The sequence below is a fragment of the Urocitellus parryii genome, chromosome 5, assembly GCF_045843805.1.
Source record: "Urocitellus parryii isolate mUroPar1 chromosome 5, mUroPar1.hap1, whole genome shotgun sequence".
Classification (NCBI taxonomy): Eukaryota; Metazoa; Chordata; class Mammalia; order Rodentia; family Sciuridae; genus Urocitellus; species Urocitellus parryii.
The window spans coordinates 20,336,192-20,408,280 of NC_135535.1; the positions used below are offsets into that span (position 1 = coordinate 20,336,192).

At 37.3% G+C, this 72,089-nt stretch overlaps 1 protein-coding gene across 2 annotated transcripts; it reads right to left on the bottom strand.

Annotated features, from left to right (window-relative positions):
* Positions 1–4,517: 4,517 nt before the first annotated feature.
* Nr1h4 (nuclear receptor subfamily 1 group H member 4) lies at positions 4,518–53,954 on the bottom strand. Of its 2 annotated transcripts, none has more exons than XM_026397639.2 (9): positions 53,846–53,954; positions 47,822–48,187; positions 29,949–30,089; positions 27,477–27,610; positions 25,994–26,092; positions 25,553–25,652; positions 21,862–22,008; positions 6,460–6,573; positions 4,518–4,807 (listed from the first exon to the last, which is right to left on the bottom strand). In XM_026397639.2, exons 1-9 carry the CDS (start codon positions 53,952–53,954, stop codon positions 4,566–4,568), a joined length of 1,452 nt encoding a protein of 483 aa, XP_026253424.1. In that variant the 3' UTR covers positions 4,518–4,565. The 2 variants fall into 2 exon arrangements, with proteins under 2 accessions (XP_026253424.1, XP_026253422.1); XM_026397637.2 differs by having other exon boundaries at positions 29,937–30,089.
* Between the last annotated feature and the right edge of the window lie 18,135 nt (positions 53,955–72,089).

Consider the following 72,089-nt stretch of genomic DNA (forward strand, 5'->3'; position numbering starts at 1 on the left):
AAGTAGCTCTGAAGAGTGAAGCTCAGGTTAGAAAACACAAATCACTCTGGGTACTCCAAAAAGAGGAAACTTAACATGAACTTGGTTTTATAGGAAATGGAAAAGCTGCAAAGATAAACAGGAGCAGATGAGATAACCCAGATATGAGCCATGTTACGCAGCCACTACAGTCCCAGGGCCTGGAGGTCAAAAAGAGGAGTTCAGAGGCCAGTGCCATAGGCATTAGGGCAGGATTTGCCCAATAGGACTGGGAGCCACATGAGAGATATGATCTGAGAGAGCAAGGGAGAAATACCTTGGCTTTCCTTTTGTTCCCATCCTCCAATTTTTCACCAGTGCTTTTGAAAGGGTAAAAGAAACTGAAGTCAAAATGTAAAGGACCAGGTATTGTAAAGCTTCTAAGCTGCAAAGCCTGAGTTAAAATGTAAAGGACCAGGTATTGTGAAGTTTCTGAACTGCACACAGAACTTGAAATTCCTGTAGCTGTTAAGACAATTCCCGGGACTGCCCATTAGATATGTGTAGGAATTCCCCCTGACCACTTAGTTGTTTAACAACTTGGGCCCAGTGCAGCTCAGCACGTAGGCACCTCAGGGCCTAAACCAATCAGTTTGAATGTGTACCCCGCTTTAGGACTGACCTATCACCCCCACCAGACCTGTTCCCGCCAATGAATGGACTAATCATGTTTGAGAGTTGTTGTTCAATTTTCCTGCGCCTCATGATGATTTGCTCTGATGTATGCAAAGCCCCGCCCTCCCCAAAAAGTGTACTTAAGCACTGCTTATCCCCTGCTAGGGGCTCTGGGCTGCTCTCCCTTCTTGAGTGAGCATGGAGCCCCAGCATGCTGGATCTTCAATAAACCCCCTTTTGCTGTTGCATGAGTCGGTCTCTTGGTGGTCTCTTCCTCCTTCGCTCGCTGTCCCTTACACTTTCTGTTGATTGAACCTGCCAAAGCCAGTTGACAGGCGAACCTATGGAATGCAGCCTGTTAGGGGTTAACTCTCCCTCCCAGTATAAACACAGCAAAGAAGGGGAAAGGGGGATGGATCTGAAAAGAATTAGCATACATTTGTGAGGTTTTTTGCTGTGACCATGCTATATAAAACAATGCCCAATTTCCAGTAGCTTATAAGAATAACCATTGATTTATCTTGCTTGGAGATCTGCAAGTTAGCTGATGATGGAAGTGGGGAAATGCTGCTTCAAACCATAGCTCAGGTTTAGGTACACACCTTCTGACTCTTATTCTAGTACTTGCAGCTATCCAGGGCATGCTTCTCACAGCAGATGGCAGAAGTACAAGAGCAGCAAGTAAAAACATGTGATGTCTCCTAAGGCCTCAGCTCTGAACTGGCACACTGTCACTTCCACCCACATTCCATTGCCTGAAGCAAGCCACAAGGACAAATGTAACATCAGTGGGCATGATGTGTGTTCTACCTACTCTGGTGAGAGGCATTGAAATTTGACAAGGCAAAGGTCTGGGCATAAACTTCTATGACAGAAAGAGGGTGAAAAATTTGGAACAATAATACAGCACAGAGACAGGAAAATGCCAGGCACTTCTGGCTTCCCGAAAATATCCCAAGCAAAAGATCTCGTTTTCTTTAAATGGGTCACGTGCCCAATCCTAAACCAATCACTGTAGCCCAAGATGTGTGATGCTCTGATTATACCTATTTGAGTCACATTTCTGACTCCGGAGCTGGGAATGGAATCAATCCATCCAAAATACATGACCAAGCCAAGAATGTTCAAAATAAAACCCACTACAGTCACCTAACACCCTATTGTGATATATAATCATTTACTGTATTTATTCTTTTCATGACAGGGAAAAAATAACTGTAATTTTGTAAAAAGAAAAAATATCTGGGAAAACAAATTTGACTATAGAAGAAATAGTGAAATTGGTTTCTAATTCTTGATAACAACAACAACAAAAAAAAAAAACTAAAAAAACAGTTATACATACACAGACACAAATTTCCTTCAACCAGCCCTGACACCAACTGGATGTCCTTCAATTCATTTCAGTTCTGACACGAATTACTCAGACTTAGTGCCAGTCTCACAGTTCGAGGGCTCAGGACAATAAGATGGCCCTCACTTCAGACATCAGCCCAGGTTAACACTATGCTTCTGATCAACCAATTGGGTTCAATAGCTTGTTAAAGTACTTGGGGAGACATCTCAGTCCCGTGACCAGTTTATCATCAAGAATACTTCTCAGGAACAGCCAAATGGAAGAGATACACAGGACAAGGTCTGAGGGAGGGAAGGAGCACCTCCCTGTGTTTACCAACCCCCTAAATTTCCAAATCTCATTGTTTAGGGGTCTTTAAGGAGATTTCATTACATAAGCATGATTTATTAAATTATTGGCTTTTGGTGTTTAAAGCCTATCTTCAGCCCTTCTTTCCCCAGAAGTCAGGGGTTAGGGCTGAAAATTCCAACTCTTTAATCATTCAGTTGGTTCCTCTAGTTGCATCCCAACCTGAAGTGATCTAGGGGCCCACCAAGAGACACCTCATTAATAAACCTAGGAATGGTTGAAGGGAGCTTGTTACAAATATCAAAAGATTATTCTTTTAACTCTATCACTCAGGGATTTCCAAGGGTTTTTGAAGCTCTGTGTCAGGAACCAGGATCAAAATCAAAATATGTTTTGTTTGTTTTTGGTAGTTGTAGATGGACAGCATTCCTTTATTCTGTTTATTTTTCTGCGGTGCTAGGATCAAATACAGTGCCTCACATATGCTAGGCAAGTGCTCTGCCACTGAGCCACAACCTTTGCCCCAAAATATGTATTTCTTATAGTATCATAATTAGTTTTCCATATGGTAAGCATCATTGTTTGCTATTATAAGGTCATAATCATTTTAATAAATCTAGATCTACAGGATTAACCTTCTAGCTCTGTCCACAGCACCCTCACAGTCCCCATGTCTCACAACTTCCCCCAAAAGATACCTTGTGATCTGGAGACACCAAACCACACACAGTTCCCCAAAGCTGCATCTACCCTTTGAGACACTCAGAAATTTATTTGTCTTAAGTGTCTTTTCCTCACCGGCCCTCTCCCCATGGGCCTGCCTATATTCTCACTTGCTTCTTCATTAATCAACTATATCCCTTTAATCACTGGAGGTAGATATCTTCACTTTACAAAGGTGAAGCTAAAGTTTAGAAAGGAATGGTGCTCCTTGCCATTGTCCTAAAGATTAATTTTGGTCTTCTGGGGTATCTGCATAATTCCCACCTTCTTCCTGGTGCCCTTCTTTCACCTTGACTCCTAGCCATGGAATCCAGGGCTATCCTTTGAAACCTAAAGGAAATGCCATCTTCTCCAAGACTTTCCCCAATTGGGTAAGCCCACAGAGCTTTTCCTCTGCACCCCAGGACATCCCCTCCAGTTGATTACTGGGTCTTGATCATTTTTGTATCCCTCATGGAGTTTTACCAAAAAAAAAAAAAAAAAAAAAAGCATGCACTTAATTGTATCAAGATAGAATCCACTCCCTTTTCCACTGTCTACTTATTTTTAGAACTTCAGGGTTGCTTTAGTATTTTAATACAGAAAAAAAACCTCTTTGTTTGCTAAGCAAGCACCATTTTGGCTGACTTCAGGAAAAAGGAAGATTTAAGATCATCATTTATAGAAGGTGTGTTTTTGTATTCACCAAAGAATAATGGGGAGAAGAAAGCAGCCATAGAACAATGAAGGAAGGAAATGAACTAATTCCTGCTTTGGGGGAAGTATACAACAGCTGTGCACCCAGCTGTAGGAGTGTTTTCAAATAGCAAAACAAAACAAATGCAAAAGTGATTAATTGTATACACGGGAGCCACTAGTGAGCACTTTAAAGAGAGATAAGGGTATGTTCCCTCACTGTAGTTAACTGCCTGCTCTCAATTTGTAAATGCAGTGTCAAGACTGTAACTAGGGAGAAAAGGGATGCCTCGAGGGGATATTTTACATGAAAATCATTAACTTTTCTCTATTCTATTCTCTTTGAACTTCAAAGAAAATGAAATGATCACAGGGCTATTACAAATGAAAGAATGTGCACCATAACTTCTCCAGACTGGAGAAAAGGACCATTTAGTTATAAAGATTTATCTTCCTGTAAAAATTACCACCCCCCAGTTCTACAGGATGTCTTACATCACTTAAAGAAATATTTGTCAAATTTTGTTCCCAGAGAAGAGCCTTTTGCCATTATGTTCAGTTTATTGCTAAAATTGAACACAACTCTTTAACAAAATAGAAGCAATAGAGTAAGAGAAAGAGCAAAATGGGTTTCCCCCAGTTCAACAGACAGAATAGAAGTGACAATCAATTTAATTAGGCAACAGGGCATGCCAATTAGAAAGTAGGATTCCCTGAAGCCTTGTAAAATATAATATAGAGAAGTAATTCTATCTAACCTCATATTTACAGCTGTGGAAGTTATATAATTACTGCATAAATATTCATCAAGATTTTTGAGTGAAACCAGGTACAAATGAAATAAAGGGAAGTCGTACATCAGATTTATATCACAAGGGGGGAAAGGAGCTCAACACTGCACATCCCAGATTTCACAGAGCAGTGGGGTAAACTTGTGATCGTTCACTCTCCATGACATCAGCATCTCAGCGTGGTGATGGTTGAATGTCCGCAATTCCGTCAGGCGACCCAGAAGACAGGCAAAATGCTGAGGATTTTCAGGCTGATGAATCTTGCACAGTTTTTGTAACACATCGAGCAGTGGTTCCTGAAGTTTCTCCACTGCCTCTCTATCCTTTATGTATTGTCTATCTGTTTTAGAGTTTAAAATAAAGTGACAAAATTAAAAAGTGGGAAAGCGTTAATTTGGCATATTATAGCAAGGTTAACTTTTGGGAAATGCACATGTACACTCAAAATGTACAAATTAATATACACCCATGCAATCACATGTACATCAAGATATGAACATCTAATGCTCCCAAGAATCCCCCTTAATGTCCCCTCCCACCAAAGCCCCTGAAGGTAATCCATGTGATAGATATAAGTACCCTTTCTGATGGGTATAATCCCAGGGGTGAAATTGCTGGGTTAAAGAATATCTATGTGTGTAATTTTAGGAGGAGGTTCTGCCCAACAGTCAGTCAGTCTTTCTTTCTTTCTTTCTTTCTTTCTTTCTTTCTTTCTTTCTTTCTTTCTTTCTTTCTTTCTTTCTTTCTTTCTCACTAACTGTTTATGGCTTAAAAGAAAAAGAGCAATTAGCTTCTGCCTCAATATCATGCATAAAAATGGCTTAATAATTTTTTTTCTTTGTGGTGTTAGGGATTAAACCCAGGGAGCCTTGTGCATGTGAGGCAAATACTCTATCAACTCAACTATAGCCCCAGCCCTAAAAAAAAAAAAAAAAAAAAAAGTTTAAGGCAAGCATTATAATTGTGCTTTACAAATCCTAAACATGGCACAATCCTGGCATTACTTGCTCCCAAATACACTTACAAGTGAATTTTACGTACAGAGGTATCAATATTGTTTAAGACAAGAAAATCGGAAGCATCACATTATATAAACATATGGTAAAGATTTAGTAATTGTACATCCATACAATGGATTATTATGCACACATTATAACAAACTTTTACCAATATAATCATAACAGTTTACAATTGTAAATTAATACAACTGTAAAATAATTGGAATGACTTGGAAAAGGTCTATTGACAAGCTATAAACTTTTAAAAAGCATAATATGTTCTCTATTATTATTATTATATGAAGTACATAATTTATTATTTATTTATTCAATACCAGTGATGCTTACCTACCAAGGACTATCCCTAGCCCTTTATATATTTTATTTTGAGATAGGATCTTGCTAAGTTGCTTATGGCCTCACTAAATTGCTGATGCAGACATTGAACTTGTCATCCTCCTGCCTAAGCCTTCTGAGCTGCTGGAATTACAGATGTGCATCACCACGCCTGGCTAATAATTTCATTTATAACCCTGCTCAAATGTCAACCACTTAGAAAAGACTTCTCTGACCACTATTTAAAATATCATTATCCTACCACTTTCTTTCCTTATATTCTCATCATTACATTTTTGGAAGCATTTTCTATCTCCTGAAAATTTATTTTTATCAGTTTCATCATTTAGTATCTTCTTTGTACTAGTAGAATGTGAGCCTCATGGGAGTTGTATCTTATCATATCCCTAATGTCTAGCACATAGTATATGTTCAACATGCATTCACGGGATGCACAAGGGTGATGTTTGGGAAAAAAAAGATTAAGAAATACACTAAAATGTTAACAATAGCTCTATTTGAATGGTAGAACTACAGAGCATTTTATTTGTCCTTTATGTTTCTGTGTTTTCCAAATTTCCTTTAATAAACATTATTACTGTTATGCCAAGGGGAAAAAAACAAAAGGTATAAAAATTTAATGCCAACTTGAAATTACCTGGAGAGAGGATAACAATTGCTGTAAGGAGAGCATACTCTTCTTGAGTCATTTTCAATTCCCCAATACTTTTATAAAAACTAAACATAGGTGTGATATAGTCATCAGAGATACCTACACGAGAAGGTTGAAAAATTACAATTATAGTAATATTTTTTAAGGACTAAAAAGCTTAAAACTAGAAACACATTACATAAACATATGATGATCTCTATCCCCAGAGGTGCACATTTAAATAATCATATAATTTAAATTCAGTCAAAAGCAGAACATGGCATAGAAGACCAATTGATAAAATCCTCAAAGTACAGATTTCAGCCGTGTCTTTGTTTCAGTCACTACTGTCTGACATTAAATAATAATGCTTTTGAATTGCTAGAAAGAATTTCAAAATTTCACCATTTTCTAGATGGAGCTTAGTTAAATCTTGTGTAATATTTATATCTATAATCAAGGCATAGATGGCATCTTAAACAAATGACAAAAAAAGTTGTTCTTTAGTCCAGAAGTATTGACAGCTCTGTTGAATACACTGGCAGTGTTCCTATCAAAGGATTCCAATCTCTGGCCAGAGCAGCAGGCCTACTTGCCCACTGCCTACTTGGCAAAGGTACTTGGCTGTTCCCTTCAAACTCAGTACGTCCAAAATCAAAGATATCATGTACTGAACTCTCTCACCTTCCTCTAAAGCCACTTCTTTCCTGGTGTGCCATTCTCAGTAACTGATATCTTTACCCACCCCATTGCCCAGGCCTGATAACTGGGACCCAGGTGGCTGGTCTTATGGATTCTCCCTTCTCCCCTCACCTGTTGCTCTCTCCACTCTCCATGTCTCCTGGCACTGGCTGAGTTAGCTTAAAGTCCCATCTCTTTCCATCTGGGTTACTGCAAGTACCCCCTCAATGTACCCCCTCAAGGACTTCCTGTCTTCACCTTGTTCCTCTTCAATGACCTTTCTAAAATTCAAACCACACACTTTCTCCCCACTTCTTATAAGTCTTTCCATGGCTTACAACTTCCATGATTTTTGCCACAAATTTTTAACTTTCTTCCTTGACTCTGCCCCAGCCATCCCTAACCGTGTGGGCCTCCTCCATGTTTGTATAGTCACTGTGACACTCGACACAACACAACAGACACTTGTGACAGGCTCTCTTTCTGTTTTCCAAAACACTAAATCTGGCACACGTTTAGTTCTGGTGTGCACCTGTTTTAGTGAACATCTGTAACTTTCTTGTCTCCTACCTATGGAGAGCCAGCACCTGGTCTATGCAAACTGTAAAAAAACAAACAAACAAACAAACTGTGGCACTGTCTTTTTTTTCTCTTTTCCTTTTCCCTGTATCATCAGATACCTTCTTTGTTTCATGTTCCTCTTTGATCTATCCTCTATCCAGGACACCAGAATGACCTTCATAAAATTCAAACCACACACATCTCCCCACTTCTTACAAACCTACTGATATCTGATCCATTGGTGAGTCTCTGGAAAGAAATCCCCATAAGTCCTAGCATTGACTGTTTGCTCCAGCCAAGAGACAAGATTCTAACAAAGAGTTCTAAAAATAGCATTAGGCAGCAATTTTATTATGTAAGGACCCTTTTTATAAGACAACCCCCCCCAGAACCCACCCCTGGTAATAGTAGGAGGCCATATTTGTTGAGTACTTATTATGTTTTAGGCACTGTTCTAAGTACTTCTTATGCAATAATTAATCTTTCTAACATCTCATAAAGCAGATACAGAGAGGTATATGACTTGTCCAAAGTCACACAGCCAGTGAGAGGTAAACCAGAATTCAAACCAAAGCTTGTGGGCTTTGTCTAAACTGCCACTGCTTTTCTATCCAGCACCCTTATGTCTAGCCATGTTCAGCCACTTGTTCCCATAACAATTCAATCTGTTCTGTTTCTGGATGTATTGTTCTCTCTCCTTGGAATATCATTTTTCTCCTTTATCTAGCTTACTCCTCTTCATAAGTTAAGATTTCTTTGTGTCTGCTCAATCAACAAATATCAGCTTGGTGCCTGTTCTGTGCATGGCTCTACTCCAGAAGGGCCTTTGGCTGGGAAATCAAGGAAACAGAAAATACTGTGATGTGACTTATAGATGAATTAAGATGAGGATGCATCTCCCAGGATTGGTCCAGATGAGAACAGACTGCTCTATTCCTTTCCAAACCGGATCTAAAGCCAAAGAGCCTTGGCTGAACTGAACCAAAATAAAATTTGATTCTGAATGCTGAAGAGTACAATTATCAATTTTATTGGTACACTTTATAGAAAGTGAATTTATTAGAAAGTCTAAATCTTCACTTTAGAAGACTATGAAGAATCTTCCCCAAATAAATCTTGGGCCTTTCCCTCTCTAGTCAATGTACCACACTCTTCTCCCCTTTACTTCTGATTCTTTAATTGACCCCAGTGGGCTCTCTTGACAACAAAGTCTTTGTTGAGCAACTTGGGGATTTCATCATGTGGAAGGGTGCCCTTTATTCAGCTGTCACAGATTGAACTGAATCCCCACGACCAAACTGGATACAGTTTAAAAAGCTGTGGACTGGAGTATGTGAGTCTAGAAATACAAGTCCTGGCTCTCAACACAGTGCGTAGGAGGCCATGCGCCAGCTCTGAGTGAAGTCTGACTCCACAACTTAGTCTTGGGCACAATGCTTAAACTTTTTAAGCCTTAGGTCTCTTATCTGTGAACTGTGAATTATATAACAAAAAGATTGCATGAGATAATGTGTCAAGAGTGTTTAGCACAATGCCTGGCTCATAAAAAAAACCCTTGATAAATGTTAGAGCAAATAAGCACAAAACCTACTGTTGTTATTCAGGTGAACTCAATCCACAGATTAGTTCATCTTAAACTCAGTTCATTTTAGCCTTAGATTAAATTTAATTTTACCTTTACAAAGTTATGTGTTTTTTAAAGAAAATCATTCTGTATATGACTGAGAAGGAATACAAATAAGCTGATCAGTGATTTGCCTCAAAAGATTCCCAGATATTAAAGGTAAACTAAAATCTGAATTTTTCTCACTAAGATTTTCATTTCTAACTTCAAAAAATGGCTGTCTTTATGCTCTCTTGAGCATGCATGGACTTTATCCACCAGTCATAGTTACCTAAAATAATAATTCATCACTATGCCATAATCTTAAATAGTACATGCAATTTGGAAGTGATATTCAAGGCAGCTGATTTTAAAATGTCCAATTTTTAGAAATCATCTTTGAATACCTAATTTCCTGGTTCATTTGTCTTTCTAAATCCCCACTTAGCCTTCAAAAATGTTACTTTAATTAGCTATCTAATTATAGTTGATACTATTTGAGGAAAATTGAGTTAAAATGTTTATTATGTTTCATTTTGTGCAAGTTGTAAAAGCCCAGTATTATAAATATAGAAAAATGTAGAAAACCAATAATAGAGTTCTTAAAAAATAATAATTTTCCAATAGGATGAATCAAATATAAATGTGCTTTGGAAAGTAGAGTCAACAATCATTAACCACACAAAAACTAAGGGTGTGTTTTCAAGATTTTGGGAACCAGGGATTTCTAAAATAAGTGTAATGACAACATTATCCTGAAGGGGGCAGCCTTTTCCAGTTTTTTCAGCTTCCTCCTACTTCCTAACTGCTTTCTTAAAATTTGCTTCGTTTTTGCTCTTGTGACCAATTAGTTGATTTTTGGTCACTAGAGGGGGCTATTTTCTAACTCAGTTGCCAAGACTTTGCCATGAAAAACTCTGAAATTGTTAAAATAACAACAAAATTTCTATTTTTACTCCCTAGTTTATTTATTTTCCCTTAAAGAGTTCTGTGATGGATGAATAAATTATTCAATTATCAGAAATATTCTCTTAGAGAATAACCATTTGACACAATTAACACTATCTTGCTTTATTTTAAAATGAATTGTCTTTTGTCTCCAAATTAACTTCCTAGCCTTAATTAGGAACCACAACAAAAAAAGTGGCTTATTTGTATGTGTGAGTGTGTATTATATACAAGGATACATATTATACAAGACCAATTTCCAGTTTTGTAAATACCTCTTTTTGATTTACTTTAACTGAGGATCCCACCTTGTTAAAAAATGAGGCTTTTTGCAGACCTATGTAATTTTTTAATTCTTTCAGTAATGATGCCATCCCATAAGCCTCTGACATAACATACAAGGTTGTATCTGCTTTCTGCTTTCTGCTTTCCTTTCAGACTAAACTCTTGCCCTCCCAAAGCTTTCTTCTGAACTAACTTCTGGGTTCCTAAAGGTGATTCAGTTTGTTGCCTACACTACATATCTACCTTCCCCAGCCCAGCCTCATGACCATGTAGGTGGAGGGAGATCCTGGCTCCCACCCACAGTCATTTCCCATAGCAGAGGTTGGTGTAGTCAGGAAGAGCAGTGCAATTCTGGCTAATGAGACTGAAGGGGAAATCTCTACTGGGATGCTCCTTAGAGAGATTTCCAACCTTGGGACTCATTCCTCTCTTTCCTTTGGCCATTGTGGAGCTTGGAACTGCTGTGGCCATTAGATGACCAGGAGGAGAACTTGCCTGAGAGTGAAGCCAACACACCAAGGTTAGCAGAGGAAAAGGAACTGTGTTTCTGGTGATGTGCAGAGCCCCTGGATTAACCAATTCTGCTGCCACCCTTCCTCATTTGAGTTAACACATTTCCTTATTTTTAAGGCCATGTTGGGTTAGATTTTTCTGTTACCCTCAACCACCAGCATTTTAATAGGGATCTCTCCTAATAAATGAGAAACATGTTTTATGTCTTCACATTTTGTCCCCTGAAACATAATACAGGGTCCTTGTTAGGGTAAAGCACCCTACCCATGTTCCAAAGCCAAGTTCAACAGTGAAGCAGAATTAGTTGCTTTACTTTCCATGTTCAATTCTATGATACCTATTACAATTTGTATCTCTCCTTTCTACTGGTGTATAAAACACCATATATATATTGTATAAGAGCACGAACCAATTACTGCATCTCCAGTGCCTGGAATGTGCCTGGTCCATAAAGGCTACTCCATAGATGTTTCTTATTCATCCCTGTATCTCTAATAATATCATCTTTGTGGAGATGTGGCAAGAGATTAATAAATATTTGTTAAATTTGGAAGTATTGTGTTTTGTTGGTTCCTTGTGACAAAGATGACATAGCTGTGAAATGTGATTGGGCAAGAGATGTCATAAGGACAATAGGAACATTCTTGAGGTGCTAAGAAAAGTTCCATCTGCAAAATTATCCAGTGAGTCATTTGTGCCACACTCTTAGTCCTAAAAAAAAAGGTGCTGTCATTGCATTAGCATTTTTTTAAAAACCTACTATAAATATAAAATATTTCATTTAAAATAGTTAATAAATGACATTCTTTGTATTAGGCCTTACTGGTACTTGGAATTGCCAACGTTTGGACTGTCAAGTTTAAGATTCATTCTAACAAACTTCACCAATATTTGTATGCCTGTTATGTCCCAGGCACGGTGGTAGTGCTAGGAATATAAAGTCCTCAAGCAATTAACAGATTAACAGAAGAGACAGATGCATAAATAAATACATGATGTCCAAAAATGAGCAAGTACAAAGGACTTTGGGGAATACAGCTAAGGAACAATGAATACCAATTCATATTCCTTTAATACTTCCTGTCCATTTGAAAGAAAAATTTTTCCTATAATTGAGCTCCAAGTTGTCCATTGTCAAAATTATCATGTGATCACTTTCAAATTAAAATAGTAAGAATTCTAAACTTTAAGCATTTTACCTTCCTTATATTTTCTCATTTGTTCCTTTACATTTCCAACCTTTCTTTGAAAGACAGTATTTGAACTGATCATCAGATTACTGCTGCTTCTTGGGAAATTTTTAATTCTTTTTATTATTTTTGCTTGTGTATGTTACAAAGCCAAAAGCAGTAAAATTATACACACAATACACATATTTAAAGAACAGAAAAACAGGCACAGTATATTTTAGTATATAGTACTACTAACTAGCTACAACTTCATCTCTCTAATATCTTCTTTCTCTGACCTCATTGTCTCTATTTATTTTATCATTTATTTAAAAGCAATTTGACATTGTTAGCTGCTGCTTATACTTTCCATCTCAATTGAAAGGCAGCAGCTGATTTTCTGGGTCTATATTAGACCTTGGTGAGTGACAGTTGCAGCGTGTAGTTAAGGCACTGGGCTTGCAGTTAGAACACCCAAAGTCACTTCCTGAACTCTACTATGGGCTGTAGGACCTTGGGCAAGTTATCCAGCCTCTCTAAGTCCATTTCCCATTCTATAAAATACGAATCTGACACCTACCTACAGGAGCCACTGGGAGTACCAACAAGATGATTGTGTATTCCTGAATAATACTCTCTGAACTGAATACTTCATTTATGTCTATTGGGGGACCTAAAAAAAAGGGGGAAAGCCTATAAAATTTAGGAGTTATTTATATTTGAAAAGAACAGAAAAAACTTGCTTTGTTCCATAAGAGGTTATTGCTAATTTCCTTACTGTTAAAAAGTAAATCGATTCAGTGTAACCACTATTGTGTTTTATGGCATCATTTTTGATTATTCCTATTTTTATTAAAAATTCTAGCTTAAAAACCTAGTTTGCATTATAACAGTCCATTAGGAATGAAATTATTGCTGCACAATAGTGTAAAAACAATCCAACCACAGATTATGTCATATATATGTTCTGAAGCTTCCATTAACATAAACAAAAACTGTAACTCTCATTAAGTAAAAGCATCAGATGAGACAGTATCTTTGTGCATGTAAGTGAAATGGAATAATAGAAAACAAAAGAGTATGAATTTGAAGAATGAGGAGAGAAAATTCACATTTTATTCTTTAAAGAGTTCTGCAGGCATAAACAGGGGAACTTTGAGAGGTTGTGTTATTCTAGAATTAAACATACAATAGAAATAAGAACATGTTACATTAGCAGAAGAATGAAAATTTCTGAAAGGTCACCGTGCAAGATCAGGCTTTTATGTAGTATGTGGAAGAGGTAGTGTTCTGAAAATCCATGGAGGGGGGGGGGGAAATTCATATTAATAAATAGAAGAAACAGCATTATGGATAATAAAATATGAAGCAGCACATGAGTTTGGATGGTTTTTATTGTCACAATATGTGGTTGATATTTGGGGATAGGATCTTATTCTGAACTAGAGACGTGCTGTGTTAGTCAAATTTTCATTGCTGTGGCAGAAATACCTGACACAAACAACTTAGAAGAGGAAAGATTCATTTTGGATCGTGATTTCAGAGGTTTCAGTCTGTGGACCAGGTGACTCCAAGATAGAAACATCGTGATGGAAAGGTGGGGCAGGGGGAGCGCAAGGAAGAGGCCAGGGATCAGATACAGACCCCAAGAGCACATCCCTAGTGACCTACTTCCTCCAAACATGCCCCACCTGCCTACAGTTTCCATCTCCCCACAGTGGTTCATTCCAATTGCTAATCCATCAAATGTATTAGTCATTGATGAGGTTAGAGCCTTCATGATTCAATCACTTCTCAAAAGCCCAACCTCTGTACACTGCTGCATTGGTGGCTAAATCTAAGCTTCAGGGGAGGGGGACATTCCAGGTAGAAACCATAATGCATGCATATTTATTTGTACAGATTATATTGTAGAAAACTGAATTCTTGATCTTTTCTGAAACCTAAAGAATCACAAGTACCGAAACTTATGACAGGAGAGCAAAGTTTTTTGGTTTTTTTTATGAGTATATATGTTAAACCTGGAAGAACTTCATGATTTCTCACTTATATATTACATTAGTCTCTTTATAGATCTTCCTTGTAGTCTCAATACCTCCAAATCTTCATTCAAATCTTCAAGCTAGAAAGAAGCTATACCTGTGGTATAGCTATGGTCATGTCATATATGCTCAGAGTATTACCAAGGCTGTCCACTGTGTAAGAACTAAATTAAACTACTTTGGTGGCATTCAGTGCCCTCAGTAATCTAGCACTTGCTACATCTTCCATTTAATAATATTGCTGTCTAAAACACTGAAGCGCTTATAAATTCTATATATGGATAGTCATTCACTATTTCTATATTATCTGCACTATTTCTATATTATAGAAATATTATATCATAGTATAATATTATATGTGACATATAATATTATATCATAGTGATTCTGTTTCTTTCTGCTTGGAATGCCTTTCTCAGACTTTTGTGGCTGTTAAATTCCCAGTCATCCTGCATGATTCAATTATTTATTATTATTATTATTATTATTATTATTATTATTATTATTATTTTGGTACTAGGGATTCAACCCAGGGACACTCAACCACTGAACTATATCCCCAGCCCATTTCTTAAATTTTTTTTATTTTGAGACAGCCTCACTAAGTTGCTTAGGGCTTCGCTATGTTGCTGACTTTGAACTTGCTGCCCTTGAACTTGCAATCCTCCTGCCACAGCCTCTCACACAGCTATGATTATAGGCATATGCCCCTGCACCCAGCCAATTATTAATTTTTTGAGCCCATCCTAACTCACCAAGTAGACTTAGGAAGGCAGATATTCCTTTATGCTCCAATTTCATTTTATATATATCCTCATATTTGCTCGTCCACTTCCCAATAGTCTACAAGATGCTGAAGGATGAAGATCATGTATCCTCATCTCCATATCTAATTCATTATACAGTACCTTGTTTAAAACAAGCACTTGCATTCAGTGTATATTTGTTTAATGACAACTCAAGAAATGAATAGAAAATCTCATAAGGTATCCAATTACTGCGTATTTTCACAAATATTTGCTGCTGGAATCATCATATAGAAGACATTGCTAAACTGCCCCCAACATCCATTTTCTTCTTTTAGAGCAGAGTTTCTCAGTCTTGGCACTACTGACATTTTGGACCAGATCATTCTTTATAGGGGCAGGGGCAATCCTGTGTACTATAGGATGTTGACCATTCCTGGCCTCTACCTACTGTCATAGTGGCTCCTCCCCCCATTGTGACAATCAAAAATATCTCTAGACTGCCAATGTCCTCTGAGTGTGGATTTTGGGACAATCATCCACATTAGAGAACCACTGTGTCATTGTGCAAAACTAACATTTTTCCTGGGCACATGGCTTCGTTGAATTTAGATGTGATGAAGAAGGTCTTGCTAAGGAAATGTCAGAATCACATGTACAGCTTCTGGATCATTCTCTCACAGGGAGGATGTGCCGTTCTTTTCTCCCTTGCCCTCTTTACTGTTTGTAATGTGAATGTACCAAAAAGAAGGAGGAGGAGGAGGAGGAGGAGGAGGAGGAGGAGGAAGAGGGAGTTATTTTGAATCTTAGGGTGAAGTCAGTGCCTTTCATGGCAGACCCAGAAAGACCCTCTGAAGCTACCTATCACCTCTGTTCTCCTTATGCCCACATCATTGCAAGACAGTGTCTATTTTGCTTCAGCTCTCTCTATTTTTGGTCTCTGTTATGAAAGCCAAACCTCTAACATAAATTTTACATGACTGTTGTGATTATTTATTTTCTATTTCCCCAAAGCAGATGAAGTCCTTTAGAATCATGACTTTATCTGTATCTTATTGATCTTTGTATCCCCAGTGTACCCGGCCATAGCAACACTCAAAAAAATTGTCTTGCAAAAACATGAGTGAGTCGATCAATGAATGCAGGTACCAGAAGAAACCATATTTCACTGTTACTAGACAGATACCATACTGGATGGGGCAAATGGAAATGATGGGATTCTGAACTGATGTGGGGCTCATGGAGGGAGAAGAGAGCTGATATATTAGCAACCTCAGAAATATGAGGATGTGCATCTACAATGATGATGTGAATTCTAAGGGTTTGACTATTCTTCAGGCATTCTTAAGAGACTGCCAGTCATCTCTAAAATTAATCATCACTTAGAAATGTTCTTCAGGCAAAAAAAACTAGGCCTCTGACCACATCAATGTTTATAGCAGCTCAATTCACAATAGCTTAAGCTATGGGACCAACTTAGGTGCCCTCCAACAGATGAATGGATAAAGAAAATATGGTATATATACACAATGGAATATTACTCAGTCATAAAAAGAATGAAATTATGGCATTTGCTGGTAAATAGATGGAACTGGAGACTATCATGCTACGTAAAATAAGCAAATCCCCCAAAATCAAGCCTAATGTTCTCTCTGATATGTGAATGCTAACTCACAATAAGTGGGGGTGTGGGGAGGTAGAAGTCATTGGATTAGACAAAGAGAATGAAGGAAGGAGAGTGGGGATGGGAATAGGAAAAACAGTAGAATGAATCAGACATGACTTTCCCATGTTCACATGTGAATTCATAATCAGTGTAACTCCACATCAGGTACAGCCACAAAAATGTGAAATTACATTCCATGAACGTATGATATGTCAAAGTACATTATACCGCCATGTGTAACTAAAATTAACAAATAATTAAAAAAAAAGACTAGGTCTTTGAAAAGCACTCAATTTGATAAAGGGAGGAATAGGATAATTATTTTTTTCCTGCTGATATACTGGAGAGAAGCTCCAGAAACACTGGGTAGCCAGAATTCAAAGAAGCCTAGATAGAAACACCTGCCTGACCTTAGTCCTTGAAGCTTTTGTGTCTTCATAGCTAGAACCACTCCATGTTCACAGTAGGCTCATCCCTGGCCCAGACTCGGGAACCTCTGGGGATCCCTATGCTGCATCTAATCCCCATTCTGACATATTGATGAAGCTGGGGATTCCCTTTCCCTTTAAGCATGACAGAACTTCCATGAGACCAAATTCCTTTGGCCTCTTCTTAAATCTACCTTCTCCCAGCAAGGTCATCAGTTGAGAATGGAGAGGGAGGAATGCTGGGAGTCTGAAAAGAGAGAAAGTATAAGGTGGCAGCTCCCAGGACAACTGGAGTGAATTGCCTAGAGAAGAGGAATAAATGGACACACACTTGAAGGGTGTGATCAGTGACGTAAAGCAAGCCAAATCATGTTGCCACAGTTCTCAGCTCCAGGCAGAGTAGGTGGAGAGTTGTGTTCAGTCAGGGATGGGGACAAAAAGGCAAGGAGTTGAGGATATCCAGTGAATGGCCTAAGGAAGTGATCAGATTGATGGACCATGAATCCTCATCTTAAGGTCCTGAAGCAAGTGAGGTCAGAGTCAATGGCTGGGGGGTCGGTAGATGGACAGTCACTGAATGGAGGTTGTTTGGGAGCGAGATATTATTGAATCAGTAAAAACAATGAGCTGAGAGTTAAGGATAATGTCAGAGGGGAAAAAAATGGCTAGGATGGAGATTTTGAAGGAAGGAAGTAATTGGTATAAACAGGATCTAGGTCTGTAAGAGGATTCATAATATCCTGCCTCCAAATGTTATGAAGAGCCAGTTAGATGTTGTTGTGAAGCATGACATTGGCCATGGAGATGCCCCACTCAGTTCTCCCTTGAGGAGCTCATAGTAGGAGCACTGTAGAATGATGACCTTCAGCTGGTGCCCCCGTGACCTTTAGGACACACTGACACCAGTCTCCTCCCAGCCCGTGACTGAGCATCACAAGTGCGATCAGCTTCTTGTAGGACCCAGAGGTCACACATCTAGAATAAAGTCCGACATATAGTAGGTGCTGAATGATTATTTTCTTTTAGCACTATAATTAACGGATCCATTCATTATTGAAGGCATACCTTTTGTAAACATCTCTAAGTATCTCAGTAAAGCTTTTTGGAAAACTGTGTTGTTATTGTTGTTGCTGCTGCTGCCGCCGCTGCTCTCAGTTCAGTCACCGTGGGAGAGATTTTCCCCACCTCAGCTGAGTGGGGGAAGGAACCCAGTCCCCTCGGAGGTCATTATAGCAATGGCACCACCTGGACTGGGGTTGTGGCTCAGCGGTAGAGCGCTGGCCTAGCATGCGTGAGGCACTGGGTTTGATCCTCAGCACCACATAAAAAAAATAAAGGTTATCGCGTCCACCTACAACTAAAACAAATGTTGAAAAAAAAAAAAGAAAGAAAGAAATGGCACCTCCTGACTTAGCTCAGGAGCCAAAAGATCTGACAGGAACAGGCAAAGAAAAGAAAATGGAGCTGAGCACCCAGAAGAGAGAGTGATGAAAAAGCTGCTGGATAATTCCCCGTCAGATGCCCTCTCATCAAACCACTTCCGTTCGTACGGCAGAAATTATACCCATGTTCATTGCCTGGCACCTGAATCAAGTTTCAGTGACTCATTTTAGAAGAGGAGGAAAGAGAGAACACAGAGAGCTCCTGTGCCCAAACACTTTCTTTTGCTTACACTCAAATGCAAAAGAGGTATCTATCCCCAAAATTGCTACAGGAAAGGTCTGGAAAAAAAGGACTTTTTATTATTTAGTTGTCAGTCTGGGATATCAGTATCTTTGATCCTAAGGGAAGAACCACTTGAAAATTAAATGAATGGACCAGGCAGCTGCAGACAAGTCTCCACTCACTCATTCATTCATTCACTCTTTCATTCAAGGGATATTTGCTGCGCACCTATTCAGGAAAGCATGTGTTAGGTGCCTGGGATAAAATACTGACTCAAGAAGAGGCAGATCTTGCCTTATGAAGTTTGTAATATCAAAACAAAGGCAAGGTGAAGAACAAATAATACAGTTAGACATGACTTCAAAAAGATCAAATAGTTACAGGGTCTAATTCAATAACTTTAAGGAAAAGTGTGTTGGGTGGGGGGAACACAATAAATAAGTATTGGAGCTTAGATTCAAGCCAGATACCAGTCAGTATTCGTAATCACCATCATCTCTGGAATCCAAACACACATTAACTGTAACAGGATCCTTTGAGAGTTGAAGAGGCCTCTGTATAAAATGAGTAATATTTTCCCACATTAGTCATCATCCATTATTGTTTAACTTATAACTTAGATTTGACTCATGGATTTTTTTAAAAGAGAGCCCTGCCACAGTCCATGGAAGCCAGAACCTAATAAATGGCTGAGTTAAGCAAATGAGGTTTTTATCCATCACAGGTGAAAGTCACAGTTTTCTACAAAAGAGAAATCATCTATTTATATTCAGTAGCCTAAACTAATACTGAAGTTCATACACATGAAAATTCAGCTCATATCCTTTAATTCCTTCCTAGGTTGAACTGTCTATAACTGATTGCAGCTTTAAAATCAGGATGCTTAAATAGTTGGTCAACTACCAATCAGAAAAATTGAATTGTTTAAGAGAAGAAAAGTGGTAAGAAATATAGAACAGAATGGTGTCCTGGAGGTTAGCTGATTCAACCCCTTCCCCTTAGCCTGGACACACACACACACACACACACACACACACACACACACACACTTAAATTAAGATCCAGTACAAATAGGTAATAACATCTATCACTTGACATTTATTTGGCAAATAAAATCTGATAGATTTTTTATCTCCTACCTGTTCTGGGCCTTAATCTACACTTTAGAAATATGGACTACAATCTATGTTTCTTGACAACACAAAGGGTGAAAAGATGAGACACTATATCCCTCAGATCTGTTCCCTTCTCTCCTTTTTTCCTAGCATCAGGGTCAGACCCTTCAAACCTCTTGCCTCCTTACAAGTGTCTCCCAATCTATACTAGCACTGCTAGAAGACTTGTAAAACTTGGTTCTGAATTCTCCCTCTGCTAAAAAAAAAATTAAACGTCTCCCCATGACTTAGAAAATAACAAAATGTTTAGCTCAACATTCAAATCCCTCAACCCTCTGATTTTGCCTCCCTCTCCCCTTCTTGTTTTTTTCACTGTTACCCTTCATCCAACCAACTCAGCATCTCCCTCTTCTGCATGCACATATCCTGAGAGCTTTCTAGCCTCAACTCCTTTACCCACACTGGTCCTTCTCTCCTCAGTTTCCACCCTGGTCATCCAAATCAAATTTCATTCAAGGCCTTGCTTAAGTGCTAAGGAAACCTTTCCAGGCTAGAAATCTTCTCAACTAGAAGTAATTCTCTCTCAGCTCTTCTCTTTCACATTCTGTTTTAACTATATGTGGTTCATCTCTTTCCACTAGATGATAAACTTCATAGAGAAGCAATATGTTCAACTCTTCTCTTCACTGCCACCTTGGTACCTTGCCCTTCAATATTTGTTAAACCAATACATCAATGGATGTGTAAGAACAATGCATCTTTAAAAGGTATGTTTTTAAAAACTCTACTGGTGATGTAATTCTACTTCTAGATTTTGTTTTGTTTTGTGTATGTTTAGTAACACAGAACAGGGATTTTTTTTTAATTTTCAGTTTTTGACCAAGAGGAGAAAACATAATGACTATGGAAAGACAGCTTTAAAAAAAATAATTTTCGATACTTCAATTAGCTTATTTATATCACTATATCACAGATGCAGAATAGTCTGAACACTCATTCCAATCTCTATTCTAAAATACTTTCAAAAGTCTTTAAACTTATTCCAACCAATCACAGAATGATAAGATTGTGAGAAGTCATCTCATCTCATTTGCCCTCCTCCCCCAACTCAGACATAAAGTCCTTAAGGAAAATAAGAACATATTATATTTTAAGGTTCTCCTAAGACAAATTGTTCAGAATTTCTAGAAACTCATCTCAATATTTCTTGATCCTCTCTGTTACAGTATTACTACATAATAAGTTAAACTGAATTACATGTGCTATTATTTCTTTTCATCTCTTGAAAGGTAGTGCAATACAGATATTAAGATGCATGGCTTGCTTGCACATGCAAGGACCTGAGTTTAACTTCTGCCATTGCAAAAAGAAAAAGAAAAAGACACATGACTTCTGAAGTCAGATTTCCTATCCATCTCTGGGAAAGTTATTTAACTTCTCTCTATCTCAGTTTCCTCATCTGTAAAAACAGAAACAATAATAGTACTTATATCAGAGGGTTTTATAAAAAAATAATGAAATCATATGAAAAGTATTTAGAACAGAATCTGGAACCCAGTAAATGATATATAAAAATTGCCATTGAAAATGCTTCTTATTTTATTTTGAATAGTGACAGATAATTGGATAATAGTAGCTGGAATCTAGTCTATTTCACCTGAAATTTTTGAATAAATAAATATTTCTGTAATGAATAAATTCAGCTCCTCTGTGTTATTTTTTTAATCAGACTAATTTTTCAGTCTTTTCAAAAGGCTTCCTTTAACATCTCATCTTAATGCAGTAAAGAGAAAATTTTTAGTATTTTGCTATTACAAAACAGATTTTTGAACCAAGACTCCAAAAGACCCATCTATTAATGCCATTCTTCATGCTAGGCATGATGGACATATAATGTTGCATAAGGCAGATAAGAGCCTACCTTCCTGGGGTATACCAATGTTTAGTTGCATAAACAAACTCTTTACCATTAATCAAATCACTTACCACTCTTCCGAATTCTTTCTTCCAATAGGTCAGCATGTCCAGCTGGCAGTTTCTTATTGAAAATCTCAGCTGACCGGAGGAACATAGCTTCAACCGCAGACCCTTTTAGCAAAGCAATTTGGTCTTCATGGTCCAAAGTCTGAAATCCTGAGTATAGATGATAATCAAATCAGAATCAAGGAGTTGTTTGTATAATATTTCACATTTTATATGTATATTAAGATTTTATCACCACCATCACTGTTGATAAAACATTTCTATAAAGCAATTTTATAATTGTTTTGTGATTGGATATTTAGCTTGAGTCCACTGAGTATTTTTTGTACTCCCCAAAATAGAAGCTGGATTTATTGGACAAGTTAAGCAAAAAGAATTGTCAAGACCATGCCAAATACCTGGCTGAGACAGACCAATTCAAATGAGGCAACCCTGAGAAACAAGAGGCTGGCAGATTATCTTTGAGTCATTAGTTTACTTGTGCAGTGTCAACTCTGAAGAATGAAAGCATCCACAGCTAGAAAAAAAAATGTTAATTCGTATCCAGAATATTCAGCCAATTCATGGGTCTTTAGTCAAAATTTAGAGAACGAGTAGCATTCCTCCACCAAAATTCTATCAGAGTCAAATTTAGGTATCTTCTCTGAGTTTAAGACTTATCATACAAAGTAGAGGAAAACAGACAAATATAGGAACAAATCACCAGCCTGAAGGCATATAAAACCACCTGGAAAATGCAAAGTCTTTATCCAGGCATGTGTGTAAAGTCCCAACACCCTCGATGACCTCATTCTCTTCTTCTTCCTTCATTCTTTGTGCATCAGCCACACTGACAACCTGGTTCTGCTATGAACCCATGAGCCTGCATTTGCTGGGGGATGAATGCTCTTCCCTGATATATCCATGCTCTACTTCCTCAGTGCCATCAGATCTCTGTTTTAAGGGTACCCTACTAAAATCGTCTCCCCAGCACTCACTAATCCCTACCCGGTTTATATCTGTTCATAGAACTTACCACCACCCAACATGATATTATAGGTTTATTTGCTTATTTGTTCATTGTCTGCCATGTCTATTGGAGTATAAACTTCTCTGGGCACAGATTTTTGTCTGTTTTATTACTGTTGTATCCACAATGTCTGGCACATCATAGGTACCTGAAAATTATTTGTTGGATAATTGAATGATTGAATCAAAGAGGGAAAAACACAAATTTGTGTTCATGCTGGTACACACACACACACACACACACACACGTGCACACACACATTAATAGAGGTAATTAATACCATTAGGATCTACATGGCTTAGGAAGGAATTAAACTGCAATCAAAATTTAAAGAAGACAGCAATGCTAATGATTAAGAGTCATTATCCTGCCACGTACACTGTAATTCCAGTGATTGGGGAGGCTAAGGCAGAAAGATTAAAAGTTTAAGGTCAGTCTGACCAATTTAATGAGACCCTGATTCAAAATAAAAATTAAGAGGACTGGTGATGTAGCTCAGTGATAGAGCACCCCTGGGCTGTTCAATCCCACATACCACCAAAAAAAAAAAAAAAACAAAAAACAAAAAAAAAACCATGCCATTATTATCTTTGAGTATCCAAGAGCTCCTTTGAGAGGAGGAGCCATGCTCTACTCCCCTCTGGGTCTCCAGCACCCTGGACAGAGCCTGACACAGGGTCTGCTCAGGGAACTAAAGGGAAACACTCAACTGGAATCTTCTGAAAATACCCTTTCAGTATCGATGTTATATTGTTGAATATAATAACATTGTAATTTCTGCAATTGTTTTTAAATAATTTTTCCTTCTTGAGGGTTTATTTTTTTGCATCATATTTTCTCCTGTATTTGTATTGTTTTCCTTCTGCTTTACTCATTGAATATACATTAAATGTACTCTCCCTCAGGAACTAGGCTAGGCACTGAGAATTTTGAAGAAATGTTAACATATAGCCATTGCTTTCACGTAAGCTACCTTCGTATGAATAAGATTTCTTTGTCTTCAATTATTTCTTGATTCAAGATCAACTGACCATTTGAACTGAAAAATCCTTTCCCATAAATAACCAAAAATATCACATTTCTTTCCTTTTCTCAGCTCCTCCCAGCACACACAGTTTTCACTTTTATGTAATCCTGTTTTTTGATCAAGATTGCCTTTGAATTCATTAGCTATAGCAAATTAAGTTTATCTTTCATTGCTAACAAAGAAATGAGAGAATATAAATGTTTCAATGATAGCAAGAACTTTCTCCCCACATTTTATTAGTTTTATGTAGATTTCTGCCTGTGACACATTTAATAAAATAATAGCATAATGCTGACAAAAAGAAGGCAAATTAACATACCAAATTAAAATCTTATGACAGACCAGCAGTAATTTACATTACAGAGTTTTGCAAGGTATCTATTGTACTCTTTAAAACCAGGGATTCTGATACACTAAAAATTTTTTCTTAATTTAAAACACTGGAACAATTTCAACTGATTAGATTAGAGGGCACTGATAATGCAGCAGAAAGAATTTTAGGCTAGAAGATAAGACTCGTGCATTCTAGTTCCTGTGCTGGCATCACAGACAGGACTGTTGATAGCCTTTACCTAACATGTACAGTGTTCACCAAGTCCTGTCATTTTGCATCTGTCTTCATTTTGTTCCTCTTCCCTCTCCCACTGTTATTGCTTTATTTCAAGCCCTCTTGACAGGTCTTGTGCAATAGCCTACTAGCTGGTCCTCTCAGCTCCCATCCCTTCCTATTCAAATCCATCTTTTATGACCCTGATAAAACCACCTTCGTACAAGAAAAATTTTATCATTTCCCTCTCTTCAAAATGAGAAGCCATCAAAATGTCTTCATCACCCAGTGGGGACAAGGATTAAATTCCTTAGTTAGGTCCTTGTCATCTGTACCAACTTGCTTTACTGTCAAATGAAGGAGTCCATCACAGACATCATGCTATTGTCACACTGAATTTTCTCTCCCATCTCTAACAATCGTGTTCTTGTTATTGCCTCATTACCTTCTCATAAGACCTCTCAACTTGGAAAGCTCCTCTCCATGCCAACTGAAAACCTCCTTTGTTTTCTATTCAACACAAATATAATTCTCTCTGAAGTCTCCCTGTCTTTCTCAGACACAATGAGTAACTATTCCCTCTATGTTCTAACAGCTAATTTTGTATGTATGCGTGTATGTGCGCATGTTTTAATAGCCTGTAACCACTTTTCTTGAAGGTAATAGCTAAGCAGCTAAGCATTTAGATACTTACAGAGTAAGTATCAACAATTACTTATTGGATGAATCAGTGGATGAATGACAACTTTACAAAGTCCCAATTTCTATTGATTTGGAAGAATCTTTATAAGTGATATTAAATATCCTTTATAACTCTAACTTTTCATGTCTATAATGGTTATATATGAATAGGATGTGAGATGATTCTCATTACACAATGAACATATCTGCCCCACTCAGTGTCACAAGAATATTATACAGCATAGCAGAGAAGTGACTACATGTAAAGGTACCTGCCAACAGTAATAGTGATAAAAGATCTGATCCCACAGGAATGTTTGAGACTCAAAAAAAAAAAAAAAACCAAACCATTATATGTAAAGTGATCAATATAATCTATGGCAAATAAACACTCAATAAATATTAACTTTTATTATTTAAAAAATACTACCTGGAAGTTTTTTTGTGAATTCTACAAGAATCTGTACATGAGTGGTAGCCATTTCTGTTAAAATGAGAAAATTTTCTTCTGCACTGAATTCTTCCTTTAACTAAATTGTAAGAAAAAAGCAAATGATTAATAAATAGATAGAAAAAAGGATAAATCAATATAAAATCATTAGACTAAAGGAAAACAAAATTGAGGTAATAAAATTTTAAAACCCAGCTCATATTTCTCAGATCTTTGGAGAGCAATTACTATTAACAAGATAGATGTGTGACTTCTTCCTTTTTAATTGCTTAATGCTGCTAAAAGTTTAAATATAGAACTTAAATTTTTAGTTTGAATTATTTCAAGTAACATACCCATATAAAAATTTCACATCCAAGGTAATAAAAGCTCCAGAAAACATTAACTTTAAAGAAATATATTTTCAAATATTATACATACAATTTTATTTGTGATTTCCTGAGGCATCCTCTGTTTGCTATATGAATCCATAATATAATGTAGAAGATTCTGTTGATCTGGGGTGAGTTCATTTTTCTCCTACACTGGCAAGAAAATAAAAGGTGTTAGGGAGGGCGATTATAAGTCATTGTTACTATATGTGCATTCACTTGGAGTGAACTGATAGCAAAGTATTGAGAAATGCCCTAAGTACAGCAGGAACTATGAAGCTTAATATAGTGTGTAATTAAGAGCTTTTTGTGGGTCTTGGGGCAGGCAATATCATTCTTCCTTACATTTGTTTCAAGTTACTCTTTTTCCCATCTAGAAAACATGTATAACAAAATATGCTTTTCATGTATTTCTTAAGAGTAACTAATAGTGTGCACATGAAAACCTATTAAGCCCCTTCACATTGAAGGTCAGGAGAAGTTCAAGGTTTAATCAAAAGTAAGAAAATGTTCCTGCATGTAAAATGGAGACTCCAGCTAAGCATATTATTCTATATGCAGAGGTTGACAAACTGGCTTATGGACCAAACTACCTACTTTGGTAAATAAAGTTTTATTGAAACATGGCCACGCTGTTTTGTTGATATATTGTCTATGCTGGTTTTGCACTAAAATGGAAGAGTCAAATAGTTGTGATAGAGACCATGTGACAAAATCCTCAAATAATCTGGCACTTAACAGGGGGGGAAAGGTTTGCTGAGCCCCAAAACAGAGAGTTGTCAATCAGGACAATTCAGATCTCAAACATTTCTTTCCCTCCTGATAGCATCTTTTAAGGAATATGAATAATTGTGTCAATTCTTTGTTTCCTTATACCAAAAAGTGTTGCTGATGAAACACTAGGGAAGAATAATATTTTGGGGGGCTGGTGTTGTGGCTCAGAGGTTGAGCGCTCACCTAGCATGCGTGAGGCACTGGGTTCAATCCTCATTACCACATAAAAATAAAATATTGATATTGTTTCCACCTATAACTAAAAAATAAATATTTTTTAAAAATTTTAAAAAGAATAATATTTTTCTATAAAATTATTTTTTTCCAAAATGAATACAAGATAATATATTTTTAAAAAGTAAAAATGGACGAAATTGGGGCTGGGGTTGTGGCTCAGCGGTAGAGCGCTCACCTTGCACGTGCAAGACCCTGGGTTCGATCCTTAGCACCTCATAAAAATATATGAATAAAATAAAGGTATTGTGTCCAACTACAACTAAAAAAATTTTTAAAAATGGATGAAATTCTCTTTGGCCCTTTTCAGGATAAAAATTTTCACTTTTCACCTTATACATTGCTGTTATTTGAATTTTTTCAACAAAGCATGTATTTTTCTCTTGATTAAAAACAAAAGAAGGGATCCATTTTGATGCAAAATGGAAATGGGAATTCTGCTGTGGCTATGGCTCTAATCTGAGTCTCCCAGCCAGATCACTAGGCTTCTGCTGGCTTTGGCAGACACCACTGCATGTTATTACCCTGCATGACTTAGTCGTTGAGGTCACTTGTCGCAAGTCCCGTCCTTCGCTGTCCTCATTAATGGTCTGATCTGCATACTGCTTCACATTTTTTCTCAGTCGTTTAGATTTACACTGAATTTCAGTTAACAAGCCTGAAAAAAATGAACGTAGGGACTTTATCAATCACAGAAAGTTCTGTTAGGTGTGTGGTCATGAAATAGTTGCATGGTTGGCTCAGACAATCTGTGCAACTTGGCAAGAAACTAATTCCAGCTCTTCAGATATTTAAAAAGAGAAGGCTGAGATTTAAAGACTTGACCTTGAATAAGAAGTTTAACCTCTGTGAATCTCAATTTCTTCATCTGTAAAATGCAAATAATATCTACCTCGGATTTTTTTTTATAGATTAAATCTAATCAAATCATTTTTTAATGATGGCTTTTATATAAAGAATTTGTGATATTAAAGCATTATATACAATGCAAGACGATCAATAAAAAGGTGAATGACAATCTCCCGGTTCCTAATCTAGGGGATCTGGAAAGCCCTTAATTCAAAACATAAGATTAATATTATTTTGGTACATGTTATATACTCTGCCATAAGAAGTATATTTGTTTTCACATTTAAACTTGTTGAGTAAAACAAATATTAACATCCTTTAGGAAAACAAAATCTTATCGATTTCTATAGCTATATAAATTATTGAAATTATAGTTAAATATTAAAATAACTCAAGAAATGCTATAGTTTGGGTGTTAAATGTCCCCAGAAGACCCAGGTGTTAAAGGCTGGGTCTCTAGTATGTGCCCTTGGGAGGCAGTGGAACCCTTAGGAAGTGGGGCCCAGAGGAAGGTGCTTAGGGTATTGGGAGTGAGCCATCAAGGGGGCTTGTGGGGCCCTTTCCTCCCTTTCTCTCTTTTGATTTCTGGTCATGAGGTGAGCAATTTCCTCCGCCTGCCTCTCCACTGCTGCCATTGCATACCCCAACCAGAGGCCTAAAAGCAATGAGTCCCACAGATCATGAACTGGAACCTCCAAAACTGTGACCCAAAATAAGCCTTTTCTCTTTAGAAGTTAAATGATCTCAAGTACTTTTTATTGTGATGGAAATCTATCAAGCAAGATGCCTGAAAAAAAAAATTGCTTTAAATGCTCACACAATATCATCACTGATTTACACTTAAACAAAGCTATAAAAAATAATGTAGAACAATCTTCCATGTTCACACTTAAGTTTATTTACTCTTCTCTCAGTGTTAATGAAAATGAAGTTCCAGAATGTTCTTTGTGCAGGAAATTTATTTTATAGATTTATGAAATATCTATATCTGTTACTGAAAAAAAGTTTGTGTTCATAAATGTTATTATAGACTTTTATAGAGGGACTCATGCAAAATGTCTTTGGAGCTTCAACTGGAACAAGTTCATATTTAAGTGATGAGCAACATGAACCACGCAGTATCAAACTATTTCCATTGCAAGATTGGATTCCAGCAGCAGCCCCTGTTCAGGATCTTGTTTCATGTATGCTAAAATAAGATTGGCATCAGCCACTATAAAACTTTCATCCACCTAGAGCTGGATTATTTACACAGACCTATTTTCCCTTCTCCTGCATACATTATTTTTCTGGGTCCATCCCAGTTGCCTGTACTATTTGGGAACAATAGAACTGGAGTCACCTTCCACAGGCTTTTATTTCATGTGGCATTCTCTCCCTGAATGCCATCGTCCCCTTGGTGACATTTGTTTGTCTATTTGTGTTTTGAGGAGAAACAGGACATATCTCAGAATCTGAGTGCTCTGTAGCATTTGCAGAATGAAAAATTAATTATGTTATATACTAACATGCATTCCAGTTTTTGATGAAGATCGCGGTCCCTCACAAAGCCAGCAGTTAATACAGTGTCTCTTTATCAGATTGAAGGACAAAATTATATTAAAACTCAGGGTAGTTAATTTCCTGTGTAAACCTATACAAATTGGTTCAAAGCTGCACTAGGAGAAAATGGATTCTTAATAAAATGACTTGGTTTAAAACTCTATTTAGACCATTCAGAGGTGGCTATATCCTATGAAGCATTCTTACTTTTTTCCCACAACTATACATTTTATGTTAATTAAGTAGTAAATAAGGAGTAGATTAAAATCAAATTTGGAGGAGACTTTCAGACTGTCATTCTTTGTAGCATATTAAAGCATGTTATTTTAACTGCATGTTAGAGACACTTCACTCCATGTATAGTTCCTTACAACAAAGAACAACAAACAACAGTCATTTCTTTCAGGTGAACAAGATGCTCTTTAGATGACAGTTTGGACAATTTCAGTGGTTCATGACCCTTTTCAAGAACTTAAATGGCTCAGCAGATCCCCTCTTTATTATGTGAAGTATCATTCTTGCGATATGATTTTTACCTGGCATCTGCCTCCTTAAGAGATTTTTAGTGGAAGTTAATTGCTTGAAGTGAATACCTGTATACATACATTCAGCCAACATTCCCATCTCTTTGCACTTCCTTAGCCGACATTCCTGGCACTTCCTTCGCATGTACATATCCATCACACAGTTGCCCCCGTTTTTACACTTGTACACAGCATTTTTGGTAATGCTTCTCCTGAAGAAACCTGTGGAAGAAACACTGAAGAATGTCAAAAGGTCCCTAACCACTCAGGAAAACACATCTGGAGCCAGAGATGCCAGAATGTTTTCTCATGAGCTGCTGGAGAGCCAGCACCCAGGCACTCCTTGAGTACCCCTATAACAAAAGGTACTTTCAATTACACCGTGTTAAGAAGGTTGCTGTTTTTTAATTTACCTCTCAAAAAGATAAAAACAAGTTTGAATTATAGTCTCTCTTAGAAAACTACCAGTTCGTTAGGCATGATGAATTACTTTCATAGATCTTTATTGAGGGACAATTTTATGCCAGCGAGTGTTGGTACTTGTGCTCTCTAAGCAAAAAAATTCATCCCTCAATTCCAAGAGTGTAAAGGTTGACTGAAAGCAAAGACATACCCACAATTAAACACACGAAATTATGCATTGCACAGGTTCTACCTGAAGGCTATGCTGGGGCCCAGCAGACACAGAGAATGGTCAGTCTTGGATGGAGAAGTCAGGACAGGAAGAGAGCAATGATCCAAGTCTGGGAAAGTGTTTTGGTGTTTATCAAGCAGTTAGGGAGAAAGTTGGATTCATGTTACTATGTTGCCAATCTGTCATCATAATAAAAATGCCAACCTTGATTTAAAAGCAAACGTCTCCCCTGAGAAACTGGAGCACAGCTTCAGCCTGTTACGGTTAAGATGGGTAGAGTCAGAAAAGGAGTGTGACTAGCTTCATCGCTTGCTTCTCCTTTTCCCCATGTCCCACTTCTCCTATTCTCCTCTATCTGGTTAACCACAGTTTCTGACACCTCCAGTGTCGGGGGGATTGGTGAAGAGAGAGAAGATTGTGGGAGGCAAGGGAGAAGAGACAGGAAAATGCTTAATTGCTTGGTACACAGTCCTGTACTCTTATCCCCAGTTTCACTTCCTGAGGTTTTGGTTACCCGTGATCAACCGAGGTCTGAAAGTATTAGTGGAAAATTTCAGAAATAAACAACTCACAAGTTTCAGATCGCATGCTGTTCTGAGTGGTGTGATGAAATCTTGCAGTTTCATTTCATGCCACTCAGTATGTGACTCAGCCCTTGGCTATCATATCCACCCTATATACTACCCCCACCCAGTGGCATTTGAAAAAGAGACTACATTCACTTAACTTTTATTACAGGATATTGTTACAATTGTTATATTTTATTATTAGTTATTGTTGGCAATACCTTCCTATGCCCAATTTATAAATTGAACTTTACCACAGGCATGTTATGCAGAGTGCACATAGAGTCTGGTACTATCCATGTTTTCAGGCATCTATTGGGGGTCGTGGAACATATATCATCTGTGGAGGGTGGGAAGTACTGTAGTGTCATAAGCTGGTTATCCTTAACAAGTTTTAAAATTGATTCTTCTTCCTTGGGTTGGGTTCTCTAAAGAGCTCCTTCTATCATTGGGATGCTTTCTTCGGTACTTCCTTGATCAGAGCAAATAAGTTTCTATTCTGTCCCATGGCTTGTATTCCCTTCTCCAGGATCTAGCAATTTGGCAGTTCACTCCACACTGGTTATACTGAGGCCTAACTCTGTGGTACTCTTGGCATGGACTTATGATAATCTAATGCTGACTTTCTCTGACCCAACAAACTATGGAACAGATAAAGCTCTCCCACTTATCCATAAAAGGTCAGCCACCTGCCTTTCAATTTCCCAGGTAAATGATAGACACCAACCCTTACATCCCTCAGTTTCAGGAGGGATGCAACAATATCCTCAAATGATCCTGTTGTAGATATTTTCTCTGGGCCTGGGGAAGCAGGATGTCTTTACGTATATATTTTACCGAGGAAGGGACACATTTTTCTAATTCTCACAAAGGTACTATACATACCAGTTGTGGCACCTTTGCTATGGGGATGAAAGATTCATAGAACACTAATTGCATGCTTCAAAATATTTTAAGAGGGGCTGTGGATGTGGCTCAAGTGGTAGCGCGCTCACCTGGCATGCGCGGGGTGCTGGGTTCCATCCTCAGCACCACATAAAAATAAAATAAAGATGTTGTGTCCACCGAAAACTAAAAAATAAATATTAAAAAATTCTCTCTCTCTGTCTTAAAAAAATATTATAAGACCTTTCTATAATTTCCAACTGCTGATTTATTTTTATCCTCAAAATAAGTGAGATGTTTAACTGGTCCTTGAATATCCACTGTGAAATTTCTACAAGATGGGCTCGCTATTGAATGTAGCAACAAGTGTCTTCATGTCATAACTCAGACAAGAGTACCTCATATTTTAGCAGACTGTTAGAATAATTTCTAACATTTATTAAGTATTTACTAGCTATTGTTCTGGCCACTTTACCTCCATTTTGGTATTTAATTTTTATATAAATTTTATGATGAAGATGATATTACATCCTCCCATATTATAAATGAAGGAAAAAAGGTACAAAGAAGTTAATAAATTCCTTGGTCATGATCACGTTTAATGAGTGGACTAGGAGGGTTCAAACCCAGGAAGTCATACTCTAAAGTTCATACTCCTAACAAGTCTACTAAGATTGCCTCCCTTGGGTCATAAGAGAAAGTTAACACATGCTCTGACCTGGGAGATAACAAGATGAATAAGACATTGCTATCTTCAGATTCCAACTTAGTGGGATGATGAAGAAGTAAATTCACAGCATAATACAAGATAGACTGATTAGATAACCAATTAAATAATAAATTATTGACCTATGGAAGCAAAAGTGATTATTTCAGTGGCATGACTTATGCTTGTAAAGGTTGTGTCGTGTTTAGGGAAGAGGGGCAGCAATTACATTGCAAATTACATAGAAATTTGCATATTTATCATGACAACTTTTCAGAAGCAGGCAAAAAAATTGCTATGATAAAGTAAGTATAATATGATGATTTCCCAACACTGAAAAATAAGTGTCTGGAGAAAAGGCATTACATGGGCTTAAAGTGACCCTAATTAATTCCAAGTAGGGGGAATCAGAGAAGTAGGGATTTGAGAAAGGCCTTGGAGAATAAGTGGGACTTTGAAACATGGACCAAGGGGGAGAAAAGACATTCTGGGAAATGGGCAAAGTAAGGGTGTTTCAGAAATTCCAAGGAACTTGGAACATGGTAGAAGGGTAGAGTGGGGAGGCACTAGTGAGAGATGGTTAGAGGATGTAAGGGGAAATAATGTGATTAAATTCTCTTAAAGGCCAAGCAAAGGAGTTGAGTCTTCACCGAACAGAGAGCAGTCATTAAAGAGATGGACAGGGAGGTATAACCTAACCTGCAAGCAGGGAAGAATCCCTGAAGCTAGAAAGCTTGGAGAGAGGAGACTAGGAAGTCAGGATGACTACCATCATGAGCTAAGAGGTGATAGATGCCTGAACTGGATTGGGAGAGAATAGAAAGCAAAACACGGAGAGAACACTCTAGACTTGAGTAACTTACTATGAAAACAGAGGCTGAAGAAAAGTTAGACATGTCAAGGTTAAAAAAGTCATAGACTTGCTTGTGAATTTGTCAGCTGGTGTAAATTTCAGTAGGAGAGAGGTATAACGTTTTCTTAAATGTCAAATCCAGCCAAATAAAGTCTAAAAAAAGACTTTGTGCTTCAGATCAGTATTGATACTGACAGTGCAAATACCAAAGAATGCATTTTAAAAGAGGCTGAAAAAAGAGACCCACTTTCCCTTGTATCAAATCATGAGCTCAGTGAACAACCTAACCTTCATGATTCAGTCTTCCTCGTACTAAACTTCAGCTCCTCCCAGGAATGATTCCCTTTAAAACTGTCATAGATACTGATAAACAGCTCAATAGTTAACAGAACAAAACTCCTTATTCCAAGATGAGTCAAAGGAATGGTGCATAGAACAATTCTGCAGGGTTTTTTTTTTTTTTTGTGTGTGTGTGTGTGTGTGTGTGTTTAAACTCTGGTATTAACTGAGAAAGAAATCATTATCATCTCAATAGCCGAATTAATTAGCTTTCATTCTGAGATGGCAACACAATATTATCATTATATCATTTAAATATGGATACACATACTGTATTTATACTTATGCAAATCTAGCCACACTCATACCGCTGCCTCTATCTTGCTCTTTCTTGTGCATATTCAACAATGCTCATATCAGAAAACTCATTTGGAAATGAATGGAAAGGAAATTCACAGAAGAACAGAGCCTTCCTGGTAATAAAAGAGGAGTAGACATGGTTGGCTTTGCCATCTGGGGAATGTGTAGCACTAGGGGAATCCCTGGGGTAGCAGAATAACTACAGGATGGTGCTTTTACTGGGATCCCTTAATTCTACAGATTTAGACCCCTGCTTTTCTGGGAGCACACAGACCACACTCTATTCCCAAGTCATGCAAATATATGTGTACATACACACATACATGCCAGCCACCAGTGATTGACACCAGTAGTCACTGGTACTTAAGCTACCCATTACTTTGAACTTAGTAAAATATTGTTTAATGTTTCAAAACTTCAAGGTCTGTAAGCATTTGAAACAAGAACAAACACAGCTGAGTAATGAGAGATCTTTACATTCAATATGGCTTCAGTACAGCTAGTCTATCTCAGCTTATATAGCACTTATTTTGTGACACTGTCCTAGATACTTTGCATATAGCAATTCATTTAAAATTCTTAACAATCCAGAGAGAGAGAGACGTTATTATAATCTCTTTTATAAAAGAGAATGAGTTACACAGAGGATAATTTGCGCAATGTCCTACAGATAGCAAATGCTACAGCTGAATTTGAACCCTAATAGTCTCTATTCAGACTTTGCGCTCTTAACCACCATATTATACTGTCCTTCCAGTAGTTTACATTCCAGAAAAAAACATGTCTTGAGACATTAATCTCCCCAAATCTCACATAGCACAATTCCCTACTTCTAACAGAGACCTGTTACCTTCCTCAGTCTGAGTTCATATGAGTATTTTGCAATAATTTTAGAAATGTTAAGGTGAATCCAGAATTTATTGAGCTCTTCATATGTGCTTTGTCCTTGCTTCTATTGCTTTTGTATTTTCTTTCCATTCCAAGAGGGTAATCATCTTTTTATGCTTACTTGCTGGGACAAAAGCTCAAGTTTCCTACCTCTAAATAAAGAGAACTCTTGCACAATGCTATTGTTTTCAAGCCTTTGTTGACAGGGATATAGGGGATCATCTCAAAGATGTTGGCATGGAGGTCAATGCTTTTAGAGTTGCAGGAAGCAGAGGCAGCTTAGCTGGAAAGAGGTTTGGGAAATTTTCCTAGAGCCTGGGAACAGAATGAGTCTCGTAGTTTCTGTGAGTGTTGGACGAGCACACACACAAAAAAAATTCTCCAGAAAGGATAAAGTTCTCTAATACGTTGATTCTGAGATGAAGACGGAAAGACACTAAGAACCATGGCCTTGAGAACCCTGGGGCAAGATCTCCATGTTGAACTATGTCAGAGTTATCCACTTTCAAGGGACTGATCCAAGGTTGAACAGGAGCATACCAAGAGATAGCAAAATATTCCACTTTATGTAGCACCCCTGAGATTTGTAAACCGTCCTGGGGAAAAGAGTGTAGTCCAAATGGAACTTCTCATCAGCCAGGAGGGTTAGGAGCTTGGAAAAGTTTCAATTTGATTTAGGAAAATACAGGAATATGTCAAGCCTCACCACGAGTCCTATTGTAGGTAGTAGTTAGTAATAAGCAATGAAATGTGAACCAACAACATAGCAGGGTCATGGGATTTCTTTGAATTGCCTTTAATGAACAATCAAGTCACGTGTAGAGCAGCAACAGGTGCACTAACTCTGAGAATAAACAGGTGGAAACAATAGGAAAAATCAATGGGGTTAATTCCTGACAGGGTCTACTGAAGTCATTGTAAAATTAGGATTGATGGCCATCAAAATAGACTTATCTGTTAAATTGAATTGGTAATTAATAACTTCCAAAACAGAAAGCATTAGACACAGATGGTTTCAATACTGACCATTTAAAGGAGAAATGATACCAGTTGTCTATAATCTCTTCCACAAACAGAAGCAGAGAGAACACATTCTAACTTATTTTATGACGTCAGCATTCACTTAATATTAAAATTACAGAAAGATATGATAAGAAAGGAAAACTCTAAGGCAGTATCTCTTTTCTTCATTTTTTAAAAAAATTTAGTTTGTTAGCATTTGGTTTTGCTTATTTTTATTTTTGTCTGGTATTGTGTGATTCCATTCTGAAGATTACCTCATCAGGCGGATTTTGGAAATGACTATTTTGAGATAATTAGGACCGACTTTTTCCCAAAAAACAAAACAAAACAAAACAAAAAAACGCCTACCTCTCAAGACACTGTGACTCCAATCCAAGAGTAAGTGCAACATACTTCAGGGTCTCTCAGCCAATTCTGCTGAGAATGAGACCCATATTTTTCAACCACTGGTTCATCAAGACCATGATCAAGAGAAAAGTGGCTACAATGAAGTTAGCTTGGCGCATCCTGACCAAGAAAGAGAGAGCCATGCAGATGATTGATAGACTAAATGGAACTCTTCCAGATTATAGACAGACACTGCAAAATAAGTTCATGCTGCTGTACATGTGGCCATGTTGGGGACAAAAAGATTCAGTGCAGTAGTAGATGGAGATGTGCAAAGTACCTCAGAGATATCTCAACAAGGTTCAGTGTAAGCAGGTATGCTGCACCTACAAAACTTTCAAAAATCTTGCTTCCAAAATAACTGCCAGATTTAGATTTTGAAAGGTTCCCAAAAGCTTCCTGGGACATCTGAAGAGGGGTTTGTCGTCCTCTTAGACTCGGCCTCCCACCTAGCTCCCCTGCTTCAAACTGCAGAGACACTGGACTGGTGTCCAAGAGGACATTTCTCCTTACCTGGCCCTTCTTGTTTTTCTTCCATGTTGTGGGAGAAAAGATGGTTCTACCAATATAAACAAAGACTATCCAAATGACCTAAATAAATAGATAGCTAAGTTCAAAAAGACAGAAAGAACGAGGTTATTAGTAGTAGTCTCTGGGGAGCAGTACTTGGTGTGGGGGTTGGAGCAGAACTCTTTTTCCTGTGATACTCCCTTTTTGCCATTTGGCTTTAGAATCATGTGCACTCGTTACTTTAACAAAATTTTTATCAAATGGTAATGTAGTCTAAAGCACTAGAAAATAAAAATACAATGACCCCGTCACCCCAATGGAGCCTCCTGAGAAGATCCACAAGGGTTCAATCTCCTGGAGCTTGACCTTTATACCCATCTTTAAGAGCTATTTGGACCCCCCATGTAGGTAAACTCCCAAGACCTGAAACCTGATTCCCAGCATCTTCCCTGGGGTGCTCAGAGTTCCCAGTAAGGGATTTTAGTCAAGGGAGGTACCTGCTGGTTGCCTGTAGCTGCTTGAGGCCAAGAACTGGTTTACTCTTACAGATTACCCTCTGAGTTGCTGTTTGAATTTTTCTCCTCCTCCTCCTTCTCCTCCTCCTCCTCCTCCTCCTCCTCCTCCTCCTCCTCCTTCTCCTCCTCCTCCTCCTCCTCCTCCTCCTCCTCCTCCTCCTCCTCCTCCTCCTTCTTCTTCTTTTTTGAACGTCTGTTTGTAACTATTTTCATTCAATAATTTATACTTTGGAAAGTTTCTTTTAATCATCACTTACATATTCATATATTGCTTGTATTTTTACTTTAAGCAGTTTTTTTTCTTGTTTAAATCTAGTATTTATTGTCTTGCCTTATTGCCTCTATATTAATTTGAAATATCTATCTGCATCCACTGGAAATCATTTTTCTGTCATTTTCCATATGTTCTTTCAGATACTATTTTATTGATTTTATGTTTTTAAATCTTTGTTATGTTTTACTGTTTTCTCCTTTTTGTCTACTTTTGCTCAGTTACTTTATATAAACAGTTTTCTCAATATTGCTTCAAAGTAGTGACTATGAGGAGAAAACTTTTGTCTGTTTTGTTCACAGACTATCTAATCTTAGAATTGTGTCTGGTGTAGAAACTGTTACTTAATAATGTTTGATAAAGAACTTAAAGAATGAATTAATTAACAGGAAGAGAGAAAGTTTAGAAGATAGTGTGATTCCAATTGAGGAGGCTGGGTGAACAGAGGAATAACAATGATAAAATGAGAAGAAATCATCAACAAAATAAGAACTAATGCTTATGGAGCACTTAAGTGTGCAAAGGATCAAGTCAGGTGTTTTAAAAATGATGTCTCAGTTTTCCAACAAAAGCCCAATTCCATAATCATAGTAATAATAACAGACATTAATGAGAATTTACCACTAGCAAGTATGGTATTAATTTCTTGGTAGCCATTATTTTGTTTAATCCTCATAACAATCTGTAGATCCCTACCTCAAAGGGTTGTCCTGAAGATTAAATGAGTTAGCACATGGAAACTTCCAGAGCAGTGACTACATATAGTAAGCACCTGATGTGTGTTATCTATCATCACCATCATCACCATCATCCACTCACCCTCCTCCTCCTCATTTTTCTTATCATCTGTGTTTTACATGTAGGAGTCTGAAGCCTAGAGATGTTAACCAATTTACAACAGCTGGGAAGAGAATCACTTGGAATTGTCTAACTTTAGAGTCCCACTCTACCTATGATTCTACAACACTTACTGCAAAAGCCTTCCAATGCAGTGAAATAATTTGGAATCCCATCTTGCATCATACTCTAGGACAATTTGGCCTAAGGAGTTTATTAGGATCATTAGTAAATTTATAAACTCAGACCTCACTTGATCTCATTAAGTTTGTATGATAGCCCCATAACTTTCACAAATGTTCATAAACAAAAGCTCTATCAGAAACATTTTCATCCATTCTATGACAGGATAGTTTCAATAATTTTGGAAGCTTTTCTGAAACCTCAGAGCTAAGTCTAACATTGGTTCGTGGTATTATATAAAAATATATTCAGAAGGCCAGTAGGGTCCCCTGGTCACTCATACAATACCTTTTAAGAATTCTGCTATTCTCTCTCCCTGATATGTAGACTCCTGGCGCTGAGACAGATGTGACAGACACTGACCTATTAGGAAATGCAGCTATTTGAAATTTCCAGTCAGATGCAGATGAGTTTTGTTCGTTAAGGTTTGAATCAAAATTCATTCAGATGTTATCACATTTCCATAAACTGGGCTGATAACTGAGAGGGAAAGAAAGCCCTTGATATGATCTAGGGCCAAACAAATGGCAGCCATTATCACTCTGCACTATGCTTGTGCTCCGCTGCTATTACTCTTTAAAACATTTAAAACTGCAACTTCTGTTATTGATGCCATAAATGTCTATGACAAAGCATTCAGGCGAATGAATACATTTCTAATGGAACTAGAACTAAAACCCAATGAAATCAAGAAATTCAGCTATGATCTTTGTTTCTAAGATTTTTTTTTCTTGTTTTTTTTTTTTACATTTACATGTTTTCCACATTTACATGTTTCTTTACACTTCACAGGTCAGCAGATCTGAAGTGAAATTCTAAAGCAAGAGATATGACAAAAACATTACATATAATAATCTGATTTAATCCTCAAAAAATCCTCAACCTGTGATATGGATAATATCCCCCATTTTGCTGATTTGAGGTTCACAGAGGGAAAGTATGGCATTGAATAGACTGGCTAGCTTGATATTCCCTGTACCCTCCTTCTTACTGTCAGTCTATACTATAGAGGCAGGAAAGGGGAGCACCACCTTTCTCAGACACCCTTGCCCCTAATGTGGTGGGTATGATTTCACCTCTCCCATAAAGATGCCTTTGAAAGACACTGAAAACCAGAAGTGAGGCTAGAGCCATGCTTCTTTTGCTTCTATCGTCTCCATGAACAGCCTGGAATTTTGCTATGGCAGCATCTTGTTTGTCAGTTGAGGGTGCTGAGAGACAGGGCACAGGGCACTTGCTGTTTGTACATAGATGCAGACTCAGCAGACAAGTCATAGCTCTGGAGCCAGAAATTGCGGTGAAGGCAGCTTCACAATCCCTAGGTGGCAGCTGGGTGGTGAATTCCTGCGGTCAACCATTCTTGTTATGGCTTCCTAGGTCCCCATCTTCTTCACTGTGGCAAAGCAGAGTTGCAGTGTGGCTCTGAGCACCCTCCTCGGCATACAACCTCTTTCTGGCCCTTCTAATTTCTCCTGTATTAATTCCTTTCTGCTTGAAATAGTGGTTTCTGATTTATTTCACCAAACTCTGACTGATATATTAATTTGCTTATGCTGCCAAGAAATGAAAAACGTGATTCAATGCAGGCTGGTCAGTCCCCAAAACCACGCTCCCTTTGCTGAAACACTATAGAGTGAAATTTGCTTTGTGTCTGGTGAGCACAGATATCCAAGGGATGTGGATGTGGGGTGGGAACAAAGTCGCCTAAGCTGTGAGACATGCCTGGCACAGGGCCCTGGATCTTTCACTCACACTCTACCCTATTCTGGGCTCACCCTCTGGTTTTCCTTGCCTCCCCTTCTCCCTTCCTTATTTGCTAAACTAAGACAAACTTTATTTGTTTCTGAAGAGAACATAAAAGACCACAAAGAAGCCTATTTTTAACTCTTCAGTCTGCAAAGCCTAAGCCCTTGATTCCCAAATACTAGATGAAATTTCCCCCATTTTGAGTGGTGCAATCAATCAAAGAGAAAGTTACAAGAGCTAAGCCATGCTAGACCTGGAAAGGTCCTGAACTCTGCTCCTCTGATACCCTGAAATCCTAGGGGTGGGTTGATAGCTGATAGAAACTCCATATTATTTGGGTTCCTAAAACCAAAGTGCCCTTTCCTTGGTAGGGCTGGGAAGGCCCTTGCATTCCCTGAGCCCCGCATGGCAGAGAACACATGAAATAGCTGCATGCTTTCTCCAGACAACCAGGGGTCCTAGCACAACAAGGGAGCAGCGTCAGGAACCTACCCCCAAGCTAAAAGAAGCAGATAGAGATGACCAGACACGAAGGAGCAGTGTGCTCAGGACCCCAGGATGGTGCCACAGAGAACTTTCCTTTTGGTACCTGAAGAGCAGACCAGATGTCAGACTGTGACAACAGCACTAAGGACCAGAACTTAGACAAAAACCCAGAGAAATTTGGTAGGAGTGAGGGGAATAGTAATAATAATCTGATTTAATACTCACATAAACTCTGTGATATTCAATCCTTAATTGAATGAAATAAAATTTCCACCAGGGCTTGAAATGCAATCAAATCCAGTCATTCAAAACAGGGCTGCATTTCTTGCACATACAGTCGGTGCATTGAATGTTGTGCTCTTTCACAATACAAGCTTTCAGTTAGTCCAGATACTGACCCTCAAGAGTCATTGCTCGAGAACAGGGGTCAGCAAACTACAGACCGCTGACTCTGTTTTTTACTTTCCTGCCTATTTTTGAAAGTCAGGTTTATGGGAACACAACCATGACCATCCTTGATATGGTTGCCTTTGTGCTACACAGGCAAGAGTTGAGTAGTTGCAACAGAGACTGATCCGGTGCAAAGCCCAAAAAACAAAACAACTTCTGGCACAGGACATGGCTTTCCCTGGCTCCCTCTGGTTCCTCCCTTGACACCCGTCCTTTTGTTGACACCACGGGGGCAAAGTCTCAAATCGAAATCAATGAAAAAGCTCTATCATACTCAGCTGTTAAAAAAAAAAAAATATCCAAGTCTAGCTTCTCCTTCCTAAATTTTTCCAAAGGTCTGTTCTCCTCTGACCACTTTCTCTGTCCCTTGTCTCCTAAATTCCTGTACTTTCCTGATAGCCTCCTATCTCCAACTTCTATCCTTATATGGACTTCTCTTCCCCTGCCTGCCTCTAAGGTGGGTGTTTCCTAGGGTTGGCCTGTCCTACTAGTCTGGCTATGATCATGCTGCCATGCCCCAGAATTCTCAGAAGAACCAAGTGTCACTGCAGTGTTCCCTTCTTAGAAGATGATACTGACTCTAGGGGTTTATTCCCTATGCTTATAAAACACTGATAGTTTAAAACCTAAATGGAGCACTTGACTTTCTTCCTTTGGCCACTGAAGTAGTCAGTCTTAACCTTGAGCTAATAGCTCAAGAATAGATTGAACACTTAGTGGGAAAGCAATGAAGAGGCTAGTGGTCAATTTTACAGTTTCTAGAGTTGGAGTTAAGAGCTGTAGTTTTGAAGCTCTACCCCTTTATTAGCTCTGAAGCCTTGGGTAAGTTGATTAACTTCTTATGCTTCAATTTCCTCTTCTATAATTATAATTGGCATAAGGCATGAGAATGAGTGAGTTTTACTGTTGAAGTCTAGTTACATACATCTCATAAATCATTAGCACTGGCCTTTCTCAATCTCAGCTTCTTTTGATATGATAGCCTTATTTCTCTCCTTTGTATGGGTACAATAATACCAACTTACCAATTACAAAGATCTAATATAATTAGCAAGTTATCAGCAATTGGCACAGAAATTTGTAGGTTCTATTGGGAATTCTCTTTCGAATCAGACTTTCAGAATAAATTACACATGTTCTCTCCCCACCGCCCCAGGCAAGAAATAGGACTTAGGTTAGACGTTCTAGTCCAGGTTTCTAGTCTGCATTTTTATCTACAAATTGTCTTATTGGAAAGGAGCATTCCTCCTGTTTTCTGTTCCTTTCTTTGTGGATTTCACAATCAGAACACTCATCCAAGCTGCTTGGCCAAATGAGTTTCATCAAGTGCCTTTTTAGAATAATTTACATCAGTAGTTTCAAACTGTAGAATGAATGGCTTATTAAACAAAAGCATTGGGTCTCATTCCTAGAAATTCTGATTCTGTAGGCCTGGAGCAGGACCCCCACATTAGCATCTCTTAGAAATTCCCAGGTGATGCTGATATGGCTGGACCAGGAACCAGACTGTGAATGGCACAAGTCTACACTAACAAATTAAAGTGACTTTTAGTAAATTGAACAATGTCAAATATAGTGCCTTAGGAAACAAGTGATAATGGGTTGGGCATCAACCTTTGTAAATACAAACAGAAAACAGCCACCTTTCAACTACCTTCTGTGTAAACAGATGCAAAGACCCTAACAGTAACAACAAAAGGCATTTATTGAGTTTTGACTATGTGCTGCACTTTTTTCTAAGTCCTTCACACATATTAAATTACTTTTACATTTCTATCTTATGACAGTCTTAAAAACTAATAATAACATTCTCCAGATCATCTCAATGACTATCTTATATTAACATTCAAATTAATTGCCCTCATTTTTGTTTGTGCCAATGATTTCATTAACAGCAAAAAGTATGACTTGATGATCAAAAGCCATGAGAAAATGGCCGGGGTAAATGTAAGATGCATGACAGGACCCTGCTTAAGGATGGCCAAATGGAGCTCGGCATGAAACAAGGTTTGGATGAACCAATTGTTTGAACAGAGAAATGAAGTAGAGAATCGAAGCCTCATGTGGCATGTGGTACAGGCATACCAAACTCAAAAAGACCCTGGGCAACAGGTAACATTTTGAGCAACAAAACCACATAACTAACACATTTTATTGGCTTTTCTAGTTTTGTTGATATTTAATTTTGTAAATTTGGTTTTGTTTTTTGGCTATATAGAAACTTTTCATTGTATGAAAAAACACAATAGCACAAGGAATTTTATAGAAGCAATAAGGAGTCAGCATTAGAAGCACCCAAGAAACAGCTTCCTTCAAGAAAGCTCCAGCTGGGCATGGTGGAGCATGCCTGAATCCCAGTGGCTCCAGAGGCTGAGGCAGGAGGATGGAGAGTTCAAAGCCAGCCTCAGCAAGAGCAAGGTGCTAAGCAACTCAGTGAGACCCTGTCTCTAAATAAAATGCAAAATAGGGCTGAGGTTGTGGCTCAGTGGTCGAGTACCCATGAGTTCAATCCCCAGTACTGCCCCCTACCAAAAACAAAGAAAAAAGAAAGTTCCAGAGGTAGCTGAAGTTTGAGAACCTCTGCATAACAGTACTTTCTATCTCAGTGGTTCACAGTTGGTGAGATTTTTGTTCCCCAAGAACATTATCAATGTTTGTAAAATTTGGGGTTTGCTACTGGCATCAAGTGGGGCTTGCTACTGGTATCTGCTAAACATTACAAAACATTCCCCACAGCAAAGTTAGGCAGCCTGAAATGTCAATAGGGACAAGGTTTAGAAACTCTTGTCTGTCATTCTCTTTCATTCAGTAAGATTGGGCTACTTATGAAATTTACAAACTACTGCAGAAGACAAGACACACAGACATGAAATAACTAGAATAGTGTAAGAGATGGTGCTAAAGTATTTGAAGAAGGACCTCAGAAGCCACATGATACAATTTATCATGCAATGCAGAAATTTCCTGTTGGGGACTCAAGCTCCTTCTTCATCTACTTCTTTTTGAATTCTAATACTGAGGAGCTTATTACTTGGTATCACCAGAGGCAGGAAGCCAATCTCGTTGCTGAAATTCCCTCATGTTAGTATCAGAAAATTAATTCTTGAATTAAGCCCCAAATGTGCCATCCTATAAGCTTCATTTTTTGGTTCTAGTTTTGCTTTCTAGAGTAACAGCCCTGACCACTAGTTGACTAGAGATACTACAAAGTCTTGTACATGCATCAGCAGTTGGTTTCTCAAAACAACCTGGAGAACATTTATTTTTAAAATTTTTTTTATTTGGCTTATTTATTTATTTATTTATTTATTTTTTGTTGTTGTTGTTGTTGTTTATTTTAAACCAGAAAATATTTTGGCTTGCTGTCTAACTAACAATTCCTTCCAGATTTATTCCAACCTCCTTTTTTTTTTTTTTTTTTAAATTCAACGTCACTTACGTAGGCAGGTCTCCGTTTCCATAACTCTGCCCATTCAAAATAATCGTCACTAGATCTAGGGACTGAGAAGTAGTATTTGCTTTTTATCATTTGAAGCAAGAAAGGATTAAATGTTATAAAAACCTTTGGGATGTACTTTTACAAAGTGGAGATATATTGGCAGATTAATTAAGTACCAGCAATGAATGTAAATTTTCATTATGGTATTCAAAAGACATTTATTTCATACTTACTTTATACCAGGCACATATATCTTGTATGGGCTTCTCTTTCCTGACCAAAATCATGTAACTAACAAATAAATTTTATTATTTTATTGGTTTTGTAATTTTATTTATATTGAATTTTTAAAATTTGGATTCATTCTTTTGTTATATAGAAATCTTTCATTAGATTAAAAATACCACAAGGAAATTGATAAAAGCAATATAAGTCAACATTAGAAGCATCCAAGAAAGATCTTCTTTCAAGAAAGCTCCAGATGTACCTCATGTTTTTATCCTAAAGGAATGTTGGGTTTCATCAAATGCTTTTTCTGTCTCTCTTGAGATGATTGGATGATTTCCCCACTTCAATCTCTTGATATGATGTGTTTCACTGATTTACATTGAACCATCCTTGCATCCTTCAATATCAACTTGGTCATGGTGAATGACCAAGTAACCCAATTTAAAAAATGGGCAAGCTGATCAGAATAAACACTTCTCAAAAGAAGACATATACATAGCAAGACATATGAAAAAAATGTTCACTATCATTAGCTATCAGGGAAATGCAAACTGAAATTACAATAGATATCATCTCACCCTAGTTAGAATGACAATTACCAAAAAATCACTGGCAAGACTATGTCACAAAAGGAACTCTGTGAGTGGGGATGTAAATTAGTATAACCGTTATGGAGAACAATAAGGAAGTTCCTCAAAAAACTAAAAATACATCTATCAGCTATCCCACTGTTGGGTCATATGTTCAAAAGAAATGAAATAAGCATATCAAAAAGATACCTGTAAAACAATTTTTCAAACATGAGAAAATCTCATTATCTTTCTTGGATATAAAAGCATATAAGGAAATTGAATGATTCAATAAACCATTTCCTGAAAGAAAAGAAAAAGATACCCACATACCCATGTTTATTTAAGCACTATTCACTATCCACAGTAGCCAAGGTATGGAATCATCTTAGGTGCTCATCAACAGATGAATGGATAATTAAAATGTGGGATAAACAATAGATAGATAGATAGATAGATAGATAGATAGATAGATAGATATAGATATAGATATAATGATATCCATATATAATAGTAAAATATTATTCAGCTATGAAGAAGAATGAAATAATGTCTTTTGCTGCAAAATGGATGGGAATAGAGGACATTATATTAAGTTAAATAGGCTAGACACAAAAAGACAAGAATTTCATGTTTCTTCTCACGTGTAGAAGTAAAAAAAAAAGGCCAGTGTGGTGGCCACACCTATAATCCCAGTGGTTCAGGAGGCTAAGGCAGGAGGATCACAAGTTCAAAGCCAGCCTCAGTAAAAGCAAGGTGCTAACCAACTCAGTGAGACCCTGTCTCTAAATAAAATACAAAATAGGGCTGGAAATGTGGCTCAGTGGTCAAGTGGCCCTGAGTTCAATCTCTAGTACCCCCATCCCCCAAAATTGACCTGAATATAAGAATAGGGATTGCTAGAGATAGAGAGGGGAAGAAAAGGTACATAAAGGGAGGCAGGATTTAATCAGTACACATCATATGTAAGTATTGAAATATCACACTTACCCTCATTAACAAGTACAATTAGTACATTTTATCAAAACTAAAAACAGTGCTTTAAAATTCTAAGAAAATCACACTCAGTTTTTAAGGGGCAATTATTATGGTTTAATGTAATCTGATCATTTAAACTTTCAAAGGTTTAAAATGTCCTTGTTCTATTTTTATGTGACTGGATCCTCTGTTTATTTTTGAAGCAATCATTAACATCTGGAAACCCCAGTTTGGCACATTATCCAATAGATTCTGTTCAAAGGATAGTTCTTATTCAGCTTTCAATATCCTGGAAGCTAGCAGAGTACCTACACGTTCTAAAAGTATTTGCTGAATGATTAAAGACAAAACTAAACAGAAGAACCTATGAATTCACTTTCTCTTTTCCTCTGAAATTTTACAAACTTATTATCATTGCCCTTACTGGGAGAGTAATCATAAGGGTCTTTTAGTCATTTTTATATTTAATATACTTTATCCATTTGGAATAGATTGTTATAGATTCTTCTATAGCATCTTTCACAGATCTATAATCTAAATGGAATATTTGTTGAATTTAAGCTATTATTACTTACTTCTTTGCCCATTTTCTTCCTCAATTTCTTTCTCAGTCAACTAAAGTATGCTGAAAATACTTTAATCTCCAGTACCCCCCCATCCCCTCCAAATTGACCTGAATATCGAATAGAGATTGCTAGAGATAGAGAGGGGAAGAAAAGATACATAAAGGGAGACAGGATTTAATAATAATTGCCCCCTTAAAATGTATGCTAAAACATTTATTGAATGAAGCCTCATTCCCCTTGATCTTAATTTTAAAAGAAATGAGTTCAACGGTTTCTCTTTTCTTAAAAAATAAACAGCAAAAAACAAAACAAAAAAAAAACACAACTCCCTAAACTTGGTCAAAATTCCTTTTAACCATCTGTGAGGTTGTGAATATGGGAAAGATTATTTATATCTAAGCTAAATACTCTAATGTGCTTTTCCCAAAGATCAATGGCAGTCCAATAAAGATAGAGAAGATAGGAGGAGGCAGAAGCAGAGATGGAAAAACGGGAAGTTATCTGAGAAAAAAGGAAGCATCCAGCTCAAGGGATTTCAATAGCCAATAGAGTAGAACTTGAACAAAGAGAAAACTGTCAGTCACAAGCTGCTTACCTTTGCACCCCTCACAGGTCAGTGCATTGTAATGGTATCCAGATGCTCTGTCTCCACAAACAACACACAGCTCATCCCCTTTAATTCTCCCTGCGGATGTACCCATTCGGGGCTTCTTTGTTACAGGCATCTCTGCCATCTCAGTCTCTCCCTGGTACAGAGTCTCAGCTGGCATTCGTCTGAGTTCATATATTCCAGGAGAATACCACTCTTCAGGCTGCTGGGGGTAGACACCCAGGTTGGAATAATAGGATGATGAGGAAATCTGTGGTTGAACTTGGGGAAACTGAACATTGTTGTATTGTGAATATGGCTCCACATCTAGATTCTGTCCCAGTGGACCTGATGCTTGTTCTGTTAGCATACCTGAATAAAAGCAACAAACCTCAAATTAATGTCATTACTCTAGAAATTAAAGAGGCAGTTTAGCGTAATTGTGAGAAGTGTCGTGGGGACTGTGGAAGCTGATATTTTTGCATTATTTTCTGGGGTAGGAGATTATACCATCTTTTTACCATTTTTGATTTTTTTTTCATGTACATGTGTTATTTAAATTACTATAAAACAAAGGGGGAGCTAAGGAAAGAAACAAGAAAACAGTACTTGGAATCTATCTGGATTCAAATCCCTGTTCTGTTACTCACTATCTATGTGCAGTTGATGATGTCTTTAACATCTTTAAGTCTGTTTTCTCTTCATAATAAGTCTGTTTTCTTGTTGAATTGATGTAAGTATTAAACGAGAATGTTTGCTGAGTACTTTGTTAATTTTGGCACATAAGAAATACTCAATAAATTATATCTGACACTAAAATAGGAATAATGATTACTGTTCCTATGATCATTATTATTCAATGGGCTACTTATATACAAAACCACTAGGTAACAAAAAACTATCAGGTTATAAAAATGTCTCTATTTCCCATAAACATAAATTATAGCTCTTTAGAAAACAAAAATATTTGAATTTTGAAAAATGCTAAAAAATTTAATAAATCAAATTATATTGTGTGCATATATGTATGAATATGTAACAGTGAATCTCACTGATATATATAAAGAATCAATGAATTTTTTTAAAAAAACAGATGCAAAATGTAGTACACATAAATAAATAAGAGAGTATGTAAATGTGTGTGATTCATCAAAGTTTTGTTAGATAACCCTAAACCAAAATCCCAGCCCCATCTCTTATGAACAGTGACACTTTAAGCAAATTCCTTGTATTGATGAAGCTCAGTTTTCATAGCTGCAAGATTGGAATGAAAATATCTATATCCAAGGTTATATAGATCATTGAATGAGATAATACAGATTCACATTTTGGGGATCACATATGTTTTAGAATTTCAATTTTTTTTAATTTCAGAATAGAATGCAGTGATATTTATATAACACTCTAGGACAAACCAAGAGTCAAATATAATATCTTCCACAGTGAAATGCATGAATAGTCAACTAAAGTAGAATAAGTAATAACCATAAATACTTTTATGCCCATTTAGATGCAGTTTTGCCACCAAATAAGTTTGTGCCAAACTTAAAAAAAAAAAAGCTTTATAATGCTTTTTGGAATTTGAAATAGGCAATTTTATAGGTCGAATTCTATATAGGTAGAATGCTCTTTGAAGTACTCAAAAGATGCCTAATATTATTACTATTGTTGGCAGAAAATTTTATAAAGTCCTTCCTAGACCAGGTACTTATTTGTATACTCTCTTTTCCCACAAAGTCCCATGATGTAGATAATATTATTATGGCCCACTTACAAATAACTTGTGACACCCATTTGTAAACATTAATCATTTGGGGGCTGGAGTTGTGGCTCAATGGTAGGGTGTTTGCCTGACATGTGTGAGGCCTGAGTTCAATCCTCACACTGCATATAAACAAATAAATAAAATAAAAGATCCATTGACAGTTTTTTTTTTTTTTTAAGTCAAGCAATTTTACTCCTACCTACCTAAGTAACTGAGATTTGAACTTTGGGAGTCTGACCTCAGAGCCCCTGTACTGAATCACACTCTGGGAGAATTTCAGATATAAGATGTTTCAAAAGCATGAAAGGCAAAGCTTTCCTCTTCCTCTGCACTCTTACTTGAGTTTGTTACTCCTTTCAGTGCCTCTGTTTGCATGTACCTTGCAACTAAGCCTGTGAGGCTCTGCCTCTCCCCAGGCATTTTCCATGTTCCATCTTCTCTATTCTTCTTCTTTTTTTAATCTGTAGATGGACACAATACCTTTATTTTATTTATTTATATTGGTGCTGAGGATTGAACCCAGCGCCTCCCACTTGCTAGGCAAGTGCTCTACCACTGAACTACAACCCTACTCCCCATTTGTTCATCTATAAAGAGAAGATTGTGCTAGATGATGTTCTAATTCTTCTTAATTCTAAAATCTTCATAAACATACGACTAATAGTTCATAAGCATCAGAATTCAAGACTTTTCTACAATGGCAAAGTGGAGTATATACATATTAAATGTTTATCAAAAAGAATGTGCTCTGCCATGACCCAGGAAATGACTAACAGCACACAATATACAGTATCTGTGAAAAAATCAATTTCCGTTCTTTCATGCCCAACTTATCCACATAAGCCAGCAGAAAAATCAGTACAGCTGACATATGAAAAATTTTGGTAATGTTGCTTTGCCTTAGGACCCACAAAAATGGAAAAATAAAAATATGAAATGATTATAGAAAAAAAGATAAAATATAAGCAAAATCGTGATCCATTTCATAACCAAATGTGACTAAAATCTCCAGAGTGAATAGGATGGAAAAGAACTTAAAAAATAATAAAAGCATTAGTTTTGCTCATCCCTAGATTTTATCCTCCAGCATATTCCCTTAATTCTTCCCCTGCAGCCCAGGTTCTCTCCAATACAAGGTTAAGCAACTCACCCATAGTCAAATAACTAATTACTGAAGGAATCTGGATTCTGTACAATCCAAGGAAATGGACAATTTTTTTTCTCCTCTCAAACAATTTAAGATCTCTGAGCATTATTTCAACAAAACAAATATGTCCATAATCAAGAAACATAATAGAGATTCAACTCATGCCAGATAATATTAATCTCTGGAATCATCTAAATTAACATAGGACATTTTACAAAGATATAGATAATATGATGCCAAACAATAAAGTGGCAAAAATATGAGAATGGTACATAATAATAGTAAATAATGCTTCTATTCTCAAAGTGTACCCACTTCTAGTATTTCACTGTGTGCTCACAAACTAGAGAGGTAAATATGCATAAAGCTTACAAGCAAAGAAACAACATGGCCAACATATTCCAAAATGGATGGACCAGAACAATATCCACTATTATACGGAGTTTTTAAACAACTGCCTACCCTTTGCAGATCCAATTTCTTCCATAAAATGGGACCACTAATCCCCAGTCCTGCTATCTTAGATGGAAGTTCTGATATAAAATACGGTTGTTAAGAAAAAAGTTTGATAAGTCCAGTACCACTAAAAGACAAACTGTTTCCCAAAGAACTTAGAAAAATCCCTATTTTAATGATAGCCAATTGATAGCTAATTCATACTTATTAACACAATCTGTTTTGATGACACAAATATGAGAAAGTTCTTTCATTATAAATGTGTATTGAACACTTACTTGCTACTGGCAGACATTGTATGAGGCTCTGAGGACATAATGGTGAATGAGACAGAAAAGGATCTAGCCTTTCTCTCATATGTGTGTTAACGGATAGGAATGATAAGGAACTAAGAAAGCAAATACAGACATTTTGTGACACAGAAGAAAATGGGGTGGGGGAAGCAGGTAAAGTGATTCAAATTTAAGGTATGTGATTTTTTTTTTTTTGGTGGATTTTAAGGAGTCAGAAAATCTCCATGAAAGTTTAGGTAAGAGTTTTTAAATAAGAACATATGAATAAACTCCAGGAGAGTCTGAGAATCCCTGAAAAGGAAAACAGAATTCTGAATAGGTTTCTAGCTTTTGATAGACTCTCTAAAGGACTATTATGCAAAGGAACTTCCTGAGATGATGGGTTCCATACCTACGGATATGGTGACTACTAACCACATGGGGATACTGAACACTCAAGATGTGGCCAGTGATATGAAGGGATTAAATTTTTAAATCTACTTAATTCTAAGTAAATAAAATTTAAATCGTCACATGTGGCTCATGATTGTCATATCAGACATATAAAAAGTTTGTGACTAGAACCACTGTGCACCCAAGTGGGAGAATCAGGTTCACAATAATAATAGCAGCATTTTCCCATGACTTCAGTTTCTGATACTCCCGAGAAAGAGTCCAGGTTCCATCTAGTTTTTTGTTTTTGTTTTTTTTTTTTTTAAATCTCTGGCACAATGCTGACCATAGCAAATGTCTAATGACTGTTTATTGAATCAAAGTGAACAGAAAAATTGCCTTTTTGCCTTCCTTCATTTCCTATAATCCATGGTGTCTTGGCTGGACGGCACAACTTCATTTGTGAAGTTATTTGCTGATCCTGGCATCAGGCCTTTGTGATGTTGGTGCCTCTCTCTGCTTTGTCAGCTGATGACCTCCTCTGCTGAGTTCTGCCCCAGTTCCCTCAGGTGGAATTAATCTCTCCTACCCGCTGTACACACCTCTACTATAGTGCTTATCTAATGCACGTACACTTTTATTTGTTCAAGGCTTATCTTCCATGCTAAACTTGAGGTGGTATGAAAACTACTTAAGAGTGTACCAGGAGTGGGAAAATCTGCATTCAAGTCACCTGCAGCTTCCTAGATGTGTGAACTAGGGAAAGACATTGAACTTCTTTAAGCTTCTATTTCTTCCTCCATAAAGCTAGAATAATGTAGCTCCTATATCAAAGGTGGTAATAAGGATACACTAACATAAAGAATATAAAGTGACGGTGCCTGTGCAAACATGATGATATATTCAGTGCATTTTTGTTATTATCGTGGTTAGTCTCTGAACTTTTGAGGGGAAAATATCAGATTATATTCCCTTTCTATTGTTTCTGGCACCTGACACAAAGTCTGACACATAGTAAATTTTTAATAAACGTGTGTTAAATTGAAGGGAATAGAAAATTTGCTTCCCCAGTCTTCTGACTAATTCCATTTCTGAATATGGTGTCAATCACTCTGAGACATCCCATTTAAACAAAATGGTATGCTGCTAAGTCTGTGGTCAAAAATACATTCATAATTATAATTATCATAAAAATGATTAGAATTTCTTTTTGGTGGAGATTTTAAAAGGAGAGTTTCTGCTTTGAGAAAAGTGTTTAAACAATATTTATATTATACATTCTTTTAATTATAATGCATATTTTAATTCAGAGAGCACAAATAGCCTAAGTCTTATAGCTCAAATTTTTACTTATCTGATTTGCCATAGACTATTAGGAGAAGCCTACTGTGAAACTAGTTTATTACATTCACGTTTCTTATTTTATATTTATTGTTTTTTATCACATCCCCTAGTTTGAAATACATTTTATACCATGATACCTGCACAAACTTAAAGATATATAACTGAAAATTTCCATGAAATGACACATTTAATTCTTGAAGGACACTGTTATTTCTAGACTATTCTACTCTGTTCTGTTCCAGTTTTTAATACTAGTCACTAAATAGACTTCATGATCTACTGAGACTTTAGGCTAACCATTTTTAAAATAACACATTAAACAATGTACTTTAATTTTTTTCAAGTGTGCATTGACATTAACATTCACACTTCACTTGACTTAAAAGAATGGTACTAATTTGAAAGAATGGTGCTAATTGAACCTAATATCCTATAAAGAATTTTAGAGAAAACAGAATTAGTCTCAATAAGATACTCACCTGCTTAGAACCCTATAAAAATCACCCATCCCAACCTTTTACCCCCGTCTTCAGGATGTGACTGAATCATCTCTGATAGAGATCTACTGCTATAATCTCAAGCAAAAGACCCACAGATTTCCTCTGTCCAGCTGCAAAATCTCAACCTGGGACCTCGTGTGAACAGAATCCTACCTTTAGCAGGCTTCACGTTTATCATTTCTGTAACAAATCCCGACGGTGTATGGCTGTGGGGAGGACTAATTTGAATTGGATTTTCTAACCCCTGAAACTGCATTACCATTCTTAGCTAATTCACAGCAACTGAAAATGAGACTAGGTAAGAAGTGAGAGAGGCCAGAGGTTGTGTAGTTTACTGATTAACTTCATTTCAGAGTAGAATATTTGTAAATGTTTATGAGAAAAGTCCTCCATGCCAAATTGCCTAGTAAGCTGGAAACCAGTCTCTTAAACAAACATTTTCGGGCAACACTTTTCCAGCTTAAGAACTTTTACAGGGTAGATTTCTATTCAGTGGCTCTAAGTCTGTATTTTGAAGAGCAAGTGTCATGCTCTAGGTCTTAACAGTTGTTCCTATCAGAAAGCAAGAAGGTAATGTCAGGAAGCTATAAGACGAATGCTTAAATGTGGAGTCCTACCAACCTGGCCAGCTGGGTTTGTATCTGGTATGTTGAATTGTGTCCCATCCTACCCCAAAAATTCCTGTGTTGAGGTCTTAATCCCCAATGTCTCAGAATGAGACCTTGTTTTATGATCCATAAAAAATATCTTTGTATGTAGATATAATCAAATTTAAATGAAGATTAGGGTGAACTCCAATCCAACATGGTACACAGGCACACATGGAAAGAAGGTAATATGAAGAAACAGAGAGGAGACAGCTACTGACAAGCCAAGAGAGAGGGCCTAGATCAGACTTTTCCTTCACAGCCCTCAGAAGAAACCAACCCTGCTGACAACTGATTTCAGACCTCTGGCTTTTAGAACTGGAAGATCATATAATTTTGTGGCTTAAGTCACCATGTTTATGGTACTTTTGTTCTAGCAGCCCTAGTAAACTAATACACTGTCATTCTTGGTTGGCATTTACTAGCTCTGTGGACCATGAACAAATTCCTTAACCATTTTCTGCCTCTGTTTCTTCATTTGTAAAAATGGGGCTGATAATGATATAAACTCATAAAGTTATATGTGGATTAAATATATATAAAAATCTTGGCACAATGTATGACCACCTGTCATCAATATATTGATGTTATGATTATTCAGCTTTGGACTCATGTTGCAGCTTGGGTTGCTTACAAAACAGAAATAATTCCATTTTGTATCTTGTAGCATAATTTCTAGACATCAAATTTAAATCTATTGGTTACTTTTTAGAGAGAAAGTTCCAGAAGAGAATTCAGTAGGGCCAAGGTTGAACCCAGGCATCATACAGTCAAACATGTATAAACTTAGGCAAGTCTCTTAGATCCTGTGGGCCCCATTTTATTACACTAAAAGATGGTAGAACACAGATAATAATTCCTGCCCTCATAGGACCGTTATGGAGGTAAAATGAGATAATGAACATGAAAGCAGTTTTAAGAGGCAAAGGTGATATATAAATGTAGTGATTGCCAAGATTTCTCTACAGTCTTTGCAAGTACACAAAGTGGTTCCCATGACATTATCTCCTTGCATCTTCACTCCTTGACTTTGAGGAAGGTATTATTTATGAGGCCTACTATCTTCAATCCCTTTTTACAGTGAAGTTAAGTGATTTGTGTAGAGTGACCCAGTTGGTAGGAGATGGAGCAGGGACTTCAACCCAAGACTTCTGGTTCAAAATCCTGTGGTTGAAAAAACTAAGATGCACTCTCCTGAATTTACCAAGAAAGAAGAAAAGAGCGATGGTCTATGGGTATGTTTTGGCTTGCATTGCTCAATCAAGAGTTGCCATTTGCTACTCTCAGTTTAGCTCTGACCTCATTCTCCTCCCCTCAGAATCCAAGAACTCTCCTTGCCCTGAGAGGATCTCAGTTGGAAGGTCTACCCAAAGGATGTGAACCAAGACAAACAATCTCCAAATTTTCTTATTTCAAGAATTCTCCACTGTTTTTTCACTGGTCAACATAAATGGACCTATCTGTTACTCAAAAACATCAATTCTAAATAAGAAATGAGTGGGATAATTTAGAGGATCCAAGAGTCCCTGGTAACTGAGTGAAACTCGTACAGAATATTCTCAGTGTAGGATGAATTGGATCCCCTTATATTTTTTGGAGATGATCAACTGTCTTATGTTATCTTTTTCTTCTAAAAATACTTTTTTCCTGCAAATCTGTCCTGTCTGCAACAGTAGCCACTAGCTGTATATGGTTATTTAAATTTAAACCAAGTCAAATTAGAGTCAATTCCTCTTTCACACGGGTCACGTTTTAAGTGTTCAATAACTACACATGGACAGTGGCTACTAGATTGGACAAAGTAGATCTAGAATAGTCCATCATCACAGAAAGTTTTATTGGACAGCACTGTGGTAAGTGGAACTTGGGAACAATGTGAATGATAGGTCAATCATGTTGAGTAGGGCTTTGGCTATGAAGGTAGGAAAAAGGGGAAATCCCAGAAAAAAAAACATTGGCAATGCTTTTCTGAGCACTATTCTTGAGAAGAGATGTGGTCAACAGAGTCTAACATAATCTCATCGGAAAGACTTTCTCCATTGAATATGTGAATAGAACTGTTCTCTTAGCCTGGAGCCTTTAAACATTCCAATCTGACTCCATGTCCTGATTGTATTTTGGTGGCCTACTTACTAATATGGAATGTTAAGCAGGTTATTTAATATCTTTAAATATCCATTTTCTCACCATGGAGGGGGGAATAGTAATGGCATCCACCTCAGAGGAGTGTTGTGAGAATTGGTATTAATGGCAGATTCACTACAGGTACTGACCATGCGCCTGGCATTCTTCTGAGCACTTTATTGAATAAGGCAAAGAATTTACTACAGAGTTAAGGAATTTGCCTAGGATCATAGACTAGCTGATGCAGAAATAGAACTGAGCCAGGAAGTCTGCTAACAAATCTACACTGCACTTAGTATGATGGCTGACCTATAGTTAACACTGTAATTCTTCTATCTCTGTAAATTTACAAATTTGAAATATGATTTTATAGTCCAATATTTCTCAGCTTGGTGTCCTCTGAGAATCTGTTTCTGAGCCTTCAAGGTTGAGAGCTAGATCCTAGAATGCAATGGAGTCTCCTACCAGCCTTTCAACTTGTCCGTTGCATGTCTTTACCAAACTATTCATGCCCTACCTAAAAGAAGCATTAATCTTGTTTTGTAACAAGGAAAGGCTCATTCAATATTTCTTTCCTTTCCCAAGTCCTTCATTGCACTAACAGAAATAACAGATCTGAGATTCCTTGACAGAGTAAAAACCAAAGCCACAATGAATTAACAAAAACTTTAGAGACTGATTAGAGCTGTGGGAGAAATGTGAATAAGAAATTAATAGTGATGAAATGGTTCAAGTATGCTGAAACAAAGCTTCATTTTTTTCTGAGCCAATGGTAGCTTTCCATGTTCTGAAAACTTTACATTTTAATTCAACCAATAAGTCAAAACTACATTCACTTGAGTTGAACTCAATGAAATGGAAAAATACACTTGAAATCAAGTGTCAGAAATATTCTACAAAACTGCACCTCAAGACTTTGAATTGTATTTTAAAACATCTACATGACTCTATAACATCTGGAAGAGTCTTTTAATTTAAGTTTATGTCATAAGCAAGAACCAGATTCCAAAGTGAGTATCTTCTATAAAAATAAAGCATACACAGGGGCTGGGGCTATAGTTCAGTGGTAGAGTGCTTGCCTTGCATGTGCAGGGCCCTGGGTTCAATCTCTAGCATTTCAAAATAAAATAAAATAAAGCAAATGCAGAAAAAAATGGCTATACATAGCTGAGTGACACATAAAGCAAGAAAAAACAGCCAAAGGAAATGGAATGTAAGTTGTGAGGATTGTATGGGATCTGCCTTCTGCCACTTGTTGAGACTCTCAAAATGGGGCTTTGGAAAAACTGTTGGCTACAATAATAAAAAGAATACAAAACGTGGATTTCAAAGCTATTGCCAGCAATACTGTAAAGCCAACGTGAGACAGATCATGTGTTCCCTTCCTTAAAGGACACAGAAATGTGTTTACATATTGTTAATTTTATTGGGTCTTTGAAAATTCTTTGCACTCAACAATGCTAAGATAAACAGTACTTCCTTCTTTTAATGAGCAAAGTAGTGTTTATCATTTCAACAATTTAAATATAACACATTCCTTTCAAACCCTGGATTAATTAGGATGTTTCCTGATGACTTGCAGTTTGCAGAACACTTTCCCACACGGCCCATTCATTCCTCCCTTGTGCTGTGAAGTCATTAGCACCTCTATTTCACAGGGGAGAGAACAGAAGTTCAGAAAGTGTCACTTGCCTTGGAGACTTTTTTTTTTTTTTCAATTTCGTTTCTTTATTTCCACTCACATTCAGTGAACTTTTCTCAATATGACTGAGATAAATGAATCAAGATGCACCACTCTGGGAACTTCAGGCATGGGAGTATAAGTCTATACTTTCTGTGTTTATTCTCCTCCATTACTACAATGCTTTGCTTATTAGTCTTAAAAGTTCTGTGGCTTTTTAGTTTTTAAATCAAGATTTGCTAAAAGAAAATATAGATTTTAATTAATATACCACCCCTGACCCTGTTCACTATGTCAAAACCTGGAAAGCTGTGGACTTTGTCATTACTGCCTTTTATTATGCATTAATCATATACCTTGCCTTCATTCAAAGAGATGCCTTTTAAAAACCACCGAATTAATCTTTGACCGAGTTTCCTGGCTTGCAGGCCCTCTCAAAGGAAAGGAGACTTCTCTTGTGAGGTCACCAAGTCCTTCCATTCCGAGTCATCTGCGGGGATTCAGTTACCTATGGTCTAGATTCCCATCTGGATTTACCAGGGCAGCAGACTAAATTAAAGGGCCTCGGGGAGGTGATTCTAGTATCTCATCTTTAGCTCCATTTTGCCCAAGCTTTTTTCCTCCTTTTTCTGGTGATGGTGTTACAGTCCTTCGGCCATCTCTGACTTGATTTGCAGAATCAAGTTATCCTTCGTGAGCACAGACTCACCTCAGGCTGACAGCCTGTTATTTCAAGAACATGCTGCCCGCCCTTTTGCTTTCTGACCAGAACTTCTCCAACAGCACAGGACAGAGCTGGACTTGAGCACAAGGACAGTCCAGAACTATGGGAGAGTCAGTGACCCCCCAAGGATGACTCTCAACCAATGGGAGCCAGAGACTGGTTATTAAACATTCCAGTCCCTGATCCCTTCACTGACAATTCTCTATGCTACTCCCAAGGGCATCAAGCTCACGTTGCTCATAGTAGTGATCAGGATCACTCACCTCACATGGATTTCCCTTCCTTCGCTATCTCATCACCCTAGTCCCTCACATCTGCTCCCCCATCACCTCTCATGTAAAAACTGCCTGCACACCATCCTTCCTTCAGGCTCTGCTTTTTTGGATTAATCATTTCTATGGGTGGAGATATTCCCCTTTATCTTAGGCAAAACCTTTGAAGAAGGAAGAGTCCATGGCTGAAAGTTATCATTGAAAAGGTCTTTAGTGTCTCCAGCACCCATTAGTGAGTGCTCAACAGTATTTGTCTTCAATAGAGGTCACCTTCCCAGTGTCTTCAGGTTGGGATTTAATTATGGCTCTATACTAACCTGCTATGAGAGGGACCATGCCCAAGGCCACCTTGAATGGACCAGTCAAGTCATGTACAAAGTGAGTTCCACAGAGTCACCATTTCCTGACACGGGCAACTACAACATTTTGTAGACTCAAATGTTAAAACTAAGCCAGGTGCGGTGGCATACACCTGTAATCCCAGCTACTGGGGAGGCTGAGACAGGAGGATCGAAAGTTCTAAGACCAGCCTCAGCAATTTAGTGAGATCTTCAGCAACTTAGTGAAACCCTATCTCAAAATAAAAAAATCAGAAAAAGGTCTGAGGATGTGGCTCAGTGGTAAAATGCCCCGGGCTAGATCCCCAGTACCAAAAAAAAAAAAAAAAAGAAGAAGTTAAAACCAGATGGAGGTCCTGAAGTTACTAGCCTAACTATCCTATTTTACCAACTGAACCAGAATGAGCTATTTCAGCTGCATAGGTGGCTAATGGAAGAGCAGGTCCAAAGTCAGACTAGACTCTAGACTTCCTACTGCCCTCAGTAAGAAGGGGAAGACAAGGTCCTTCCAAGTCCAGACTTGAGGCCTTTGCACTTGCTATTCCCTCTTTCCAGAACATTCTCAGCTCCTAGTCTTTCAGTCTGAGTTAAATTGTCAATTCCTCAAAAGCTTTCCCTGACCACATCAGATAGGGCAGCCCATCCTCCTGTCCCAATGACATTGTCCCATGTTGTTGTTTTCATAACACTTACCATGACCTGATGTTATTTCATTTATTTACTTACTTACATGTTTATCGTGAGCCTACTCTCCATCAGGATCTTTTCTAATTCTCTACTCCAATACCCAGCTGTTCATCAATGCTCAACATTTGAATGTTGACTTCTCCCATACTCTATGCCATAAACCTCACTCGCCATTATTGGAACATGATGGCAAGTGTTGAGTACACAGACTATTGGAAAAGAGTCCAGGTTTCTGGTTAGTTGGACCCATAGATTAACCCTTCTGCACCTCTGGCATAGCTTAAGATCCAGAGTGATAAATTAGGCCCTGAGGCTACTCATTCATGAGCAAAGTCTTTTTTCCTAAAATGCCTAAATTACAGTATGTAAAAACGTGGATGTGTAACCGATGTGATTCTGCAATCTGTATACAGGGGGAAAGTGGGAGTTTATAACCCACTTGAATCAAATGTATAAAATATGATATGTCAAGAGCTATGTAATGTTTTGAACAACTAATTAAAAAATGCCTAAATTATTTTTAAAAAGTCTTTTTTCCTGATGTGTTCCACACTAAATTCAGGGAAAGGGTGGTCAAAGAATTCATGTGTCATTAGACACACAAAAAGATGGAGAAGAGGAAGGAAGGAATCAATCATCCTCCCCTTTGGCCTACCTCTACCCAAGATGTGTTGAGTAGAATAAGACTGAGGCCATAGAAGAAATGTATTTAGAAAGAATGCTTTAGGCCTGGCTCTACAGCTTAGTGGGGCAAAGCTAATCACACATGGGACCAGATAAAGAGGTGAAGAAACTGCTCCATCCAACACTAGCAGCCATACATTGCAGCTCAGGCACCTTGTACTACACATTCGAAGAAACCTTAGATGCAGTGTTAGGAAACAGTGAGAATGATGTAGCCAAAGAGAGAGGAGGGGACCACAATGAAGAAAGCAGGAGTCTCACTGCATCCTGAGCAATCATTTTCAGGTGCTTCCAACCAGAAAGCACCTTCAGCAGCATTTTCTCTATTCACTGACATCTTTTTCACCTCCTGGCTGCTCAGGTGAACTTATGACCTGGTGTTCTTGCTTACAACTGGGCTAGTTCGTAAGAGACACCTACCACTTCCTCCCCGAGTGCAAACTGGAGCTGCACAGATTGGTTTAATAATGTTCAGACTGGGAGATTGCAACACGTGTTGTAAAATTTTAGAGCAGGAAATGGCAGTTTTTATTTGAAAAACCTTCTTAAGTGGAATTTTCTTTAGTCTTTAGTAAGTACTGATTGTCCTAATTTTGTTGTGAGTTATGATTGTTAGAGCAAAAATTAGGAAGCTGTCTATACAACGATTTTTCTAAAGAGCTAAAGGAAAGCAGACCAGAAGCAAAAGGTCAAGTGGCCAGACATGGAGGCAGGGCCTCCCACAGCCCTTGATTGTATCTACAGGCTGAAGAAATAAGAGCCAGTGAGTATGAGGAAAACTGGATTTCATAAGTAATTACTGCCACCTTTGGTCTCACTGAGAGTCACTGATCAACATCTCCTTATTCCATCAACCTCTTTCCCCCTTACTTGTATAACTTACTACTGCATTGCTATATATTGAGTAGATTCAAGGATAAATGAAACATGGTCACTATCCTTAGATGCCCTTATACTATATTGCAGGCAGACATGTAAATAGGTAATGCAAATAGTGACCTAACAACCCATTACATTAGTGACTAGGAGGGTAATAGAGTAAACTATAGTATCTCCTAGGGATATCTGAAACCAAATATGGGATCATGCCTCAACACACTGAGCTTGTGGGAATTTCAAGTGCTCCACATTTTCACAATCATAGTCTACCATGGTTCATATATCAAGGTCAGATGAAGACTAGGAATATCCTGGCCTCCCAGCAGTGTTCTTATACAGAAGGGAATAGTTTTAAGGGTGGCGGGAAGGCTGCCTGCCCCACCCAAAATATTGCCTCATTTTGACTCTGCTTATATTCTCAATTGAAACCTTTTATAAGGAGATGTTTTCCGTACATGCATAAAGTGGAGCAATATACCATTTTATGGTACCATCTAGTTATAGATCTACTGGAAACAACTCAGAACAATTTGTCCTTAGTCCAGTTTCAATGACTAATCCCTACACTGTGCCATAGATTCCCCCAGCACTGGAGGAATGGTAGAAAGGAAACCTACTGCAGAGCTGTAATCCAAGTCTTTAATAAATATAATATTAAACCATACAAATCATGATTTCATACTTTATACCTGCTATAATAATATTAGAATTAGCCCTAGAGTTACTCCCAGCTCTGTTAATTATCTAGCCTCATGGCCTTAGGCAAGTCCCAAAGCTCTTGCAGTCCTCATCTATTTAAAAAGAAAAAAAAAAAAAAAGACAATTTGGTTCAATGAATCCAAGGTCCGCACTGCCTCCAACTTGGCAGGGTAGCTAACATTTATTGAGTACTTAAAAGATTAAAAGGAACAAAAACATTTTCTTGACTCTCTGTTGAACTAATTATCTCAGGGATTTTTTCCTTGTGTACTTCCAAATTGTAGTTTCTTTTTTATGGATATTTAAGTCAACTTGACAACTTACCAAATAAATTTTCAGTAAGAGAAAATTCATCCATGGCTGGTATATGGGAGTGTTCAATAAGATTCATTTTTGTTCCCATTCAAACTTTTAAATTTGAGAATGCACTTTCATCATGGTGGTCTTCAAATAAAAACCCTGAAAGGCAAATACATAGAGAGTTCATGGTGCAAGGTGAATATGGAGCTGGTTCACAGACATGAGGACGGAGAGGGAAGTCTGATTTACAAAAGTACAAATGGCTCCTTTGTAGACACTTTGCTATATCCTTTCTCAACATTTATCATGTTTACACCTTATTTGGATTTAAAAATGTCCAAGATGTATGCTTTCAGAAGAGATACTCTTAGGTATCTAGAGAAACACCATATGTTTTCATTTAAATTTCAGCAATTGGAGATTTGAACAGACTATATGACATCTTAGTTATGACTTTTATATTAGAAAGAAAAACAGAAACAAATTTTAAAGCTTTGATTAATTATTAAATATAAATATAAAATTTTTATATTAAATATAAAAATAAAAGCTTTGAGATCAATTATTATCTGTGTGTGGTAGTGCATGCCTGTAATCCCAGAGGTTTGGGAGGCGGAGGCAGGAAGATTGAGAGTTCAAAGACAAGCCTGCCTCAGCAAAAACAAAGCACTAAGCAACTCAGTGAGACCCTGTTTGTTTGTTTGTTTTAATTAGTTACACATGACAGTACAATTACCTTGACATATCATACATTTGAATAAGACAGGATATAATTTCTCATTTTTCTGAGTGTACAGGTTGCAGAATCATATTGGTCATGTGGTCACATATATACACACAGTAATAATAATGAAAGAGACCCTGTCTTTAAAATAAAATACAAAATAGGTCTGGGAATGTGGCTTAGTATTTGAGTGCTCCCAAGTTCAATCCCCAGTACGAAAAAAAAAAAATGGATCCATGATTTATTATCTTAAACTTTATTTGAAAGTTGACCAGGTTTGTGTAAACACACAACAGTAGTAAAATACTTCCTGCTGAAACTTTCTTGGTAATTTGTGCATGGTCAGCACATCAGAAATTCAGAAAGTGTTCCCCCAAGATCTTCTTTATTTCTGCCTTTTAGTGAGAGTTTCAGGGACTTGCATTTTCACTCTCATGTTTACCTGGGTAATATTTTAGAATAGGGTAAAAGGAGGTTAGGGTAAGGCTGGGGGTGTAGAGCACTTGCCTACATGTATGAAGCCATGGTTCACCCTCCAGTAACACAAAGAAGAAGAAGAAAAAGAAAAAGAAAGAGATTATGGTTAAAAGAAAACGAATGGTAAATCTCACCGAAACGTCTGAAGTTTCATCCTGAGGAAATTTCCAGACTAAGTCCAAGAGAAGCAGTGCTCACTTTGAGTTATATCACTAAGTCTTCTTTTCTTCCTTCCTTCTTCCCAAGATGTTCTCTACCTCCTAAGAAGTAATTTGAAAGATCGAATGATGAAAGGTGTGCTGCTTTCTGAGGATGATTTTCAAATCATTCTATCCTATCTCTACCAAGAAATCATTTTGTTTACCAAGAAATATTTCTATTTATTACCCAAGAAGAAAACATCAGGATTTTGTTGAACAAATATTTATTTCATTAGAACTTCCCCCCTATTTGGCTTCTATTTCCCTCTTACTCATCAAATGTCCCCGCTCATCCAAAAGTCAATTTCAGATACATCTGGCTTCTGTTAAGGTAGTCCACCAGAAGCCAGTTTTCTTCATTTGTTCATTTATTCATGCTTTAAACATCATTTACTGAGCACTTATTCTACCATAAACTACTTACTGGATCTTTGGAAATAAAATGGTGAAAGTGGAAAAAAAAATCTGTGATCCTTGATATCAAGCTTATTGAGGAATAGACATTGAAAAAGTAACTTGAACACTCAGATGATTACATAGTGTCCTGAACACTGGTTACTAAGGCAAAGAACAGGTGCTCTAACAGAGAGCGTAGGTGTGAAAAGACAGGGATAGGGAAGCAGCTGGAAGAGGACATGGTTTCAGGGTCGTTTTAAAGATGGGCAATACTGGTAACATCTGAATTGTGAGAAAATACTAGAGAGGGAGTAAAGAAGCAAAAAATGAGAGTCCCCTGAGAAGGGACACAAGCTGTGTCCCCTGGGGGAGAATCAGACAGGCCTGGGTCCATAATAAGCCAACAGTGTAGCCCTATAAACTCTACGGAACTCGATTATCAGACTCCAGGAAGACAGGCTGCTTGCTGGGACAAAACTCATTCTAAAGTCAGGGGGTGCTAGGAACCCTGATTTTTTCATCCCAGAGCACAACCTCAGTCATTAAAGAAATGCATAATTCTCAGTGTAACTGCATTTGACTCTGGATGTTTTTCTACCACCCAGAGGAGAGAAGACCTATAAATAAAAATGAAGCTTGGAAACACTGAAGTATAAGGCAGACTCTTCCACAGAACACTGCGAGTAAGAGAGATGGTTCATCTCAACCTCACCCTTACCTTCAAATAACTCGGCTATATAGTGTGGTGGAACTTTGAACCCGAGAGAGCCCAGGGCCTTCCTGGGGCAATTGTGAAACAGAAGCAGCATCACAACCCATAGAGAAGCACCCAGCAGAGTACCACAACTAACTACTGGGTGAATGGTGCACTGCCCACCCCACCCCCCAACAAAGCACTGTGGAAGGAGAAGTCAGAACAAACTTGATTATGAGCCTAAAGAGACCTCAGGACACTCCTGAAGTGTTTGGAGGTTGTTAGTGGGAGGAGACGCTCTGATAGGGAGCTGGAGGTCCTGAGGACAATGCCAGTAAAAGTTGAGTTGTGGCTCCTAATGGGATCTCATTCATACTCACCAACTAGTCTGAGACTAGAGATATTCAAGTTTGAATACATAAATGCCAATTGTATAAGCATGGATATGAACACACATATGAATCACATATACTAAATATATGTATGTATGCATGTATACATTTTTTAATAAATAAGTTAAAAGCCCTCCAAAACTTAGGCCACTACTTCTCTAGATAGTTTCCCCTATTTGTGGATTAGGAAATTCTACAATGAAAAGTAAATAATCATTTTTCCTAATATCCAACCCAAACTTATATCCTATAGCTTAAGTCCCATTTCCTCTGGCCTTTAAAAAAAAATGGGGAGGGGCTGGGTGTGGTGGTACATGCCTGTAATCCCAGCAGCTCAGGAGCTGAGTCAGGAGGATCATGAGTTCAAAGTCAGCCTCAGCAAAAGTGAGGTGCCAAGCAACTCAGTGAGAACCTGACTCTAAATAAAATCAAAATAGGGTGGGGGATGTTGAGTGTCCCTGAGTTCAATTCCCAGTACCCCCCCTCCAAAAAAATATATATGTGTGTGTGTGTGTGTGTGTGTGTGTGTGTGTGTATAGGGGATATAGCTCAGCGGTAGAATACTTGCCTAGCGTGTACAAGGCTCTGGGTTCTATCCCCAGCAACACACACATACACACAAACAGAAAGAAAGAAAAAGATTATAAATCTGTAACTTTTTGATTTTAGGTTTCCCTCTGTGCTTTTCTTTCCTTGAATGATTTTTCTTTTTATTTTTGTAAGAGGGAGACTCTTTGACTACACTGCCCAGGCTAGTCCCAAACTCCTAGGCTCACTGTTCCTCTTAGCCTTGTGAGTAGCTAAAACTATAGCGGGCACCATTGTACCCAGAGTCTCTCTCTCTCTCTCTCTCTTTTTTTTTTTTAACCTTGAACATTGTTCATAAAGCTTTCCCATACTTCAACTCTCTAATATTTTCAAGGTGTACTCATTTTCATTTTGGATTCCTGTAATATTCATATAAACTTGGCACTTTAAATTCAAGTGCTTGGCACACAATAGGCCCCAAAGAAATGTTGGCTCACTTAAATTATCTGTATTTATTGCTTTTCTTGCTTGGTTCTGCCAAATCCATGACATTTGGCATGCTCTTCCTGGAAAAAAATGACATGAGATAAGGATTTCATTCTTTCATTGCATAAGCTTTAGGATAATTTATCATTTGCTCACCCAAGTGAAAGTCTAATTCCCCTAATTCTGAATCATTCAGATTATTATCTCTGGCAGGAGACCCATCACGTTTGTGCCCTTGAAAGCTAGCAACAAAACTTTTTAGACCCAGATAGCTATAAAAGGTTCACTCAAACCAGGCTCAATAGATTCACAAATCCTGAAGGGTTTTTTTGTTTGTTTGTTTTGTTTTTAAAGGAAATTCTGTAATTTTTGAAGTGACAGCACAAATAAATGGTATTTTAGTCTGTTTTGTGTTGCTATAACAAAACACCTGCCTGGATATCTTATTAAGTAAACAGATTTATTTGATTCATGATTCTGGTAGCTGGAACATGGCACTGAGATTCTGGCAAGGGCCCCTGTCTGTATCACAACAGGGGGAAGAAATGGAAAGGGATATTGCCACATGCAGATTGGGCCAAGTACATGGAGTGGCCTTGCTAACAACCTATACTTAGAAGAAGGAGTTTACTTTTTGAAACCAGTATTAACCCCTTCTGCTATGTTCTACCTTTTTTTTTTTAAGAGAAACTGGATTTAATTAAATAAAAAAACTTCTGTGAAAAAAAAAATACCAGGAAAGAGAAAAGACAATTTTAACAGGATTTTTGTTTGTTTGTTTTGGAAGAGCTATTGTAACCCAGTTTCTTTTTTTTCTTTCTACCTCTTAAAGGCTCCATCATCTCTTGACATTGATACACTAGATCCAAGCTTTTAGCCCATGAATCCTAAAGGAGACACAGTCAAGTCATATCCAAATCTTAGCACATAGCAAGTAATTTAAGCAATATACTGGAAAATAAATCCTCCCAGCTCAATCACCCATTATGCTAACCAAAATACAATGAGAGTGGACAGTTTCCTGTGTCTCCTTCCAGATACTAAGTCTGTTTTTCACATAAAGAGGCCTTTAGGTACTATATCTGATAAGAAGTTTACAAACTGTTACCTGAGACCAAAGCTGGCCTGCTGCTATTTTTGTGACACCTATGAGTTTAGGATGGTTTTAAAATCAAAAGAAGTATGTTTTCTGGCATATGAAAGTTATATTAATTTTAAAATCTGGTGTCCATAAATAAAGACTTATTGGTACATAGCCACACTTGTTTTTGATGGCATGTGTATATATGCTGTCTCCCCACAATGTCAGAGCTGAGTAGTTGCAACACAAGATTGCATGACCTGGGAAGCCAAAGATATGTATTACTTATCCCTTTACAGAAAAAAAAAATGTGCTAAACCATGTCTTAAAGAACAAAAGGGCTTAGAAAGAATCAAAGTATAGGTAAACTGAGTGTAAAGATTGCCTTGGGGATATAAATCTGATTAATTATATACATATCATTACAGTAAAATCTTCTTTACCTCTAACAGCTTCTTACTGGGATTATCAGCTTTACGCTATTTGAAGCAATTCTATATACCCATCTCTTTACTTGGGGTTATTTGTGTGTCCTCTTTTTCCCAATATTCTTCTTACTAGGGGAAAAACTTTAAAAGAAAAGTAATTCCTAGGATACCCCAGACTTGAACACTGGAGTCTTTATTTTCCCTTTAAATCCTCCCTTCCATAAAAGGAGTCATTTTACAGGTTGAGAATAAGTAATGGTTATTCTTTATATTAATGGTCTTCAAATATTTTTACTCACTTTCTCCCTAAAAGAAGTTTGAAAAATAATGTGCTTCTTCAACACATTTTTGGAGGGTTGACATCTATAGCTTTTCACTAAAAACTAAGATACTTGCAATAAATGTAATTTCCATCATATTGTAAAAGTTGATATTTTTACATGTGGTTGCATTACTGTTAAGTTTATCCAATTAACCCCAAGTACCATAGCTTAATGTCCTTACTCATCCTTTGAAGAAATACTTGAAGATGTTTTCTTAGCAGCTGGAAACATTTTAAAAGTCATTCCTCTTCTTTCTTAAATTCACATTTTATTTGACTTCACTAAAGAATATTAACCTAATGTTAATAGTTTAACATTATTAACCTTTACTGTTATAAGTTAATTATATACATATTAATATAATGTGTATATATTAATATTAATGTAATATAATGTTATATGTTAATAATATTAACCTCCTAACATTAGGTTAATAGATTACTATTTCTATGTTTTAGAGTCTACTATTGACCATTCTGTCATAATTTTTACCCCTAGCATATATGCCTATAAATTTGAATTTTTTGACTTCTAGTGACTTTAAGATTTTAAATATTTAAAATTTTGATTGAGTTTATTACTAGTTATTATTACTAATGCTCACTTGATCAAAACTCAAGCTCACACATTAAACTGTCTCTACATATAGGTGGCTCATTCTTCATGCCAAAAAATAGAAAAAGCAGTTTGTTGTTGAAGAGAGAATGCAGATCAGAAAGGAAGATGCCATTGTCAGGCAACAGTTGGCTGAGCACATGCAGTAGAGGAAGCAAACCTCCTTAGAAACATAGTTAAAAGTTCTACCTAAGTAATGAAATTGAACATCCTCAGACAGAGAGGCTAAGAACTCTCCATAGTAATAAAAGCCAGATAACAGGAAGCCATCATTTCCATTCAAATGAGTCCATGCATGTGTTAATACAGAAAGGATTAAATATGGAATCAGAGCAGATAAAGAAGACTATCTGAATTTGCACACATCCACTTCCCTTCCTTCTCCCTCAATTCCTCATTCCCCACTCCTGCCCTGGAGGTGGGGATAGGGTGAATGCAGGTGAGTGAACCAGTTACCCTCTCTGGGTCAGCATAATCATTCTCAATTCATAGTTTTGTTAACTTAATCCAGCCCCAACTTTAAGAATTCCTTCATACACTATTTTCCTGAAAAGTTGTTAAAATTTATTTTTTAAATGAAAGTATTTTTCTAATAAAAAAAAGCCATTGCAGAAAATTCAGGCAAAATGCCAAACTGTATTCTATATATTTTTTCTCAATTTAAACTCCCACAAGCAGTAAAGGTGCCTTTCTCATATTGGCATTACCTACTCTCAGTTTGAACAATCATTTCTGATTTGTTAGATGACAAATTCTATCCTTTTCTATTAATTCACATTTCTTTGATTACTGGTGAGGTTGATAAACATTTTTTTTTTTTATCTTTAATGGCACTATGTGATAGTTTTCTGTTTATGTCCTTCGGCATTTTTCTATTGAAGAGTTCATGTGTTTTACTAACTTGGAAGAGGTTATTGTATGTTAAATGTACTAACTGGTATATTTATTACATGTCTTTATCTTTTCCTGAAAAGTTTTGTATTGCATATACTTAAGTATATTACATTTTTTTAAACTTATTTTTCTTGCTCTTTACTTTTATTTTATGGTACAAGGTTAATTTTTGCAAAATACTTTTTCCCTTCCTCGTTGATTTATGATGTGTCTTTTTACTAAGACTGACTTTAGTTGTCCATTTATCTTATATCTTATACCAATATTATCCTTTCTACTCTTTTTTCAACATTTCCTAAGATATTCTCATTTACTTATTCACTATGATAATTATCATCTTTTGAATCACACCCTTTTTAAAAAAAGTTTGAGTATCTGGGATGGTGTCAAACCTAAATATTTAGGGAAGATTTATACCATGATAATATTCAGTTTTGCCTTTTAGGAGCATAGTTTGCCTCCATTTACTCAAATTTACTCTTACAACTCTCAGTTTTGTATATTTTCCCCCTATGGTCTAGTAGAAATACCACATAGAATGACATGTGAGAAGATGGGGTGAGTACCAGTTCTGCTTCATGCATGACCTGGGCCTATTCACCCAACACCTCCTTCCCACACTACCACCCTGAGCCCCAGCTAAATAAGGATTTTAAAACTAAATAATAGGGCTGCTGCAAAGATTAAAAGTTAAACTTTTCATAGTTCTTCACATATAGGTGTGGGGTATCAGGTACAAAAAATGTTTATTGTGTTATTTCCAATAGCAAAAAGTTGGAAACCACATAAATCAACCAGAGAATGGATGCAATAAATAATTATTATCTTCACAATACTAAATAGTAATTAAAATGACTATAAACAGAACTAAAATAAATGACTGTAAAATGAAATAGAATCATATGTATTCACATGGATAACCTAAAAACACTGAACAAAAGAATCAGGTTGCAGAATAATACATACAGTCTTATATAATTTATATGTGTTTAAAGATATGCAAAACAATGCCACATATTATCATCAACATTCTACTGCAGGGATCAGGAAACCATGACATAGGACAAATCCAGCCTGCCAAGGAGCATATTTGCCCTTTCATTTACTTGTTGTCCAGGGCTACTTTCAAGTCACAATAGCAGAGTTGAGTATTTGTAACACAGACCACATGGTCTTCAAAGCCTGCCATAGTCACTCTCTGTTCTGTGTTTTAAAAAAAAAATACTTTTGTTTCCACTTTTATTATAAAGACTTAAACTAAAGTGATGAATCCCACACTCAAAGTAGTGGCACAGATTGTGAGTAGGTTGGGTACAGAGGGAGTTTCCATAACTTCTGTAACACTCCTCTTCTTAAGTTGGGTAATAAATCCAAAGATTAATTTATTACTCCAAATTCCTTAATAGGACACCCATAGCACAAGAGTTAATAACAAGAATCAATAAATGGGACTTACTTAAACTAAAAAGTTTTTTCTCAGCAAGAGAAACAATAAGAGAGGTAAACAGGGAGCCTACATCATGGGAACAAATTTTTACTCCTCTCACTTCAGATAGAGCCCTAATATCCAGTGTATACAAAGAACTCAAAAAATTAAACAATAAGATAACAAATAACCCAATCAACAAATGGGCCAAAGACCTGAACAGACACTTCTCAGAGGAGGACATACAATCAATCAACAAGTACATGAAAAAATGCTCACCATCTCTAGCAGTCAGAGAAACGCAAATCAAAACCACCCTAAGATACCATCTCACTCCAGTAAGATTGGCAGCCATTATGAAGTCAAACAACAACAAGTGCTGGCGAGGATGTGGGGAAAAGGGTACTCTTGTACATTGCTGGTGGGACTGCAAATTGGTGCGGTCAATATGGAAAGCAGTATGGAGATTCCTGGGAAAGTTGGGAATGGAACCACCATTTGACCCAGCTATTGCCCTTCTCGGACTATTCCCTGAAGACCTTAAAAGAGCGTACTACAGGGATACTGCCACATCGATGTTCATAGCAGCACAATTCACAATAGATAGATTGTGGAACCAACCCCGATGCCCCTCAATAGATGAATGGATAAAAAAAAATGTGGCATTTATACACAATGGAGTACTACACAGCACTAAG

Coding starts and splice junctions, on each gene's coding strand:
- Nr1h4 (XM_026397637.2), bottom strand. CDS start 53,954: ATGGTAATGCAGTTTCAGGGGTTAGAAAATCCAATTCAAATTAGTCCT. Junction 26,093..27,476: donor CAACGACTAAGTCATGCAGG/GTAATAACATGC, acceptor TTGCCAGTGTAG/GAGAAAAATGAACTCACCCC. Junction 4,808..6,459: donor AATTGTTATCCTCTCTCCAG/GTAATTTCAAGT, acceptor ACTCTAAAACAG/ATAGACAATACATAAAGGAT.